The sequence below is a fragment of the Anomalospiza imberbis genome, unplaced genomic scaffold (assembly GCF_031753505.1).
Source record: "Anomalospiza imberbis isolate Cuckoo-Finch-1a 21T00152 unplaced genomic scaffold, ASM3175350v1 scaffold_447, whole genome shotgun sequence".
NCBI lineage: Eukaryota > Metazoa > Chordata > Aves > Passeriformes > Viduidae > Anomalospiza > Anomalospiza imberbis.
This window is the reverse complement of record NW_027100057.1, coordinates 10,645-81,958: the sequence shown is the minus strand read 5'-3', so window position 1 is coordinate 81,958 and position 71,314 is coordinate 10,645. Positions and strand designations below refer to the sequence as shown.

At 51.4% G+C, this 71,314-nt stretch overlaps 1 protein-coding gene across 1 annotated transcript; it reads right to left on the bottom strand.

The window, feature by feature from the left end:
• Positions 1-11,019: 11,019 nt before the first annotated feature.
• LOC137466852 (E3 ubiquitin-protein ligase BRE1A-like) lies at positions 11,020-43,931 on the bottom strand. Its single transcript, XM_068178485.1, is given in 9 exon segments — positions 11,020-11,196; positions 11,613-11,657; positions 11,659-11,715; positions 12,035-12,175; positions 13,056-13,181; positions 15,960-16,135; positions 17,431-17,580; positions 19,032-19,100; positions 43,868-43,931. Coding segments are annotated over 9 exon segments (1,005 nt in total).
• Between the last annotated feature and the right edge of the window lie 27,383 nt (positions 43,932-71,314).

Genomic DNA, 71,314 nt, shown 5'->3' with positions numbered 1-71,314 from the left:
CTCTGCAACTGGTTCCAAGGCCTGGCAGAGCTGCAGTCCCGGAGCCCTCTGTGCTCCCTGCCGGCCCCCTCCATCCCCTCAGCCCCGCCATGCTCTCGGCAAAGCCCCAGCCCCCTTCAGTTTCTTCAGCCCCTCACAGTCCTCTCAGCCCCTCAGTCCCTTCTGACCCATCCCGTCCCCCTAGACCCGCCACCCCTCGGCCTGTGCCACTTCCCTGTCACCTCAGTGCCACCATCGCCCTCGGCTGCCCCACAGCCCTCAGCCCCAGCAGCACCTCAGGGTCACCGTCCCTTCAGCGTCACCCCCCCCTCAGCCCCCTCAGTCTCACCGTCCTTCAGCAGCTCCTCAGGGGACAGTGCCTGGGGCCACCGGCAGCTCCCACCGCTCCAGGGACACCCGGGGCTGGAACTGCTGCTCCGCACGGCCCGGCCGCCAGCTCGGACCCAGCACAGGGAGAGGGGACACAGGGGGCACGGGAGAAAAGCAAGAGGTGAGGGAGGAAGCAGAGCAGGGGAAGAGGTTAAAAAGAGGCCTACACCTATACAGATATCAATCTACGTAACTAAACCCCCATATATCAATATAAATAGGCCTATCTACAAATATAACTATATATATGTAAATGTAACTATACGCATGTATAAATGCAACTATGGACATCTACAACTATAACTGCACATCTAAAAATATAAATATATACACCTAAAACTAAAAATAAATTAACTAGACAAATCTCTGTCTATGTAGATAGATAAATGTAACTACATAAATCTATAAATACAACTACATATACCAATAAATATAACTATACACATCTATAAATATAACTAGAGACAGAGGAATTCTACCTGCCCAATGGTCACAGGCTCTCCCTCTGTCTCTTCCTGGCACACAGGGCAGCCCTCCTGGACACGTTGATCACACGGGATCTGGGAAGCAAAGGGAACACTGAGACAATACTGGCCCTTGTGCAAGCGTCCCTTGAGCACCAATTGTCCTTCTATCAGGGACATTAAAAGATGGCCTGGAAGGCAGACTCTCACTTGGCAATTTGAAGCCTGCTCTATAAAGAACAGGGATCCTTCCAAGTTGTCAAAACGGAACTGTGTAAAGTATTTAAGTATTCTAATAAAGTCTCAGCACCCACAGTGCAAATGGCACCCACGAGAGCTTGAAACACAGACAGTCCCAATGACAGAGAGACCACAGTCCTCACTGAAATGGCTGAAGGCTGCTGGGGGCTGAGGTATGAACCAGACTGGGACACCCAGCTTGGTGGCACAACTCCCACAAGGTCAGGTTTATTCCCTGCTCTCTTGCCACAGCAGAGGACTCAGTGCCCAAGACTCTGGCGAAGCGTGGAGGGCAGAGCTCGGGCAGGTTGTGCATGTGCCTTTGAACTAAAGGCACCAGGAAGCACCAACCCTGCAGACAAGAGCTCAACTCTTCTCGTCTCCCTTCCTGCCAGAGGCAGGCTCAGAGCAGCCGTCTCACACCTCTCTAAACCAACGGGGGCTCTGTCCTTACCAGGCTCCTCGGGCTCTGGGGAACTGTTCTCGCAGCTCTCGGTGCCAGATGAAGTTTCCTCTGCTGCAGCCCGGTTCACAGGCTCCCCTCCTGAAGACTCAGGGGCAACATTCATATTGCCCTTGAAAGAACAATAGAAAAAAAAGAAAACTAAAGATCATTCAGTATTTTGCTGGAATCGCATCAAGGATACGGTTACTCTCCTTCTCCATCTAACAACGTTCAAAAGCTTTCAGCCCAGCCTCTTCCATTCCCCTCCAATGGGTTACCTGAGCAGAGGGAGACCTTTCAGGCAGGGATCTCCTGATCTCCCGGATCATTTGCCCGATGGCAAAGTCAAGATCCACTGGTGGCAATTGCTCTTCACCAGGTGCATTCCAGGCTGAGCCGGAGGCCGTCGATGCTGCACAACCTGCACTGCCAGGTGGAGCCCTGGGGGCTGAAGTGCCCGAGGTGGCTGCAAGAATACAAAGACATTGGTCACACTCCACAATGTGGCTCTGAGACACTGATCTCTGTTGCTGCCTTGGATCAACCATCACAGGAAGCAGGCAGGAAAACCAGGCAGAGAATCTTTTGGCTTTCTAGGTGCCCCTTCTAAATAAGCTTGAGAATTTTGGGCCGAGAATGACAGAGCCTTGTGGAAAAATACTCCAAGCAGTCACTTTTCATGACCTTTTGGAAAAGCAAGGCTACAACTCTTTTCCTACCTCGCGGGTCGTAGGCTGGGGGCTGCTGCTCCCTGTGGAGCTGCTGGAAGCTGCAGGGCTGGATCCTGAGCACCTCCCGGTCGATGGGAGGCAGCTGCCCCCCGTAGAGCTGCTGGAAGCGGCTGCGAGGCCCCTCCCGCCCGAGCGGCAGCAGCGGCTCCCCGTAGAAACCGAAGAAGCCGCAGGGCGGGATGCGCAGCAGCTCCCGCTCGGCGGGCGGCGGCCGCTCCCCATAGAGCTCCTGGAAGCGGCTCGGCCCCTCCCGCCGGGCCGGCACCGGCCGCTCCCTGTGCAGCAGGTGGAAGCCGCAGGGCGGGCGCCGGGCGAGCAGCGGCCGCTGCCCGGGGGGCGGCTGGAAGCGGCCAGGCCGGGGGCTGCGCAGCTCCCGCCCGTCCGGCAGCGTCCGCTCCCTGTGCAGCAGCAGGAAGCCGCTGGGCGGGCGCCCGGGCGGCAGCGGCGGCCGCTCCCTGGAGAGCGGCTTGAAGCGGCTGCGCCCGTCCCGCCCGTGCGGCAGCGGCCGCGCCCCGGGGAGCTGCTGGGAGCCGCGGGGCGGGCGCCTGCGGCCCTCCCGCCCCGCCGCCGGCCGCTGCCTGTTGGCCGCGCTCCGGCGCCTGATGCGGAGCAGGAGGTCGGGGCGGTCGCGGCGAAAGCAGGGGTTGCCGTAGTGGAGCCAAGCCCCGGCATCGCCCGGCGCAGCTGAGCCAACCCGGCCCGGCACCCTGCGGAAGCCGTAGAGGTTGAGCTGCCGCACGAAGCTGCGGAACTGCGTGGCCCTGAAGGTGTGCGGGGCCGGGCCCCGGGCGTCGCCCGGGCTGAGCAGCTCCCGCTCGAAGAGGGAGCGGTGGATGAGCAGTCCCCGGGCCCGGCTGTCCCAGCGCACGGAGCGGACGCGGGGGCTGTTCGCCAGGCGCCACAGCTTGGCGGGGAAGGCGCTGGCTCTGAGCCCGGCGGGCAGCGGCAGCTCCGCCATGGCGCCGCTCGCCGGCTGTCGCCACAACGGCCCCGGCGCAACGGCCGCGTGGGGATACCATAGGGACAGAGCCAACGCGGGGATTTGGAGCCTGGGGGTGCTGGCACCAAAGTCCTGCTCTTGAGAGGGGTGCAGGGACACAGGGGCTGTCAGAGGACAATGAGAGACAGGGGACATGAGGCCACAATGGGCCAAGCAAGATCCTGCCCAGCATGGCAGCAAAGACATTTCCTCCCCGTGGCCTTGGCACTCCAGGGCACCCCAAAAAGGGCCGAGGAGTCCTGTGTGTAACCAGGAGGGATGACTGACATCACTGTGGGTCCCGGCATTCCCCAGTCCCTTGCTGGCCATTCAGTGCACACTGGGGCCGCTGGGCATGTGTGGAACATGGGGATGGGGTGCACAAAAGTAAAGGGGGACCCCAAAGTGGAAGGAGTGGAAGCCAAAATCGCTGGGTGGAGACCCCCAAAACGGAGGTGTGAAATCCCAGAATGGAGGGAGGAACCCACAGAATTGGGGCAACGCCCCAAAAACCCACATGAAGCTGTTCTCTCCCTCCATTGTTTCCCAGCAAGAGTTCCATCTACCAACTCTAATTTCAGCAAATAATTCCAAGTGTTTTAGCTGAAACTCATTCTGAGCAAACTTTGTAGAAGTGATCACAGAATCACAGAATGTTCTGTGTTGGAAGGGATCCACTGAGTCCAATTCTGAAGGGAATGGCTTGCTGGCGGGGTCAGCACCAAAGACACCCCCACCAGCTTAAGGAAGAAGTGTCATTGACTGTAGGGCAAAGCAGCACAGAAGTACAAAAGGATAAGCTAAGCAATGCACCTGATTATTACTAGAAAAGATTGCCTGTAGGGATTCAGAAAGATACATCACCAGTTACCCTCACACTTGACCATTGTCCTGACACACACGTCAGCTGGGGATGCCCTGTCACACCAAGGGATTGGAGAAGCACTCCCAGTAACTGGGAATTCCTATGTGGTTCGCCCACCCTCAGGCGAGGCCACCAACTTTGCTGTGAGAGGGCCCAGATTTTATACGGTTGAATAAACAAGCTACCACAACTTCTAGTGCGGGAACATCTGGTTTCATCCTCCTCTTGGTCAGGGCTCAGGGAGGAACTAAGGGAGTTTGCTTTGAGCCTACACCTTCAAACAAAGCCAGATAGAGATGTGATAAATGAATATGATTTGTGCCAATAATTGTAACTATATCGATATTTTAGAAAATATTTAGAAAATACTACAAATATAGGGATATTTACATGTGTAGACTGATACTTGTATAGGTGTCTGTGTATGTATATTGTTATATTGATGCATGTATATTGAGCTGTTTGCATCTCTAGTTATGTTTGCATACTTGCACAGTTGTGTAGCTGTGTGGTTCTGTTGCTGGGGTTGTATGGATTGTTTTAGTGCTACATTAATATTTGTATATTTATAGATACATTTGTTATGTGTGTATTATATATGTCATAATATATGTCATGAAACATGTAATATATATTTACAGCTCTATATTGTTATGGGTATATATGTATTTACTTCTATTTAATTATGTACGGAGTTGTATAGTTCTAAAATTCTATTTATTTAGTTCTGGATCTGAGAGTGATATTGATGTTTCTGTATTTGTATATGGGCTGTATGGTTGCACTAATATGTAAAAAATTTAATTGTTAAACTTTAATTCATATTTATGGATAGTGAGTTGTTGCAGAGGGTTAGAAGAAGTTATTTTTTTAAACTGAATTTGATATCTGTATAGATTTACATAACACACTTGTCACAATAAATTAGATTTTAATCTGAAATTGATATTTGTATGTTTCTATATTGGCAGCACAGGTGTAGCAATTTAAAACAGATTTCATTTTTAAACTTAAGTTGATGTTTGTGTATTTGTACATTAGTAGTGCGGGTGTAACAATCTGCCATAAATGTAACGTTTCAACCGAAATAAGCATAGGTTTGTGCTACCCAAAGCCATGAGCAGATGTAAAGATGATGATGCTGGAGGATTTTGGCCATGAAAATCTCCAGCCATGCCCAGCACATGCCCCACTTGCACTCAGGCTGGGCAAGGGAAGGGCAGATTTGGGATGGCAGCAGAGCCACACGTTGGCTCAGAACTCGCTGCAAAGGCCTGCTGAGGAGACTCTGGGACTCCACTGGGAGTAGAACTCCAAGCAGGAGCCACCAGGGATGACAAATCCACCCCCATCCCAGGGCAGCTCTTTAGGCAGCGCTCCAAGTGTCCCTCTGAAGCTCGTCCTGGAGACCAGAAGCCAGCAGGGATCCTGAGCCAGCTCCACTGCCTTTGGCAGCACTTTGGCAAATGAACTGCAGCAAGGGGGAGGCAACAGTGACAGTGACTGCTGCAGGCTGGGGATGAAGGAAGGGCCATGGACACAAGCGCTGAGATGCTTCAAAATCCAGAAGGAGTCTGGAGAACTGGGAATCAACAAGTTCCGACAAGCACTAAAATGATGGAAGCCCTTTGTGTGAAGTTCCCTGAGGGAACTCCCAGGGGAGTTGCTGCTAGGATCAGCAGAAGCAGAAAGGAAAAATGCACAAACACTAGGAGATGATATATAAGCCTCATAAGAAATGGCTTCAAAATTTATAATGTATATTACTTATATCTTTTCTATTATGTTATGTTATGTTATGTTACATTATTCTAAATATATAATATATACGATGCATGAAATTTAATGCACATGTATTTTTGGACAATTTTATTTTTAATAGATTTTTTCATTTAAGAGAAATATTTGAAATATTCTTCCAGCCTGGGAGAGTGAAGATGCAGTCCAAAGCCTTCTGCCCACTCAGCAGTCAGCCCTGGGTGTGTGCATGCACACCCACCCACTGTCCTTGCTCTTCTCAGCACCTCGGGGCTGCTGTTTGCACAGAATTGGGATGAATTTAACTCGACAGACCGATGAGTGAGGTGTCCAGCTTGTTGTGAACACTCATGTGGCAGGGCACAACACAGAGCTCTCCAATCACATTATCACAGGTCCTTTCATTCCTGCTGGGCACTGAGGAACTCCTAAAAGCACCAAAGGCACAGAAAAGAGGTGGGAAAATTTGGCATCATGCTAGTGCTGGTATCCTCATGGAGGAAAATCTGTTGGGTTTCTTAAGGTCATCAAAAACTACAAAAGCTGCTCAGTATCAGTAGCCCAATTGTGAATGGTTTTACTGACTTGGTGAAACTGGAGTGCTGACTGTGGACCCTGGTATTTGTTAAAATCAACTGCCTAGACTTGAGAGTCTTCCTATCCTTTAGTTTGAAATATGAGAAAATAGCTGATCTGTACAAAAATGAACAACTCTACATACACATCCCTGCTGGGATTCTCTGAGCTCTCTGGAGCATGATCCAGGCAAGGGCTGCTTCTCCTGCCTGAAATCTCCCCTCCTGCCTCTCTTCCAGCACATCTCTTGGAGAACATCCCCGATCGCCACCTCCTTGAACACAACTTCCACTTTCCAAGTTCCTTACTGCAGGCAGGTGAGAAAAGTAGCCACCCCTTAAACCAACTGCTTTCAGCAGTCACAGCCCTGAAATATCAATCTCCTTCCTTAGCCTGCCACTGGGAGCTCCCACCAAGAGGCCTTTTGTCCAAGGATAGCCACAGAAAAGCTCGAGGAGGGAGCAGTTTGAAACACAACTCCTTCAGAGATTAAACCTCCCTTTATCAAATGAACACACACCAACCTGTCCCAAAGGGAAAGCAGGCAGGAAAGAAAAGCTCCTCTCCCACAACAGCAAACTGTGCTTCCTTCTGTTCCAGTTGGAGGATGGAGGCCATGGGCTGTTCCTCAGTTTGGGAAGGAACCCTGGGAATTGGCCTGATCTGGGAGGGCAGCAAAGGGAAGTCCCCCAGAGAGAAGGCAAAGATTCTCTAGAATCAATAGATTATGAAAATATTTCTGCAGGAAAAAAAAAATTGAAGCAGTTGAAAAATTCCCAGATGGGAATTTATGCTCCAACTTGACAGCCCCTAAGTCTCTGTGGTGTGTCAGGAAGCTCAGGAATGAACCTGCATGGCTCAGATAAACATCGTTGGTGTCCGTCCCCCAGAGCACAAGCAGATCCCCAGCAAGACTTCAAGACTAAAGGACAAAGCTCCCCCCTCCAGCTCTCCACAGCAGCTCTAGGGAGTCTCTTTCCTTCTCCGTGAGAACAAATGCCCAGACCAGGACAGAGTAGTGAGACGCAAAGGACTAACACTGTAATAAACCTGCACACTGCAACCACAAAAGCTTTCAGAGGCTTTGAAGGATTCAGATTTTCCTGACTTGCAGCTGAGTAATTTCATAACTGAAAAAAAGTTTTGGGGAAGAAGACATTCAGGGTTCTGTTCTAGCCTCTGCTATGGTTCAATGACAAAAATATGGTCATGTACATTAATGATTTGTGCTTTGCAAGAAAACATAATTCCAGGAAAAAAGGAATAATATTTCTATATAACATGTAACAGCAGTCTTATATTTTTCCAGTAGGATGGCTCACAGGAGAGGTCTGCACACACGAGAGCAGGCTCTGATGTGGTATTAACTCTCCTTTCCCTGTTCAGGGTCCATGGGGGGAACAGCCAGCATGCGGTGTGGAACACAGCCAACCTGGGCAACTGCCACCGAAAAAAATACATCTGCACCGATGAGGGGCAAAATGAGGTGACAATCCATCAGCACCAGGACCTCCCCCTGCCACAGGGGAAGAGAGAGACTCCACCATCCTTAACCACCAACGGGAAAGCAGAGTCCCTCAACACTGCGAGGACCTCAGTGTTGCAAGAGCTGACAGAGCTGGAGAAGCAGATGGAAATCATCAAGCAGGAGCTGCAACTCGCCATGGACAGGAAATCAGAGCTGGAAGAGTATGCACGGACAAACAGAACTGCAGAGCCCTAGGCCAGCATACCTGTGCCCTTCCCCTTTTCTCCCTTTCTCCCCTTCCTCTGTAAAATTTGTAACACGCTTTTGGAATGCCAGAAAGGGGTGCAAAAATAAACCAGGCAATAAGCTCTTCAGGAGAGCAGAATTGCAGCAGCCCACAGCCACTGCCACCCTCCTGAGTTCTCCTCCTTTCACAGCAAGTTTCTTATTCTCCTGGAAAGCACCAGCCATTCCCAAGGGACTGGAGAGACAAGGAGCATCCCAATGAGAGTTCCTCGTTTCTTCACCTGACAGTACAGTGAGATTCCACTTTCTTAGCCCTTTCTCTGCATTAATTTAAAACAAAGAAAAAGATACCAAAAAAGGTTTAAACCCTTGCCAATGCCAAGGGACATTGGCAGTACATCCCTTTGTTGGTACATCTTTTGTTGTGTTCTGTGTGGGTCTAGTCTCTGTTCATGGGAAGGCTCCTCACGGATGCCTCTTTACAGCAGGTCCTGTTCTGTGTTGGCAGTCCCTTCCCTCCTGGCACAGGCTCACCTGACAAATTCCTGGTGGCAAACCCACCACACACCATTCCTCAGCTCTGTCAGCACAAACGGAGGAGTGGCTGCTCTGAGGCTGTGGTGAAGGAACTCACCCAGCTTAAAATAACTTGGCAAAAACCAAACTACCACTTCTGTCTGCCTGTAAGCCTAGGCTGGGCTTCCACTCCCTCCCAGAGAGAAGCCGTGCAAACACTGCACTGACAGGTGAAGGGATGGATTCACAGTGGCATAGGACAAGGATGAGAAGGGAGAGGGGGCACGATTATAAATCAGTGTTTACCTCAAAAAGTGAAATGTTTGCCAGTTGGAAACTACTCCCTTAACATTCTCTGTCTTAAGATGACAATAAGGTCCTTTCTCACAGGTGAGGTGACTAAAGGGGCTCTGGACCATGATTTATTCAGATACCAAGGTCCCATCAAAACCAAAAGGAGTCACCAAAACCAACCCCTGGATGAAGAATGAGAATTGTGATTTCAGCAGCAATGTACCGAATGGGTGAGGAGGGGAAGGAAGTGTAAGCTGTTCAGCATCTGAATAAACACTGCATCAACCCAACTGACTGTGTTTTTTAAATATGTTTTCTACCAATTTTTAAAAACCATTTCCCAACACATCCTGTATTACAGAGAAAAAGAAAGTTTGTAACGCTGTCTCTTAACTCTTTGCTGGGGCTGCAAAGTTCAGGCTGCTGTTCACAGCTGTAAAAGGAACTCCTGCTGCTGTAGCCAAGGTGTTTGAAGATGCAGACAGTTTATTCATGAGCCAGGTCCCAGTGCAATGAAGAAGCATCTGTACCCCAAAATCTACAAGCAGCATTACCACATCATTCCTTAGCCAACTTGCTGCCAGAACCTGTAACCCCGGGAGCAATTTCCAGGGAAAGGGGAGCGGGTTCTACTCTCATTCCTTCTAACAGCTCTTACACCATGGCAGGAACTCTCAGCAGCCCAGGCTCCCCTTGGAAAGGCAGGATGCAGTGCTCCTTCTCACTTCTCAGGATTCCTCATCATTTACAAGGCGTTACTCATATATTCTGAATGTTTTCCCCAAGATAATGAATAGTGTAAGAGCCTGTAATGAACTCCTTTTACTTTGTATCTGGTATTTCCTGCAGGGAGGGGATGGAGGAAGGCAGGAGATTCCATGCTTCAGGGAAGGGACACCCATGAGACAAACCTCTGAGAGGTGCACCTTCCAGGCAAATTAAGTTTACTTAAACACTACATCCCAGGAAGAAATGTCACAGATCAACAAGTTCCCGTTTGGATTTTAGGAACAGGCTTCAAACCCTCAAAGCACAGGGAGCACCGAGACTCTAAGCCACACCACATCCCTGCCAAAATTCCCAGCAGCCATGACAAAATGGCTGCAGAAATAATGCAGCATCCTGGCCCTCCTGTTGTGTCAGGAATAAGCTACTGGGGATAGAGCCAAAGGGACAAAAGTTGTTCTAGCTGAGCATATCTTGAAAGGAGAGGAAGGAAGAGATCAAGTGTCTCTCCTGTAGAAGTTTAAAGCTTGTGAGAAATGTTTCCAAGAACTGGACAAAGGATGGGAGAGCAGACAGTACCAGAGGCAGGAGAACCAGAAAAATAAACCAAAGAACAGCTTTAAGAAGAATTTGTACATAACAAGGTCAATCTTTGTGGTAAAGCTGCAGCAAAGGAACCACTAAAAGCCTTTTTCTGAGAAGGACAATGGCAGCAATGCTTCAGCCTAGGGGAAGGTGAGCACATCAACCAGGGCTTGTCAGTGGAATGCTGTTTTCTAAGGGTCTCCAAGATCTCTCCTTTCTCCTCTGGTGGATATTCAGAAGTGTTTGTTTGGGGTAGGGTTTCCTAGTGCACCAACCCTCGAGGGTTCTTGCCCTGACTCAGGAAGGTGCACAGGTACCTAAGGAATTGCTCCACTTAGTCTACAGATTAATTTCCTTGGTCTCTATTGGGCCTGTTAATTGGGAAACACTTCCCTCCCAGGAGCAGTGCCATTCCTTGATGGGACTCAATTAGCATCCAAAGCAGAGCCCTCAAATAAAGCTCTCACTAATCTCTGCTGCAGCTCAGCTTCCATCCCACCAAGGCAGCACTTCAGCTGCACGTTCCCGCCTTGGCAGTGTGAAAGCAAGGGATGGGAAACTTCCTCTCAGGCACAAAAAGCACACAAAAACTGAGGGCATGACCAAAGGGACAGGGCCAAGAAAGGAAGCAAGATCCAGAGTGTATTTCTTTGGAGACCCTGAAGGCTGTTCCCAGAAGACACTGCAGCTCAGGCAGCAGAAGCTGAGAGGGAGGGAAGGAGGCTGGCTCAGCACCAGCAGGGGCTCTGAGAGGGCCTCAGCCGATGTAGATCCTGTGGGAGTCGTTGGCCCCGAAGGCCGCGTTGCACTTGGGGCACTTGCGCTGCCGCGTGTCGTAGCGCGTCTTCACACACTCGAAGCAGAAGACGTGGAAGCACCTGGTGAGCACCGCGTCTTTCTTGCGCATGTTGCAGCACGGGCACGTCAGGCAGGCCTGCAACACACAGACACACACACAGACACACAGACACACACAGACAGACAGACACACACACAGACACACACACACACACACACACAGACACACACACACAGACACACAGACACAGACACACACAGACATACAGACACACACACAGACACACACACAGACACACACAGACACACACACAGACACACACACAGACACACAGACACACACTCACAGACACACACACAGAGCTGTGAGGGGCCCTGCAGCCCAGCTGCTGTGCTCAGAGATGTCTCAGCATGTTGGTACTTCCATTCCTCAGAAGGACAAGGTGGTTTCTCCAGTGCCAGAGTACAGATGAGAGATGTCATACACTGAAAGTGTGCCTGCACACCTTCTGACTAAAGTAAAAAGGGAAGCTGAGGGACACAGACACTCACCTTGTAATCCTTGATTCCCTCCATCAGGATCTCATCACAGTTGGGGAACCATGTCAGGCTTCTTTGTGGTCTCCAGCTTCCTGCGCAACCTAGAAATATCTTCCTGCGGAAAAACAGGAGACCAAGTGAAGGAGCAGTACATTCTCTGTCAGCTTCTTCAGGGACCAAAGAGAAAGTGCACCTGGCTAAGAAATGCCAGCCATAGTTTCATCCCCTATAATCCAAGAGACAACATGATCATCTGATGCCACAAGTATTGTCAGTTATCAGGGGACAAAATCTGAAAGAGCCAAGACCCGATGAAGCCAAAGTCAAAGTGAAACTGGATACCAAGAGCAGTTCTGAAAAAAAGCAAGCTCAGTGTACAAGGAGAAGGACACTAAAGCAGACAGATCTTGAAGGATTGTGCATAGGGTATATACCTCAGCCCTTTTGAGGTTGAACATCTCCTTCTCTCTAGTTGCTCTGTTTTCCACAATCTCCTCCTGAAAATCATGTAACTGCTTCTGAGCCAGCTCTAGCTGGGCCTTCAGATCATCTGCAAGCTGGGCTGCATCCATGGCCTGAGAAAGAAAACCAGTATATAAGGACCAAACACAGAAGAACAGCTCTAGTGGTCTCTAGTCCCTTGTTCTTACCTTATTATCAACAAGTTCTAATCATTTAGCTTCAAGATTCCTTTGGGCAGAGCCAAACCCTGGCACACTGCAAGGCACATCTCTTACAAAAACACCCATGATCATCCAATTCTCTTCTTAACCTATTTTCAGCCTTCCAGCCTCCGTGTCTTCTCTATTAAAGTGTTCAGAGGCAGTTCTATCGCTGTCCCAGACAGAACTGCACGATACCTATTTCTAACAATCTCTCTTCACCAGTTCTCTTCTGACTTTATAACCAAGTGCCCTTAATACCACAAATTGTCCTATTAAACACAGGTCACTGCTGAATTCTCCCCAGCTCCTCTTCACAGGGATATTCCTGCTTTCCTTTCTGCCTGTTTTAATGTAATTTCTGCATTTCTACTAAAACTTAACAACAAAGGCAGCATCAGCTCTAAACTTAGACTTATTTTACTGGTAACACACCTACTTTACTCGTCTTAGGCATTTGTTGAAAGTATTCACATTCCCCAGCTGTATTTCCTTTTGCTTATCCCATCTTTGCTACAAAAGCTTTGACCCCAGTTCATCTGGCTGCTGTCTCTCTCTTCACCACAGGTTACACAGAAAAACATATGACCTGCTTCTCCTTATCAAAGGAAAACATCAGTCTCCAGTACTTTAATCATAATTCTCTCCAGGACTCCTCAGCCTTCTGATATACTCATCCAAAAGCAGGGAATACCAGGTTCTCTAATCCCAGTGAGAGCTCAGAGCCTTCCATGCCTCCCACAAGGCAGCAGCTCCACCTCACAACCCAAGAGGAAACGAAGGCATCGCTCACCTTGCGTTTGCTCATCACCAGGGCCTGTGTTCGCAGACCCAGCTCCTTCTCTCCCGTTCCAATGCTGCTCTGCAGTAAGTGTTCCTTCTCCTCCAGCTTACGTACAACCTGCAGCTGGGCATCCACCTTGGGAAGGGAGACAGAGGGAACAGAAGGAATTAATGTATGCTCTGTGGGTCTTCAGAGCTGTCATTCGAGCTGCAGGCTAAAACTACCCCTGCTTCCCCATCACCAGGGAGCACACATTCTGCTTGCCTTTTTCTCCCTGAACAGCTGTGCCTGTATCCAAAGAGCTGTACCCAGATCTCTATGGTCAACACTTTAAAGCTTAGCAGCCAAATATTTGCAACAAATATTTCTTAATTTTTGGACAGCGGCTTAAAGACTTGCTGCAAGGCAGCGAACAGTTCCACAGTGGTTCCAAGGACGACAGGATACAGAGTCATAGAATGGCCTGGATTGGAAGGGACCTTAAAGATCATTTAGTCCCAGCCTCCCTGGGATAACTTCCTCTAGGGCATGTGTTGTAGATGTCGGCGAACCCAATGGGAAGAATGATGATGTCTGACTTAGTTCAGAAGGCTGAATCATTTCTTTATTATAATTATGCTACGATACCTTAATATACTATATAAAAGAGGATACTAAAAACTACATGCTACTCTCTCTAACCATCATATCTCACTCCCTCACAACTCGTGACCCTGTTCTCCAGAGTCCAGACACAGGTGGATCGGATTGGCCATCAGGCCCAAACAATCCACCGTGATCCAACCAGGCATTCGCTCTAGGTAAACAATTCTCCAAACACATTCCACAAGAGAAAAACAAGGAGCAGAAATAGAAACTGTTTTCTCTTTCACTTCTCTCTGTGCACCTTTATAAAAATCCTGAGAGAGAGAGAAATGTGCTTGCCCCATTTTGGGGTCTCTGCTGAGGTGTGCAGGGATCCCTCACGAGGCACACAGGGATATTTCTGGCCTCTCCTAAGGTGTGCAGGGATCCCTCATGAGCTGTGCGTCAGGGTAAATGTGAGGGGTTTTTTTTACTCTTCTCAGCACAGCAAAGGGACACTTGGCCAAGGTTTTGCAAGGCTGGGAGAAAGCCTCTTGCAAACCCTTGTGCCCAGAAGGCTGCGGGCACAGCGGGCGGGCAGAGCCCGTCCCCTGGGCCAGGCCGGGCTGCTCAGGCCAGGCCGGGCCAGGCGAGGGCCCCGGCAGGGAAGGGCCACGGCCCTGGGCTCTGATGAGGCTGCTGAGCTCCGCCCTGGCCCTGAGCTGCAGCCCAAGACATTTACAGCCAGGGCCGTGCCCTGGGGCACAGGAGGCACCGGGGCTGCAGCTGAGGCCGCGCCCTCTCGCACTGAAGGGGGCTGGCTCTGTTCCTTGGGAGGATGCAGAGCCTTGTGCCTCAGCCTGATGGTGCAAAAATCCCCCCAACATCCCTCTGTTTGCAAAAAGAAAGGCTTAGTGCTCATTAATAGGAAAAGCTGTATGGGTGGCCTGCAGCTCATGTTCTTTTGTTGCCTGGGCCCCAGTCAAAGTCAGCAGGCAAAAGAAAGGATTTGCTGAGGAATGATCTTGGATCAAGCCAAACATTTACAGTCAGGGCAGTCCATTGGTATAGATGGGGGTACACTCTGGGGGTGCAGCTAAGGCCATGAGGTCACAGCAGGCTCTGGGGTCACAGCAGGCTCTGGGGTCACAGCAGGCTGAGGTCACAGCAGGCTCTGGGGTCACAGCAGGCTGAGGTCACAGCAGGCTCTAAGGTCCCAGAGGTGCCAGAGCCCCGTGCTTGCACAGAACGCCTTTTAGGTTTTTTTGTTGTTGTTGTTGTTGACCCCCTGGGAGCACTTGTAGTTCTCCACCCCTGCTATTTTTAAATTCCTCCAATTGCTTTCTCAGGGGACACTGGTTAACCCAGTGCCCAAGGTTCTTACAAAGCAGGCGTGGCTTTGTGGGGTCAACCATTGCTGGTCCTCGCTGCTGCCCAGTGTGCCGCTGTGCTGATGGAATGGGTGCTGGGCTGGCAACGGTGACTCTCTGTGGTGGCCTTGGCAGCAGCTTTGGTCTGGTGTCCTGAGCCACACTCCACAGAGGCACTTTCCTGTTACAAACTAGAAGCTTATCTTTTAGTGTGGGGGGCTCCAAAGGTAAGCTTAAAATCGCAGCTCGACACTGTTCATTCGCATTTGCAAATGCCATTTCCTCTAAAACTTCTTCCCTTGCATTTTCTTTCCTAACTTGGATTTCAATAGCTCTAGTTAACCTTTCCAGAAATTTCAAAAAAGGCTCTGATGGTAGCTGTGTGATCTTACTATATGGCTCGAGAGGGCCGTCAGGTTGAAGGGCAAAGAAGGCTTTTTCAGCTGCATCTCTGACTCTCTCAAGGACTACCACAGGGATTACTGCAGCTTGGACTGGGGCCAGAGACCACTGGCCCTCACCAGAGAGATGCTCGATGGTAATTGGCACACCACTGGCATCCTTTGCTGTGTTTGGATCAGCATGCAAGTCTGGGAGGGCCTCTTTCAGCAGCTGTTTCCATGCCACTTCCCATAGTTTGAATTCTGTAGAGGTCATGAGGCACGAAAAAGCTGTTTTAAATCATGTGGGACTAGTACAGCCCTACCCAGTTCGGCCTTTAAAAGGCCACGGAAGCATGGGCTCTGTGGGCCATACTGTTGGTGTGTTTTGCAAATCTCTCTTATTATTTGCTGTGCAAAAGCTTTCCAATTAGCAGCTGTGGCTCCTGCCCCTTGCCCTGCATGCTGATATGAGACAGGGGCGAGTGAGAAATCGGGACCCTGCATTGGCTCTGCAGTTCCCTGCTGCTTTTCCCTTGAACGGGAAGCATTGGGATCACTGGTGTGGCTACAGGGGCGAGCAGTGGGCGAGCCCCCACCGTGGGAACCCGGGCAGGGGGCGGGGCCACCGTGGGAACAGGGGGCGGGGCCACCGTGGGAACAGGGGGCGGGGCCACCGTGGGAACAGGGGGCGGGGCCACTGTGGGAACAGGGGGCGGGGATAGGGGCGGCAGGGGGTGGGGCCACACGGTGACGTCACGTCGGCAGACGCCCCCTGGGGGAGGGGCGGAGCTGAGGGAGTGCCAGGTAAGGTGGGGGAAGGGAAGGTGTCACGAGGATCGGGGGGGTGAGGGGAAAGAAAGAATTTTTGGGATGCTGAGGGGAATCATGGGAAGAAGGAGACCAGGTAGGGCGCGGTGCCACATGGCATCCTCCATTTTCTTGGCTCTCTGGGGACTGGGAGCCATTTGGGTGGTCACTGCTCTCCAAAAAAACAACACATGCTCGGGGTTTCTGGGCTGGGGAGACAGGGTGGGGAGAATTCCACGCGGTCTGGCCAGGACTTTGTGGACAGAGGGACTCGGACATTTTAAGATGCTCAGGGAGCCGGCTTCCCTGGGCGTGAGCAGAGTCTGCTCTCCTTAAAATACCGAGTTTTGGGGAAGAGGGTTCAGAACTGGGGTGGGGAGAAATAGGAAGAGCAGAGGTACATTCCTTGTTAGTTGGCTTTTCCTTCACTTCCCTTTGCTTGAGTAAAGCTGATCGAACTTGCAAACTCCAAAACACAAATTCAGCTGAAGACGTGTCCCCAGACCTTCCCAAGGTTATCAATTTGTGACCCACTGTGTCCCAAAAGTGGGTATTGTGGACTTGTTCAGGAGAAACTTGCGGGAAGCGTAGAAAAAGCCACCTTATAAACTGTTTTAATTTTCCCTTAGAAAACTATACATCTCCGCTAACTAGCATTCCTATAATCTGATAATATACGCCTTTCTGTGCTGTGCTTAGCTTAGCCCCCATTGTAGATGTAAAAGGCACAGCCCAACCTCACACCGACCAAAAACAAACCCGAATTCGGTACCGATTTCCAAACACCGCGGTTAAGAAGAGAAAACACCCAGCTTTTAGCCCTTTCCAGTGCAGCAGCCTGTGCGGCTTTTAAAACTGCCGCCGGCAGCAGCAGGGATCCCCCGCGCCATGCGGAGGAGCCGCGGCTCAGCGCCGCCCACGCCCAGCGAGAAAGCCCGAGCCATGGTTCTGCCCCCGCTGCCCGCGCCCTCCCGCTGCTCCCGGGAGCCGCCGCCGCCACCCGCTGTGCCGCGGGAGAATCCGAACGCCCCGCACTGCGCTGAGGGGGCGGGCAGAGCCCCCCGCTCCCCCTGAGCCAGCGGCGCTGCCGCTGCCACGCGGGTTTTAAAAACGGCAGAGCCGCGCCGTCCGGGGCTATCGCTCCTGACCCCGCGGGGCTGCGCAGCCTTGCCGTGCTCGAAATAAGAGCGAAAAAGAACAAGTCCCTCGTCAGGGACTGTTTCTGAGCTCCCCACCCCGCTATGGAGCGGGGATACTCACCCAAATCGGTGTCCTGGTCCGGCGGGGTCTTCTCTTCACCTGAACAGGACTCCTCGGGGCAGGAGGAGCTGCCCTGTTCTTCCTCTGGGAAGGTCTGGCTCACCAAAAAGGAGGTGCGCTTCCCAGAGGTGCAGGACATCCACAAGTATTCTGTGGATAAAGCCCAAAGTCTCTCCTGGAGAGCTATGTCCTCAAAGCTCTGCCAGTGGACGCCAAGCTGCCTTAAAGCCTCTCCGTGGTCTTGTGAGGCTCCGAGAGCTCCGGAGTGTCCCATCGGTGCGGCAGGGTCGGGCCAGCCTCCACGTCAGGTTGCCAAAATATTGGTGTTACCGATATCGAGGACAGGATGTGCCTTGGCTTGTCTGGCCCTGCTGCTGAACCAAATAGCAGCCACTGCGGTGTTTCACCCCGGAGACACTTTTGCCCGGCTGGATGTTGCAGCTGGGAGCATGGAGACAAGTCCAGACATGCCAGAGCTCCGGTGGCGGCGGGATGGAGTGAGTGGAAGCACACTGGGGGCAACTGGGATTTACTGGGAGAGACCGAGAGTGACTGGGATCACAGAGGAATCATAAAGGAAGTTACTGGAATAATACTGAGAGTATCTGGGAGTAACTGGAATCATACTGGGTGACTTGGAGTGACTGGGACCACACTGGAGGCAAATGGTAGCATAATGAGAGTGACTGGATTCATACTGGGATCATACTGGGAAGGACTGGAACCATACTAGGAGTGCCTGGAACTATTATAGGGGTGAATGGGAACACACCTGGGAACATGCTGGGACCATACTGGGATGATACTGGGAGTGACTGGGATGATACTGGGATCACACTGAGTGTAACTGGAAGTGACTGGGACCATACTGGGGGTGACAGGGAGCCACAGGGCCCATGCTGGGAGTGACCTGGGGGGAACTGGGGGAACTGGCCCAGCTGGGGCTCAGGGTTGTTCTCCCTCAGGGCTGCCCCAGGTCCTGCTGCCACCCCCGGCCCTACAGAACTGAGGGACAGGGGATACGGACAGGGGACAGCCAAGGGACAGAGGACAGGGACAGGGCACAGCCGAGGGACAGGGGACAGCCAGGGAACACGGCCTGGCCGAGGGACACTGAGCTCCAGCACTTTGGGCTGTTGCCCTTGGGCTCCCAGCGCAGGCCCAGGGGCAGAATCCCCTTCAGAAACTGTTGTTTGCTTTCAGCTCTGCTCTGGAACATTCCCCAGGAGCCCTGCAATGGCTGCAGCCCGGCCGGGTGCCCGGGGCCACCAAAGCCGCTCCGGCAGTGCCCTCCTGCCCCAGGCAGGGCACACAACACCCAAGGAAAGGCTCGTGCTGGGCTCAGGGCAGGGACAGGGCACTCCCCTGGCGCTGCCCTTCCCCTCCCACACCCACCTTTGTGCTCCAGAGCCTCCCGACCATATCTGATGTATTTTGGGGGCCCTTCCACACAGGTGTGTCCCAGGTAATGCTTCATCTACTCCACCATGATCCCTTTGGATTCCCAGCACCTGTGGGTGATCCAGGCGGCACCGTCGGACACTGCAAAGCTCCCGGATCCCAGCTGGAAGCAGATGAAATCCCAGCCCTCGTAGCCATACCGGTGGGATCCATGGACACTCCGTTGGACAGGAGGTCACAGCTGGAAACCACCTGCACCCTGTGCAGACCTGGGAACGAGGAGAGAACAGACCCATGGAGTCGTGTCCCAGCCACAGAGAGCCCCTTGGAGCTCCCTGGATTCCCATCCCAGCCCCAGAGATCCCCCCCATCCCCAGAGATCCCATCCCAGCCCCTCAGAGTCCTCCATTCCCACAGATCCCATCCCAGCCCCCAGCTCCCCCCACTCCCCCCGCTCTGGTTGTACCAGCCCCGTCTCCAGGTCACTGTTGGCCACGGGCCGGTTCCTGTCTTTGAGCCGGTCCTGGCTATCCCCATATCCCAGCTCTGGCTATCCCCATATCCCAGCTCTGCCTGTCCCAATGTCCCAGCTCTGGCTATCCCCATATCCCAGCTCTGGCTGTCCCAATATCCCAACTCTGCCTATCCCAATATCCCAGCTCTGGCTGTCCCAATATCCTGGCTCTGGCTATCCCAATGTCCCAGCTCTGGCTGTCCCAATATCCCTGCTCTGGCTGTCCCAATATCCCAGCTCTGGCTGTCCCAATATCCCAGCTCTGGCTATCTCAATATCCTGGCTCTGGCTATCCCAATAGCCCAACTCTGGCTATCCCAATGTCTTGGCTGGCAGAGCTGGGAAGGAGGTTCAGAGGCTCAGAGCCAAGGAAAGGGGGTTCAGGGACTGGGAGAGCTGGGATGGGGTGTCCAGGGAATCCTGTGTCCGGGAAAGGCGGTGCCAGGGCTCCTGAGTATGAGGAAAGGAGGGGCTGGGGGCTGGGAAAGGCAGGAATGGGGGCCCAGGGGTCCCAGGTCAGGGAAAAGGGTGGGGCTGGGGGCTGGGAGAGGCGGGGGGCCGGGAACAGGTTGTGTTTGTGCCGGGTAAGGGGGTGCAGGGGGTCTGAGTGCCGGGCAAAGGGGTAAAAGGGTGTGTCAGTTCTCAGGAATGGGGGTGCAAGGGGGTCTCAGGGTCACAGAAATGGGGGGCAGGGACGTGGATATGTAGAAGGGAGTTCCAGGGGGTCCTTGAGCCCAGGAAAGGGAAGTCCAGGGTTTCCCAAAATGGGAGTACCAGGTACTCCTTAACCCCAATGCAGCATTAAGAAGCAGCATTCTTTATTCAGCCAGGTGCATGGGGGATAGCTCCTCCCAAAGCCAATTTATCATCTGGTAACATGAGGTCACAGAGTGGGCTATGACATCACAGAGGGGGTTATGTGAGGTCATTGAGAAGCTATGGCATCACAGATTGCCTCTGTGACTTCACAGAGCCAGCTGTGACATCACAGGACAGAGGTCTGAAATCACAGAACAGACTATGACATCAATGAGTTTGCTGTGACATCAGAGAACAGCTGTGTGACATTAGAGAATGGGCTGTGACATCTCAGAGCAGGCTGTGGCATCACAGAGGGGCTGTGTGACATCCCAGAAGGGCTGTGTGACGCCACTGGGTTGGTCATTCTGCCCCAGCTTCCCCTCACAGTTTCTCCCAACAAGTCCAATGCTGTTCATGCCCAGCGGGTTCCCTGTCCCCCGGTATCCCCCCGGTCCACCTGGAGCCACAGCCCCCACCAAAGGATGTTCCACAGGTTTCCTCCCAGAGCCTGACATGGGGAAAAGGGGCCAGGGCTGTGTGACCAGGACATCAAGGACGTGGATTATCCAGGTCCCTGTGGCCTGGGTTGGGTTCCCCAGGGCAGGAAAGATGTCTGGCAGCTGGAGCAGGGTTAGGGAAGGGCCTGCAAGGTGGGGCTGGAGCCCTTGGGCTGTGAGCAGAGGCTGAGGGAGCTGGGCTTGTCCAGCCTGGAACAGGGAAGGCTGAGGGGCTCCTCATCCCAGCCTGGCAGTGCCAGCGAGGAGGGGATGGAGAACACAGAGCCAGGCTCTTCACCAGGGGCCTGGTGGGAGACAGAAGCCAATGGGTGGAAGGGGAAAGAAGGGAGATCAGCCAGGCCAGGAGGAGATTAAATGAGTCAGGCTGGTTTCAGCATTTCCTCAACACCAAAAGCAGCCTGACCTCCCTTCTCCATCTACCACTGACAGCTTTGCAAATCAGGAATTGTTGGAGATGTTTTGCCCCCACTGCAGGACAATCATCCTGATACAAGAACTTAATTGTGTTTATACCTATCACAGAACCACGGTTGTCTAAAATCAATTCTAGTATGGAAATCACTTGTGGATGGTGGACTCATCAGATGCTGCTGGGATGTTGCACATAGCTCAGGGAAGAGTGTGATTGTTATTAAATTGTGTCCTGTTCAACCATGGTCTGTTGGCCATGAAGAGAAACTTTCTGTGCCTCTGACTCTCACCAGTTTCCGACCCCCAAAGGTCACAAACCTGATGAGTTGTGGTTCCCACTCCAGCGGTGGCACTTGGACCTCCCTCTATCCCCAGAGCAGAGCTCCCTTGTCCCAGAAAGTCCCTGGCAATGCAGGGATGAAGGAAACAGGACAGGCTGTGGGGATCAGGGGCAGGGCACGGCCAGGGATTTGGGGTGGTTGTGAGCCCAGGGCAGGACCCGGCCCTTGGCCTTGGTGAACCTCATCCAATTGTCCTGGGCCCATGGCTCCAGCCTGTCCAGATCCCTCTGCAGAGCTTCTGCCCTCCAGCACAGCCACACTCCCACCCAGCTTGGGCTCACCTGGGAACTGACTGAGGGTGCCCTCGATGGCCTCGTCCAGATCAGCAATCAAGAGATTTCACTGACCTGGCCCCAGTCCTGAGCCTTGGGGACATCCCTGGATGTGACTCCATTCCTCAGCTGCTCTGAGTGCCAGGGTTTGGATGAGGGGAATGGTGGGGAGGGGTTGGGGACAAAGTGTTATCGATTGCCAGACGTGAAGGGTCTTGATTTTCACATCTGTTCAGACTGCATTAGGAGGTGCTGGGGATCAATATCAATTGGACATTGCTGATATCAAACTACAAACAGGAAAAACAGGAAAAGAAAACACGACAAAACAGTTCTCTCTGCATAGATTTCAAAACAGTATATTCACTTTAAATACACTCCTGAAATCTGTCTAATTAACCTCAGAAGGATTGAAAACTTCAATTATTCCCAGCGGCATTTCTTGTCTGGGAGTTTTAAATAAATAGTTATGAGCCTTTTTCACTGAGTTCCTGAACTGAAGAGCTCAAGAAAGAATAGGCCTCTGGAGTAGTGAAATTCATCAATAATCTCCAAGTGGCTGAGGATCCATCCCCATCAGAGCAGCGATGACCAGCAATGGGCACAGCTTTGTGGCTGCCCCAGCTCTGGGATGGGCCCTGGGCCTGGAGCAGGAGCAGCTCTGGAGGGCCCCAAGGCCGGGCTCTTGTGCTGGCCTGGGCAGATGGGATGGCAGCAGGGGCTGCAGAGCTCTCAGCACCTCAGCCCGAGGGGAGCAGGGCACCCAGGGAGCCTCCTTTGGCCTTGGCCAAGCCCCTTCCCCCATGGCTGGGGCTGAGTCCTGGCTGAGCTGCAGCTGCTGCTGTGCCCTGGCCAGGGGCTGAGGCCGTGGGGCCAGTGGCCAGAGCAGCCTGGGCTGAGCAGAGCTGTGGGGCCAGAGCCGGCTGGGCTGTGCTGGGGAGAGGCCCTTGGTGCTGCACAGAGCTCAGGGCAGCTGGCAGAGCTTGCAGGGAGCTGGGCTGGGCTCAGAGAGCCTGGCACAGAAACCATCAGTGTCCATCCCAGCCTGGCTGAGCGTGCAGGGCAGGACTCAGCCCAGGCCTTGTGGGGCAGGGCCAGCGCCTGTGCAAGGCATGGAAAACAGGCAAGTGCCCGAGAGAGGAGGCTGCTCTGTGCCCTTGGGGGCATGGACACAGCAGGAACACTCAGGAGCCCAAAGAGCCTCCACGGCTGTGCTGGAGACCAAGGCTGGAGCAGGGAAATGCAGGGCTGCTGCGCCATGGGGAGGGCATTGAATGCCAGCACACACCTCAGCTCTCTGATGGTCCCGGCACCATGCTGGGCCCTGTTTCAGGCTGGAGCAGAGCAGATGTTGATGGCACAGGAGCCCTGCGGGGCTGGCAGGGACCTGCAGCTTGCAAGGTGCTCTGCTCCCCCTCAGCTCCTCTCTGAGAGATCCAATCCCAGCTCGGCACCTCAGGGCACAAGTGGCACTGCCTGGTCATGGGCACACAGCTGATGTTGACACACAGGGTTAGGAATTAGAAGGATGTTGATTACAAATAGATATTTAGATTATATATATATTGTTTAATATTTGCTGCATTTTACTGTGCTAACTGCCTGTCATGGGATGACAGGGTGCACCTGTGAGAGCAATATGGAAGAATGCAAGGATGTGTGATAAGGGAAGGATGACGTTCATCAAAACAGGACAAAGTTACAAGGCTACCGAGATAACAAGGCTCCTCAGAGCCCCAAACCAGATTAGACCAACCTCGTGGTTTGGATTGTGACCGCAGGATCCGTAAGCTTGCACACGAAGACGGGGTGAGAGGGTCAGCTTTGATGATGACCATTTACTTCATCCCCCTGCAACCCCCAAGACAACCACCAGAGACAAGTATGAAGGCGAAGGCACAAGGGACTGATAAGCTGATTAGCATATGAAGCAGGACAAGATGGAGCCAGGAAATGAATGTGCATAATTGTATTGCAAAACCTAATGTATATGTAACATTTTAGAGGATAAAAAAGAATGCTGAGAGTTATTAGATGCTCATGCCTTTGCAAAAGTATCCTGCATGTGCCCAGCCAAAAAAATGCCAATGTTATAACTCACTTTGTCTTTGAGTTTTAGAGTCTTTCCACGCATCAATGTCTGCCTGGAAAGGGGCACAAGTTTTAATATCTGGTATTTTCATAATATACAAGCAAATCTTTATTATCTGGGTCATTTGATGGCAAAGAAATGGCAAAGTATTCCCTGCAGGAACAGGAATTTCCTGGATCTACTAGATTCTTCTAGTGACGGCAGGAGAAGAAATACAGATTTTCCCCCCTCCCTTTGCCATCAACATTCAGTCTAATATTTAATTACCCTCTCCCTTCAGGTGTTTCCAGCTCTCCTGGTTAAATGGCCTATCTAAGGACATCTCTTCATTTGGAGCAGCTGGATTTATGTCCTTCCTGTTGCTCCCAGATTTCCTCCTGCAGCTGTTCTGTGGTCATTCCAATTTGTCTCCCTTCACTGCTTTCATGCTTTGAACTTCAGGGAGTTGCCCAGTCTTTCATAAGTTTAAATAACTCCTTAGTCAGCACATTAGTTGTATTTTTATATTTTATATCACCTCTTATGTCTTTGTCAAAATCCTTCCTCTATGGCAATCCCTTGTGGATGGCAGACATGTCAGACGTTGCTGGGATGTCACAAGGAGCTGAGGGAAGGGTTTTGATGTTTGTTAAATTTTATCATGTTCACATTTTTTATGTTGGCCATGAAGAGAAACCTTCCTGTGCCTCTGAGTCTCACCAGTTCCTGGCCCCTCAAAGGACACAAACCTGATGAGTTGTGGTTCCCGCTCCAGTGATTGCACTTGGACCTCCCTCCATCCCCAGAGCAGAGCTCCCTTGTCCCAGAAAGTCCCTGGCAATGCAGGGATGAAGGAAACAGGACAGGCTGTGGGGATCAGGGGCAGGGCAGAGCCAGAGAGAAGAATGACTTTTGCATTTGATGGAGCTGTGCCTTCCCTTGGCTTTGTTGGATGACAAGAAATGAACATCCCTCTGTGTCTGGAGCAGCTTCTTCTCCAAGGAAAGCAGGTGGGAGTGGGAGCCAAGGAGCTGAAACCTGCAGGTGCAGCCTGGGTGGAGGGAGCTCAGATTTGCGCAAGGCTGCTCTGAGTGCCAGGGCTTGGATGGGGGAAATGGTGGGTTGGGGGTAGGGACAGAGTCTGACTGATTGTCAGCCACGAAGGGTCTTGATTTTCATATCTATTCCAACTGCATGAGGAGGTACTTGGATTCAGTGTCAATTGGAGATTGCACAGATCAATGTATTACCAGGGAAAAAAAACCCAAACAGGACCAAAAAAATGGTTTCTCACTGACTTTGTAAACATAATACATTCACTTTTAATATACTACTGAGATCTGTTGAATCAAGCACAAAAGATTTGAAAACTTAAATCAAACAATTCCCAGAGGCTTGGCTTGTTAATCTGTTCTGAATGTTAATGAGCCCTGGGACACTGAATTCCTGAAGTGAAGAGCTGAAGCCTCTGGAGCAGTAAAATTCTGCAGCAGCCTCCAAGTTGCTGAGGATGTCAGCAGCCCCCACTGAGGCCATCCCTGCCCAGAGACCGTGGGGGAATGGGCAGACAAGGAGAGTGTCCCTGGGGCTGGGGCAGCAGAACTCAGAGGCACCAGCGGCTCCAGCTGGGAAATGGAGTGTGGAATGTGGCTGTGAAAGCCCTGCCTGGGCTGTGCCAAGCAGGACACACAAGCCCTGACTCCCATCCCCCAAACAATTCTCTCAAGGAGACATTTAAGAGGAATTACAATTGTTTGTGTCCTCTGAGTTGGATGAACAGGAGAAATACCAACAAGAGATTCTTTGGAGCTCCGAACAACAAAACAGCCTTTACTGGCAACTTTAGAAAATCAGAGAAACTTTGGCAGAAGGTTTAATATGACATTCAATTCACACAAAACACTTCCCAAAGCATTAACTTGGCCCATTCAAATTCACAAACTCTAAGCCTGATCAATTTAAAGTTAATCAAAATGTGCGAGAGTACAGAAATAGAAGAAGAAGACACAGAGAGAGAGAAAGACAGAAAAAGATACACAGAAGCACACAGACAGCTACCAAATTCTGGATTCCAGAGGGGTTCAGATAGAAATTCCAAGAGGAGGTAGGGTCAAGACGTGTGCTTGCCTTGTGCCCAGCCTTAAGTACCCCTTGGTGTTCCTGGGCCCTTCCCCTAGGTGGGACTTGGGGTCATTTGGTCACTCAGGAGCTGGGCTGGGGGCTCCAGAGGTGGCTGTGGAGCATTGCCTGTGCTGTGCCAGGGACTGGCAGACACTGCTGGGCTGGGATAGAGGCTCTGGGGGGATTGGGGTTCCAGGGCAGGGCAGGGCTGGGGTTCCAGGGCAGGGCAAGGCTGGACCTGCCCCTTCCTCCCCACACATGAAATGTTTCAAGCCAACAATTTCCTCCAGTCTGTCACAACAGGCAGTGTTGGAGGTGAAATCCCAATTCTGGCCAAGGGCACCTGGACGAGAAAGACGGTTCTTTTCCATAGCAATGAAAGCCCCAGGTCTCAGCTCATTTCTGGTTTGATTGCCTGGATTTTTTTTTGTTTTGTTGTGGCTTTGTTTCCTTGGTGTGCCTGCAGTGTCCAGTCAGGAGCAGAGTGACTCTTGCCAAGGAACTTTGTGGTGCTGTCGCTTAATATTAAATCTGGTTTTTGCTGATCCCTTGCTGGGGATTTTTTCAGAGCTCTCAAGCCCTCGTTGGTAACAGGGTGAAGGAGCCCTGGCCCAGGCTCTGGGGGACACGGGGACGCTGCTGGGGGGTCCCTGTCCCCCTGTCCCACCCCCACAGCCCCAGCCCTTGTCCCCGTGTCAGGCTCTGGGGTCGATCTCGTGGAACATCCTCTGGGGGAGGCTGCGGCGCCGGGGGCGGGGGGACCCGGGGGGACAGGGGACCCCGCTGTGCACGAGCAGCGTTGGACTTCTCTGGGGGAACTGGGAGGGGGGGCCGGGGTGGAGTGACCTCCCCAGTGGCCTGACCCAGCCCCTGTGATTTCACACAGCCACCTGTGATGTCATACAGCCCACTCTGAGATGTATCAGGCCAGCTCTATGATGTCACAGCCACCTTTGTGATGTTATGCAGCCTTGCTGTGATGTCACAGCCTGCTCTGTGATTTCACAGTCAGCTCTGTGATGTCACAACCCACTCTGTATTGTCTCAGCCTCCTCTGTGCCATCACACAGCTGCTCTGTGATGTCACAGAGCCCTTTTCTATGATGGCAGAGTCTTCTCTGTGGCCTCAAAGCCCGTTCTGTGATGTCACACTGCCAGCCTGTAATGTCACAGCCGACTTTGTGACATCACAACCTCCTCTGTGATGTCACAGCCTGCTCTGTGATGTCACAGCCTGCTCTGTGATGGCAGAATTCTCTTAGCATGTCACACAGCACCTCTGTGGGCTCACAGACCCACCCTGTGATGTCACAACACCTTCAGTGATGGAACACAGCCACCCTATAATGTCACAGCACACTCTTTGACCTCACAGCTTGCTCTGCTCTGTGATGTCATACAGGCATCCTGTGATGTCACAACCTGGTCTGTGATGTCACACAATCACAGAATCACAGAATTACTGGGTTGGAAGAGACCTTTAAGATCATCAAGTCCAGCCCATGCCCTGACACCACCTCAGCTAAACCATGGCACTGAGTGCCACATCCAGTCTTTTTTTAAACACATCCCAGGATGGTGACTCCACCACCTCCCTGGACAGACAGTTCCAGTACTTTATCACCCTTTCCATAAAAAACTTTTTTCCTAATATCCAACCTAAATTTCCCTTGGTACAGCTTAAGACACTGTCCTCTAGTTCTGTCAGTTGTTGTGAGGAGAAAGAGACCGACCCCCACCTGACTGCAACCACCTTTCAGGGAGTGTAGAGAGTGATAAGGTCACCTCTGAGTCTTCTCCAAGATAAACAACTCCAGCTCCCTCAGTCGTTCCTCATCGGGCTTGTGTTCCAGACCCCTCACCAGCCTTGTTGCCCATCTCTGGACACACTCCAGGTCCTTTGTATCCCTCCTAAACTGGGGGGCCCAGAACAGGACTCAGCACTCGAGGAACGGTGCCAGTACAGGGGAAGAATGCCAAGTACACCAGTGCCAAGTACAGGGGAAGAATGACCTCCCTGCTCCTGCTGGCCACACCATTCCTGATCCAGGCCAGGAGCCATTGGCCTTCTTGGCCACCTGGGCACACTGCTGGCTCATGTCCAGCCTGCTGTCCACCAGTGCCCCCAGGTCCCTTTCTGCCTGGGCACTGTCCAGCCACGCCGCCACCAGCCTAGAGCAGTGCAGGGGGTTATTGGGGCCAAAATGCAGGACTGGGCACTTGGACTGATAAAACTTCATCCTTTTGGCCTCTGCCCATCCATCCAACCATTCCAGGTGTCCCTGCAGAGCCCACCTGCCTTCCAACAGATGGAGACACGCTTCCAGCTCAGTGTCATCTGCAGTTCTACTAATGAAAGCCTCAATCCCCTCATCCATGTGGTCAATACAAATATTGAACAGAGCTGGCCCAGCACAGAGCCCTGAGGGGCAGCACTGGTGACTGTCCCCAGCTGGATGCAGCACCGCTCACCACCACTCTCTGGGCCGGCCATCCAGCCAGTTCTGAACCCAGCACAGAGTGCTCCTGTCCCAGCCGTGGGCTGCAGCTTTTCCAGGAGTGTGCTGTGGGAGACAGTGTCAAAGGCCTTGCTGGAGTCCAAATAGACACATCCACAGCCTGTCCTGCATCCACCAGGAGGGTCACCTGGTCATAGAAGGAGACCAGGTTGGTCAAACACGACCTAGCCCTCCTAAACCCCTGCTGGCTGGGTCTGACACCCTGGCCATCCTGGAAGTGCTGTGTGATGACACTCAGTGTGAACTGTTCCATGACCTTACCGGGTACTGAGCTCAGGCTGACTGGCCTGGAATTACCAGGAGCCTCCTTCCCACCCTTTTTCTGAATGGGCATCACATTGGGCAGCTTCCAGTCATCTGGGACCTCACCAGTGAGCCAGGACTGCTGGTAAATGATGGAGAGAGGCTTCACAAGCTCATCTGCCAGCTCCCTCATCACCCTGGGGTGGATCCCATCTGGTCCCATGGATTTATGTACATCCAAGCAGCTCAGCAGGTCTCCGACTGCCTCCTCTTGGATAACAGTGTCCCACTCTGCTCCCTGACACCATCTACCAGCCCAGGAGAGTTGTCCTGAAGGCAAATCATCTTCTCACTAAAAACTGAGACAAAGAAGGCGTTAAGCACCTCTGCCTTCTCCTCATCTTCATATATTAAATTCCCTTCCACATCTAATAAAGAACAATGGTTGGTCTTACCCTTTCCTTTTATCATCGATATATTTGCAAAAACATTTTTCTTTAGCCTAAACTGAAGCTGTCATTTTAAGTTCAAACTGATCTTTGGCTTCCCTAATTTCTTTCCTGCATGCCCAAGCAAGGCCCTTAAATACTTCCTGAGAGACCTGACCCTCCTTCCAAAGATGATACATCCTCTTTTTATTCCTACGTTCCTTCAAAACCTCCTTTCCCATCCAGACTGGACGTTTGCCTTGTCAACTCGTCTTTCAGCACACAGGGAAAGTCTGTTTTTGTGCCCTCAAGATCTCTGTTTTGAAGCTTCCCACCTTTCCTGAACTCCTTTGTTTTTAAGGGCTGCTTCCCAAGGAACTCTCTGAATAAGTCTCCTAAGTAGGCCAAAGTCTGCCCTCTTGAAGTCCAATGTAAAAGTCTCATTATTGTTCCTCCTGACTTCACCAAATATTGAGAACTCTATAATTTCATGATCACTGTGCCCCAAGCAGCCTCAAACCAGCATATGTCCCACCAGCCCATCTCTATTTACAAACAACAGATCTAACATAGTCCCTCCCCTGGTGGGCTCACTCACCAGCTGCAACAAAATATTGTCCTCCACAAACTCTAAAAATTTCCAAGACTTCCTCTTTTCAGCTGTATTGAGTTCCCAGCAGATGTCCAGCAGGTTGAAGTCAACTACAAGAACAGGGGCTGATGAGCCTGAAACATTCTCTAGCTGTTTATAGAATGAGTTGTCCACCTCTTCTTCCCAGTTGGGTGGCTGATACCAGACTCCCAGTGGGATGTCAGCCTTGTTGGCTTTCCCCCTAAGTCTTACCCATAGAAATTCAGCTCCATCTTCATAAGTTTCAGTACTTATGGTGTCAAAAGCCTCCCTAATGTAAAGGGCCACCCCTCCACCTCTTCTCCCTTTCCTGTCTCTCCTGAAGAGCTTGCAGCCATCCAGTGCAGCGCTCCAGCCATGTGAGTCATCCCACCCTGATTCTGTGATGGCAATTACATCACAGCTCTGCTGCTGCACCATGGCCTCCAGCTCTTCTTGTTTGTTACCCATGCTGTGTGCATTTGTGTACATGCACCTCAGCTGGGCTGCTGATTTCACCCCTAACTCAGGCTTACCACCCACGAGCCTGCTTCCAGAAAACCCAGCTACATCTCCCTCTCCCTTCAGACCTAGTTTAAACCCCTCTCAACAAGTTCTGCCAGTTCATGAGCTAAAATTCTTCTGCTCTTCACAGAAAGATGGAGCCCGTCTGGTCCAAGCAGGCCAGGTGCCATAAAAGTTGCCCCATGATTAAAGAATCCCAAATTTTTTGTCGATGACACCAACCCTTGAGCCACTCATTGATAATGTGAGCTTTCCTATTGCTTTCACTGTTTTTCTCAGACTCCAAAGGGACTGAGGAGAAGACTGTGCCCCTGTCCTATTAACCACCTGACCCAATGCCCTAAAGTCCCTTTTAATTGCCCTGACACTCCTCTTCTCAGTCTCATCACTGCCATCCTGGGGTATCAGCAGTGGGTAATAATCAGAGGGCTGAATCAGCCCAGGCAGTGTGTCAGTGATATCCCGTACCCGGGCCCCAGGGAGGCAGCAGACCTCTCTGTGGGGTGGGTCTGGTCGACATATGGGGCCCTCTGTTCCCCTCAGAAGGGAGACACCCACCACGATTACCCTTGTTTCCTTTTTGATGTTAGAGGTGATGATCTGTCTCACAGATGAATCATAATTGGGAGGCTCACTGGGCAGATAATTTTCTTCTAAACCATCTGGCTGACTCTCCAGATCCAGGGGATCATACAGAATCTGAAGTGGCACCTGGCTTGGGAGAGGGGGTTGGGAGGGATTTTTATTATTACCTCCTCGAGTAGGTACCCACTCCCACTCCCCTTCATTGGCCAGGTGTCCTTCTATAGCCTGACAGTGGGAGGTGTGGGAGACAGCGGGAACCAAGGAGAGCATTGCTGCCCTGCCAGACCTCATGGAACCAAGGATCCATTGTGACACTGCAGGGCCCTGGGGCACCACGGTGCCATTGTGACACTGCAGGGCCCAAGGATCCAAGGGACTTTGTGACACCAAAGGGACATTGTGACACTGGGAGGCCTCATGGAACCATGGAGACCATTGGGACACTCTGGGGCCTCATGGAACCGTGGTGACACCAAGTTGTCTGGGGGTGTTGATCTGCTGGAAGGCAGGAGGGCTCTGCAGAGGGCCCTGGACAGGCTGGATCCAGGGCCCAAATCCAACAAGGTGAGGTTTAACAAGTCCAAGTGCCGGGTCCTGCACTCTGGCCACAACAACCCCTGCAGCGCTACAGGCTGGGGACAGAGGGGCTGGACAGCAGCCAGGCAGAAAGGGACCTGCAGGGACTGATGGACAGCAGGCTGGACATGAGCCAGCAGTGTGCCCAGGTGGCCAAGAAGGCTAATGGCTCCTGGGCTGGATCAGGAATGGTGTGGCCAGCAGGACCAGGGCAGTGATTCTTCCCCTGTGCTCAGCACTGGTTGGGCAGCACCTCGAGTGCTGTGTCCAGTTCTGGGCCCCCAATTTAAGAAGGACCTGGAGGGGCTGGAGCGTGTCCAGAGAATGGTAACAAGGCTGGTGAGGGGTCTGGAGCACAATTCCTGTGAGGAGCGGCTGAGGGACCTGGGGTTGTTTATCCTGGAGAAGAGGAGGCTCAGGGGACACAAGGCACTGTCAGGGCACAGGCTGGACTTGAGGATCACCAAGGTTTTTTCAGGCCTTGCTGATTCTGTGATTCTCTGAAACCACCCTTGAAGCAGTTGCAGGAGGAGCCCTGGGCCTCCTCTTCAGAAGCTCCAGCAGCCCAGGACCCTCAGCTTCTCCTCACAGCCCCAAAGCCCATCCTGTCAGTCCTGCAGAGCCTCTGCAGCCCCTCCTCACTGCCCAGAACAGGCAGCCCCACAGCCAGACACAGCAGCCCAGATGTGCCCCCCTGGCCTGGGCTGCCTCTGGCAAGGGAGCAGCACGAGGCACTGCAGGAGCCTGCAGACAATTCCTGCAGCACTTGTGAGATGATCCTGCTCCCCAAGGGCCGTTCCCATGGTGCCAAGTCAGGAACTGGAATGGGGAGTGAGGCCAGAGAGGAAAGGGCAAACAGGGATGGGCTGCTTGTAGGGGAGGGAACTGGGATGGGCAACAGGAAGAAATATGTACAAGGGAAGGAAAAAGAAAGCAAAGGTGAAGCCAAGGAAATGCTCAGGGCAGTTTGGGGGTGGCTGCCAGGCAGCCCTGGCTCTGAGCAACAGCGTCTGCAGTGGGACAGGAAACTCCCAGCTGATGGGAACAAACTTTCTGGCTGGCTGCAGAGGCCAGGACAAAGCTGAGTGGTTTCCCTGGCGTCCCCCAGCCCTTCCTGGCCCCAGGGGCTGATGGCATTTGTGCTCCCTCAGGTTCATGTCCCCACAGCAGCAGCATGGGGGTGCTCCCGCCTGCTGTGTGCAATGCAAACAGGGGCTCCTGAGCCAGTGCCTCCGTGGCTGTGCCTGCAAGGATGCGGCACCTGTGTGAGCTGGGGGAGAGGCCAGGGCTGCAGAGGGGGGATGTTGTTGGCAGCTCCATGAGGACGCTCTGGGACGCTGCCCTGGGCTGTCCAGCGCACTGGGGATGGATCAGCCCCTGCTCTGCTGCTCCTTCCCGTCTGCCCCAGGGCCCTTGCAGAGCACCAGCCATGCTGTTTGCCCCCAGCCTGCCCACGGCCAGCCTGGGGCTGCTCACGGGGGTTTTCTGTGCTGAGCCTTGGCCTGGCCGTGTTCTTGAGAGAGCCTGGGCAAGGAGCCTGGAGCCCCCAGGCCCTGCCTGAGGCGTCAGCGCTGTCCCAGCAGTGCCCATGGGCTGTCCCTGCTGCAGCCCCGGCACTGCCACCCCCAGGACTGTGCCCGGCCCCGAGAGCACTCAGGCCCTGCAGCAACACCAGGGCCACCAGGACAGCGGGGCAGGGCCACGGGAGCAGCACTGGCAACACCAAGTGCTGCTGCTGCTGCTGGGCACAGCTGCTGTGCCAGCACTGATCTGCCCCCAGCTCTGCACACAGACATTGCTGCTGCAGCTCCAGAGAAGGCACCAAAAGGGCATCTCTGCAGAAAACTTTGCTGGGACATCCTTGAGTTCCTTTAAAGCCACCGAGAGTGCAGCCCCTCACTGACACAGTCTCTGGCCACAGGGAAGGAGAGGGAAACAAAATGAGAAATGGAACAAACAATGACATTTCCTTGTGGACAATATTAAGAAAGGAAAACAAAGAAAAAGAATCTCCAAAATGAAACCAAGAAGACGTATCAAAGATGACTTTTATTACAAGTGATTTGCTGAAACTGGCCAGCAGTTTAATGTTTCTGAAATTGTCCAGTCATCAGTGTCCACACTGCAGCCTTGAGCTCCTGGTTCCTCAGGCTGTAGATGAGGGGGTTCAGGGCTGGAGGCACCACCGAGTACAGAACTGACAGGGCCAGATCCAGGGATGGGGAGGAGGTGGGGGGCGGCTTCAGGTGAGCAAACATAATAGTGCTGAGGAACAGAGAGAGCACGGCCAGGTGAGGGAGGCAGGTGGAAAAGGCTTTGTGCCGTCCCTGCTCAGAGGGGATCCTCAGTACGGCCCTGAAGATCTGCACATAGGAGAAAACAATGAACACAAAAAAGCCAGATGATAAGCAGACACTAACAGCAATGAGCCCAAATTCCCTGAGGTAGGATTTGGAGCAGGAGAGCTTGAGGATCTGTGGGATTTCACAGAAGAACTGGCCCAGGGCATTGCCATGGCACAGGGGCAGGGAAAATGTATTGGCCGTGTGCAACAGTGAATAGAGAAAGGCACTGGCCCAGGCAGCTGCTGCCATGTGGGCACAAGCTCTGCTGCCCAGGAGGGTCCCGTAGTGCAGGGGTTTGCAGATGGACACGTAGCGGTCGTAGCACATGATGGTCAGGAGATAAAACTCTGCTGAGATAAAAAAAAAACAAAAAAAAAGAGCTGAGCAGCACATCCGGTGTAGGAGATGGTGGTGGTGTCCCAGAGGGAATTGTGCATGGCTTTGGGGACAGTGGTGCAGATAGAGCCCAGGTCGCTGAGGGCCAGGTTGAGCAGGAAGAAGAACATGGGTGTGTGCAGGTGGTGGCCGCAGGCTACGGCGCTGATGATGAGGCCGTTGCCCAGGAGGGCAGCCAGGCAGATGCCCAGGAAGAGGCAGAAGTGCAGGAGCTGCAGCTGCCGCGTGTCTGCCAGTGCCAGCAGGAGGAAGTGGCTGATGGAGCTGCTGTTGGACATTGGCTGTGGCTGCACATGGGGACCTGCTCATGGAGAAAGGACAGAGAAGAGTTAGAGGAGATACCTGAAACCAAAATCAAAGCCATTTCCCATACTCACTTCCCTGGAACACACATAGACAGTCTTTTGTGTTCAAGAGTTCTGGGGTTTTCTTCATAACCTCCCCCCATGTCTCTCCTGGTATTCTTAGATATCAGAAACCCTCAGCATTTCTGCTGCACTCAGGGAGAACAGAGGAAGTTCTGTGAGGTAAAGTGATGAGTATAGAGTGAGGGGATATGGTCTGTCATTCTGACCTGTACAGAGTTTCTCCGGGATTTAACTTCTCTCAGGTAGAGGGTGATCACCTTCCCACCCTTGTACTAAAATGTCACTAGGTACTGCTGAGAGCAGATGGATCCACCACAGCCCAGCTCCATATTTGTAGCCAAGGACTCACGTTGCTCATTTCATCAACCCAGCAGCATTTTCAGTGTCACAACACCTCTGCCTTTCCCCATCAATCTTATAACTCAGAGATGCTCTAGGATAGGTTTGCATCCTGGATTGAAGCTCCCAGCTTGGACTGAAATCTCAGGGAGACTTCCAAGTGTCCTTCTGATGGCACTGGATGCAGGGAGATGCAGCTCCTTCCCTGGCTGCACTGACAGCATTGCCCAGAGCCGGGCACTGGGGACAGCTGTGTCACCCTGAGCCAGCTGTGCCCCCTCCCAGAGCCCCCAGTGCCGGGCAGCTGCTCCCAGCCCTGTGCTCTGCAGAGGGAACTGGGCCCGGGGCTGCAGAGCTGCCCCACGGCTCTGCTGCAGCTCTGCCTGCACAGGAGGGGCTGCACGCCTTGGAGCCCCGGCCCTGAGGGCAGAGGCTTGGCTGGGGGGACAGGAGGGAGGGGGCTTGTTCAGAGGGAGGGGCTGCACTTGAGGGGATCCTCTGGACATCTCTAAACTCTCCCTGCCACAGCATTTCTGGGTTTTGCTTTCTCTCCTTCCCTGATCTTCTCTCTGCTTCTTGGGGATTTTCCTCCTGCAGGTGTTTCCCTGTGCCTGAGCTCTCCCTGCCAGCACTCACAGACCCCAAATCTCTGTGCACTCTCCTTGGCCTGACAGAACCCTGCCTGTTTGCAGGGCACTGGCTGGGGGCAGGTTCTGTTTGCAGCTTGGAGAAAGGACAGCTCAGACTGAGCCTGATGGCTCCAGCAGAGGTGATGCTGGTGCTGTCCATGGGCAGAGTGGCTGAAGGCACGTTAGGGATCTCCTGAGAAACTATTGATCACTAAAGGTAATAGTTTGGATGTCTCAGGTGCTTGTCAAAATTCCTAATCAACCGTTAATATCTATTCCTCCCTCCCTGCCATTCTCCAACAGTACGAAATTGAATAAAAATTCTGAGGAAATTTCCTCATTTTTATCAAAATCCATGTCTTGGAAATATTCTATGACTGATCAGAACCCCTCAGCATATCAGAGCTTCATGAGCATTTTACCTCCCCTGTACCAGAAACACTCAGAGTTGTACTCACAGAGTCTGTGCGCATTGGGATGTTCCAGCTGTAGGAGATCACTCCAGGAGCTGCAGCTGCATTGTCCTGCAGCCAGAGGTTCCTGTGCCAAGGGCTGCCCGTGATTCTGCCCCAGGCACTTCTCAGCACCTTCCCAGCCCTGACTGATGGAAGCTCTCTGTGCCTCTGTGCTGTGCCCGGGCTGGCTGTAGGCAGTGCCCCAGCCCTGCTGGGCTGGGAGAAGAGCTGCTCATCCAGAGAAATGTGCTTTTGAAGCTCTCCTTGGTTGCCAGGATCACCCTCTGTGCCAGGAGCCCGGCCCAGCTCAGCAGCACAGACACAGCACAAGGACTTTAATGACCCTCTGGGGCTTTGTGCTCAGGCCCTTAACATCAGGCCCTGAGAGGGAGCTGCAGAAACCTCTCCAGAACTCCAAGTCAGAATCCAGCTCCAAAGTGTCTTTGACTTTTAATGGGTCCCACTGAGGGACACGGCTGAGAAAGTGTCCCCAGGCCCCAGGCAGAGCAGAGAACTGGAGGCACTGATGACAGGTGGGGACAAAGAGAAGCCAAGTCTTGGTGCCCTGGGGCACAGCAGGGTCTGTGCCACCAAGGGCTTTCAGGAGACACCTTGTCCTGAGGCACTGGGGCCTCCTGGCACAGCCCCAGCCAGGCTGGGCACTGTCAGCCCCTTGTCCTGCCCTCAGCATCCCCCCCTAGCCCACATCCCAGTGGCCTCAAGGATCTGCTGGAAGGAGTCCCTGGGGAGCCTTGCTCAGGAATGGCCCTGGGGGCTCCTTCATGCTCCCAGGGACTGCAGGTTTTTCAAAGCACTTTGGCTTTGGCTTTTGCCTTGGAGTCTCTGAGAGCTTTGTGCAGTCATGGCCACCAATTATCTGCTGTAATTAGTCCCTGGAGAGGCTTTGTCAGGAACAACACTCAGTGGGGCTCATTAATGCTTCAGGGTACTTCAGTTCTTTTAAGGTACTTGGTGTTTCCCTTTTGATCCAGACTCTGTGAGAGGTTTGTGCAATCATGGCCCCAATTATCTGCTTTAACGAGTCCCTTGAGAGCTTTGTGCTGACACTCATTGGGGCTTATGAATGCTTTGAGATACTCAAGTTTTGTAAATTACTTTGGATTTTCCTTTCCATACTGAGAGGTTTTTGTGCTCTTTTGAGTCTCTGAGAGGGTTTTGTGCCTTCCTGGCCTCCAGTTCTCTCCTCCAAGGAGTCCATGAGGAGCCTGTGTTGGGGATGGACCTCAGTGGGTCCCATTAATGCTCTGAGACATTTTGTGGTTTTCTTCTGCCTTTGACTCCTGCAAAGGTTTGTGCAATCTCCTCTCGGGCCCTGAGGTTCCAGGGCTCAGCTCCAAATGCACCACGGGGCTCATGAGGAACAAACAAATCCTGAGAAACCATGGCTGTGCCTTGATTTCCCTCTTGTCTAAGGCAGTTCATCAGGAAGAATTTGTATTGGCTTTGCTTCACCAATTTGAGATTTCTCGGCCGATGCGTTAATTACTGTGGTGGGTTCAGTGTTGGCTAATTACCAGTGCTCTCACTAGAATATACTTACTAATTTCTTGATCTGAGATAGGATTAGGAGAAAGGCAAAGTGGGCTCAAAACTTTAAAAGTGTATAAAGAAAACTTTATTAACATTAACTAAAAGAAAGAGTAATAAGAATCAGAACAAAACTTTCTGAACACTTCCTCTCTCCATACAACCTGACAATGAAGAGAGAAAAAACCTAAAATTTTCAGTCAGTTTTCCACCTCTAGAATAGTCTTTCATCAGCTCACTTAGGGAGAGAAGATCCTGTTGTAAATGTTATGGGGACTTCTCCACAAGAAAACAGTTGTCTCATGGCTTTTCATTTCCATGAATAGCAGCTGCCTGCAATGGTGAAGTCCCTCCCATTTTTCACAGCTTTTCCCACAGCTGTGTTTATGGGCCATGTCAACTTAAGAGGTATTAGTTTACAGATGAGCTATTTAAGAGCAAAGGTTCTCTTCATCTATTTCTGAAATCATCTTCATCTCTGGAAACAGAGGTCTTCTTCTTCTCTCCCTGGGGGCATAGGTTCTCATCACTCTGCTGTCTTTCATTGTTCAAACTTCTCATGGGATCACAGCTACTGCAACATTCCCTTACATTAGCATGGAGACCTTTGCTGAACAAGTCATTTCCCAATTCTTTTCAATGTGTTATAGGGAAAAAGAGAGTCTGATGTATCAATTACATCCTTCTCCATAGCGTTACCAGAGGATTTCAGCCCCAAGATCAAGGCATCTCCGCATCCTTCCCATCTGGGACTCAACTTCCTCTTCACTGACCTCGGTGTCTTCATGTTGCTCCTGTGTGTGCCTGCACTTTGTCCTTTTCTCTCACTCGAGGGAGGATGGAAGCACTGGAAGAGTCAATATCTCAGCCGGGGCCTGCAGATGGTTCCGTGACCCCGGCCGGGCTCGGTACTTGCGGCCGGAGCTGTTTTACCATGGAGGTTTCTGCAGCGGCTGCGCTGGGGCTGTGTCAGGCTGGGCCGCGCTGGGGCAGGGCCAGGATCTCAGCAGCCAGGCCAGAGCACAGCAGCAGCACGGCCGGGGCCCATGGCTTCTCCTCCCCCTGCCCGCTGGTTGCGGGCGAACCCCAAGGGCGGCAGAACCTTGGCCGAGCCGGCCCGGCCCGGGGCTGCTCCTGGGGCCCGGCGGATCCTGGCTGGGCCCGGGCTGGCGGCGGGGCAGGGCTCGGTAGCGGCCAGATGTCAGCAACCGCAGCCACGGCCCGGCCCGGCCTCGGCCCCGCGGCCTCCCCTGCCCTGCCCGGCAGCCGATGGGGCCTGGCGGCTCCCTGGGAAGGGGCCCGGCCCCACGGCAGGAGCCGCCCGGCCTGGCCTGGCTGAGACGGGGCTGGGCCGGCCTGGTCACCTCTTTGCTGGCCAGAAGGGAAACAGACCCAGCCAGGCTTCTCCATCTTTAACTTGTGTCTTCACAGAGGCGTGTGCAGTTTCCTTAGTGGTTTAACAGATTGTCAGCTCTCAAAGCTAATTACTGATTGGTTTTTTTGTCAGACACAGAGGAAACTGCTCGCAGCTTCTCTCAGGACATCACTTCCGTGATGCAAAACCACCACAACAGCACAGAGCACAGAGCTCCTTTGTCCATATGTAGTGGTCATGTGCCGAAGCCTCATACCCCACCTTGAGAGATCTCTGGGCCCTCTCCAAGGTGTTTTCAAATGAAAACATTCAGCTCATAGTCTAAGAAAATCACCAGAGGACAGGGCCAGCCTGACCTGTCTGTCCTGGCTACTTTTGTCTGGGCGCAATCCTTGGATATACACAATTTGGGAGGCCAAAGTCTAATTTTTGCCATGGTCTTTGGCAAGAAGGCTGTTTTTATCCATAGGAAGGAAGGAACAGAGCCCTCTGTCTGGGGCAGATGAGAGGTTGATGACCACTGGAGGACAAGGCCAGCCAGACGTACAAGGCTTTTCTGAGAGATACTTTTCCATGGAGGAAATTTTAAGGGAGCTTACCAATTTTGGCAATGGCCAACTGAAAAGAGGGACAGTTCTTTCCCTTAGCAAGGAAAGCACAGAGCCCCAGTGCTCCAGGAGCTGATGAGAGGCAGCTCTTGGCATTCCAACATCAGCCAGAGCTGTCAGGTGGACCCTGGGAGGCCAAGCCAGCCAGACCTGTTCCATGTTCCCTCGGTTCCATGAGGCTCCACAGTGTCCCAATGGTCCCTTGCTTCCATGAGGCCCTGAGGTATCACAATGCCCCCTTGGTGACACGAGGCCCTGAAGGGTCCTAATGGCCTCCATGGTTCCATCAGGCCCCACAGAGTCATAATGGTCTCTGGGTCCATGAAGCCCTGCTGTGTCACCATGGCCCCTTGGTTCCATGGGCTCCAGTGGTGCCACAATGATCTCCTTGCTTCCATGAGGTCCCCACCGTGTCACAGTGATCTCCATGGGAAGGAAAGAACCAAGACCCAGTGTGGCAGGGGCAGCCACCAGAGGCCAAGGCCAGCCAGAATGGATGGTACTGGCAGATTTTGCCTGAAAGCAACCCTTGGATATAGGGAATTTGGGAGCTGGAACCCCAATTTCAGCCATTTCTGCATAGATAAGAAGGACGGTTCTTTTCCACAGGAAGGAAAGCACAGAGCCCATGTGTTTCAAAGGCAGAAGAGGAGAGAGGTGGCTCCTGGGAGGCCAAGCCAGCCAGACCTGTTTGTCCTGGCAGCTTTTGTCATGAAGAGATCCTTGGATATATGGAATTTGGGAGGAGGAATCTCAATTTCGACCATGGACACCTTGAGAAGAAGGACGGTTTTTTTTCCACAGGAAGGAAAGCATCGAGCCCCAGTGTTTTGAGGCAGGTGAGAGGCAGCTCCCTAGAGGCCAAGGGCAGCCAAACCTTTAAGTCCTGGCTGCTTTCACTGGGGAGCAATCCTTGGATGTACGGAGTTTTGGAGGTGGAATCCCAGTTTTGGCCATGGGTGCCTGGTCAGGATGGATGGTTTTATCCCTATAGGAAAGAAAAGCACAAAATCCAAGTGTTCTGGAAGAAGATGAAAGGTGGCCACCCTTAGGCCAAGCCAGCCAGACCTGTCTGTCCTGGCACCTTTTGTCTAGGGGCTATCCTTGGACACAGGGCATTTTGGAAGTGGAATCTCAGTTTTGGCCGTGGGTGCCTGGAAAGGAAGAGGCGTTCTTTTCATTAGCAAGGAAAGCACAGAGCCCCAGTGTTTCAGAGGCACATGAGTGCCAGCCCTCAGGAAGCCAAGGCCAGCCGGACTTGTCTCTCCTGGCAGCTTTTGTCTGGGAGCTATCCTTGGATATAGGGATTCTGGAGGCAGATCCCCAATGTTGGCCATGGGTGCCTAGTTAAGATGGATGTTTTTTTCCCATAAGAAAGAAAAGTTCATGGTCCCAGTGTCTTAAAGGCACATGAGAGGCGGCCCCTGGGTGGCCAAGGCAGTGAGACCTGTCTCTCCTGGCAGATTTCATCTGGGAACAACCTTTGCATATAAAGAAATTTGGAGAAGGAATCCTGGTTTTGGCCCTAGGTCACTGGAGGAGAAGGACAGTTCTCTCCCATAGGAAGGAAAGCCCAGAGCCCCAGTGCTTCAGGGCAGGTGAGAAGCAGCCCTTGACATGCCAAGATGTCCTAGTTTAGGGCAAATTTGGGAGAAATCCTCCAGGAGGAGCCCCCAGAAAGTAGTCCCCCCCCGCACGGCCCCTCCCGTTCCTGGTTCAGGAAGAATTTCCTAGGAGAGAAGTGGAATAAAACCCTGTTATTCAACAAGCAGAACACTCCCCAATACAAAAAAACAACTAACTAATAAGCAAAAACAAAAGCATGGGCAAAGCGAAAGCAAGCAAGCCAGCAAGCAAGCAAGGAAACCTAGCCTCTCCTAGACACAAACCATGGGGGAGGTGAGCTGGCTGATAACAAGACAAAACAAACCTTCACTTTCAGAGTCAGTCCTGAAGGCACAGAACGTAATATCAGGCACAAACAGAACACACGATTGGGGATACAAGCACCATAACGTCACCCTAGGACATTCCACCCCATATCTCCAAATTGTCAACGTAACTACCAAACATCATGTAAAAACTTTATCAAGTTAAAACTTCCATCTTTCACTTACTCATCCTTCCATCTCACTTGCTCAAATCTTCGACACTTACACATTTCCTTCTATCTCTCTTGCTCAAACCTTTGACACTTACACATTTCCTTCTGTCTCATGTCGGTGTGGTTTAATGTACAGACAGTGGCAGTAACATCCAGCAAACAGTGATATTTGCATATGAGTCTCACCCCACAATCAGATCTCCCTGGGGTACACATCGTGTTCTTCCATATTTCTGCATTATTCACCGTGTACAACCTGGTCCCTGAGCAAAGACAATCCCACAAATGGTTTGTCTGTACTCGTGGCAGAATTGATCCACACTGTCTTCCCTAACAAACCTCTGATACGTGCCACTGGGACTTTATCTCCGTCTGCTATATTCAGGGACTCAGACTGGGCAGGACCTGCTCCATTGGTGGAACCTCGGGTGTTAACTAACCAGGCGGCCTTTGCTAAATGCTGCTCCCAGTTTTTGAAAGATCCCCCACCCAATGCTTTCAAGGTGGTTTTTAACAGTCCATTGTACCTCTCCACTTTGCCTGCAGCTGGTGCATGGTAGGGGATATGGTACACCCACTCAATGCCATGTTCCCTAGCCCAGGTGTTGATAAGGCTGTTCTTGAAATGAGTCCCGTTGTCAGACTCAATCCTATCAGGGGTACCATGCCTGCACAGGATTTACTTTTCAAGGCCCAGGATGGTGCTCCGGGCAGTGGCGTGAGGCACAGGGGAGGTCTCCAACCATCCCGTGGTGGCTTCTACCATTGTGAGCATGTAGCGCTTGCCTTGGCATGTCTGGGGCAGTGTGATGTAGTCAATCTGCCAGGCCCCCCCATACCTGTACTTAGATCACTGCCCACCATGCCATAGGGGCTTCACTCGCTTGGCCTGCTTGATCTCAGTGCACATCTCACAGTCATGGATAACCTGAGAAATACTGTCCATGGTTAGATCCACCTCTTGATCTTGTGTCCACTTAGAGGTGGCATCTCTGCCCTGATGATCTGAGGCATCATGGGCCCATTGTGCTAGGAGCAACTCTCCCTTGTGTTGCCAATCCAAGTCTATCTTTGACACCTCTATCATTGCACCCTGATCTACCTGCTCGTTGTTTCGGTGTTCCTCATTAGCCCGACTCTTTGGGACATGGGCATCTACATGACAGACTTTCACAGACACATTTTCTACCCAAGAGGCAATGTCTTTCCACACATCAGTAGCCCAGATTGGTTTTCCTCTATGCTGCCAGTTGGTTGCATGGTGCACCTTCTTTAGCCCTTGTCACTTGTTCCTGCTGCTCTCCGTCAGTGAGACCGAAGTTCTCACTAGCAGCCAGTTTGTAATTATCTCCAAAATCCCAGGGCGATTCAGGTTTCCAATCCGGGTGTGCTGCATGATGAGAGTAATCCATTTGCTCCATGTGGCAGCAGTGTCGTGGAGGGTAGTGGGAGCCTTTCCTTTAAACATCCACCCCAGTGCTGTCAGTCAGGGTGCCAGGAGGAGTTGTGCTTTTGTGGCAATCACCTCGGAGGCAGCTTGAACTCCTTCATAGGCAGCCAAGATTTCCTTCTCTGTGGGAGTGCATTTGGCTTCAGACCCTCTGTAATTTCAGCTGCAGAATCCCAGTGGTCGGCCTCGAGTCTCCCCAGGCACCTTCTGCCAAAGGCTCCAGGACAAGCCATTGTTCCCAGCTGCAGAGTAGAGCATGTTCTTCACCTCTGGTCCCGTCCTGACTGGGCCAAGGGCTACTGCCTGAGCATTCTCCTGCTTGATCTGGGCGAAAGCTTGTTGCTGCTCAGGGCCCCCGAGGAAATCGTTCTTCTTGCAGGTGACCAGGTAGGGAGGGCTCACAATCTGGCTGTACTCGGGAATGTGCATTCTCCAAAAACCTATGGCACCTAGGAAAGCTCGTGTTTTCTTCTTATTGGTTGGTGGAGACATCGCAGTGATCCTTTTGGTGACCTCAGTGGGAATCTGACACAATCCGTCTTGCAACTTTACCCCCAGGACTGGATCTCTCGGGCAAGTCCCTTGACTTTGCTCCTCTTCATGGCAAAGGCGGCTTCCAGCAGAATCTGGATGATCCTCTCTCCTTTCTCAAATACTTCCATTGCTGTGTTCCCCCACACAATGATGCCATTGAGGTACTGCAGGTGTTCTGGAGCTTCACCCTTTTCCAGTGCAGCCTGGATCAGTCCATGGCAGATGGTGGGGCTGTGCTTCCACCCCTGGGGCAGTCGGTTCCAGGTGCCTCTGGAACTGCACACCCCTCCAGGTGAAAGCAAACTGAGGCCTGCATTCTGCTGCCAGAGGAATGGAGAAAAACGTGTTACCAATATCAACAGTGGCGTACCACTTTGCTGCCTTGGACTCCAGCTCGTACTGGAGTTCCAGCATGTCCGGCACAGCAGCGTTCAGCGGTGGAGTCACTTCATTCTAGGCACGATAGTCCACAGCCAATCTCCATTGAGACTTGTGCACAGGCCAGATGGGGCTGTTGAAGGGTGAGTGGGTTTTGCTGACCATCCCTTGGCTCTCCACCTAACCGATCATTCTGTGGATGGGGATCACGGCACCTCGATTCGTCTGATACTGCCGGCGATGCACTGTCGAGGTGGCAATTTGTACTTGTTGCTTATCCACCCTCAGGAATCCTACTGCAGATGGGTGCTCTGACAGTCCAGTCAAGGTGTTCAATTGCCTAATGTCCTCTGCCTCTACAGCAGCTATGCCAAAAGCCCACCTGAGTCCCTTTGGTTCTTTGTAGTAGCCGTTCTGGAGGAAGTCTATGCCCAGAATACCCAGGGCCTCTGGGCCGGTCACAATAGGATGTTTCTGCCACTCCTTCCCAGTCAGGCTCACCTCGGCTCCCAACAGGGCCAATTGCTGTGATCCCCCCGTCACCCCAGCAATGGAAACAGGTTCTGCCCTCACATGTCCCGATGGTATCAGGGTACACTGCGCACCAGTGTCAACTAAGGCGTCGCATTTTTGTGGCTCTGATATGCCAGGCCATTGGATCCACACTGTCCAGGAGATCCGGTTTTCCTGTGCCTGTTCCTGGCTAGAGGCAGGGCCCCTCTAACCCTGGTTATTATTTCTATCCTGGGCATACACGGTAGAGGTATCTTCAAGGGGATCTGACAGATCATACCCAGCTGCTCGGTCATGGGAGGTTGATACTATCTTCACTTTAGTGGAACTCCCTCGGTTAGTGTCCTAGGGTGACATTATGGTGCTTGTATCCCCAGTCGTGTGTTATGTTTATGTTTGATATTATGTTCTGTGCCTTCAGGACTGACTCTGAAAGTGAAGGTTTGTTTTGTCTTGTTATCAGCCGGCTCAACTCGCCACCATGGTCTGTGCCTAGGGGAGGCTGGCTTGCTGGCTTGCTAGCTTGCTGGCTTGCTTGCTTTGCTTTGCTCTCGCTCCTGTTTTTTGCTTTTGCTTATTAGTTAGTTTAGCTGGGCAATCCAATTTTTTCCCTGGACTGTTTTTTTTTCCTTTCCCTTTCCTGAATACCATCCCAACCTGCTCTGGACTGGAACCTGGGAAACACCAAGAAATACCGAGAGCCAGCATTTTGTGACCTGCAGCAGCCACCCCAGCACTGGAGACCGAGAACTGGGCGACCACTCCCAGAGAGACTTTCTGAATTTGTCATCTCTTCAGAACGGTGAAAGAGTTTTTGTCATCTGGTGTTGTTTTTTTGTGTTGGGGAGTGTTTTGCTTGTTAAATAAACATGTTTTTTTTTTCCACTTCTCTCCCAGGAAATTCTTCCTGAACCAGGTGGGGGAGGAGCCGTGGGAGGTTTACTTTCTGGGGGCTCCTTCCAGAGGTCTTCTCCCAAATTTGCTCTAAACTAGGGCAAATATTTTGGCACCCAACTCGTGGCTCGAGAGAGTGGAAAAAACCCTGTTCTAATCATATTTTGGTTGCAATTACTCTGGGCTGGTATAGAGAGTTACTGGCTATGTTTTTTGAATTCATAATGTCTCTTGAGGTGCAGGCCTGCATGTGTTTCTGGTCCCTAGGGTTTTTTGAGGTCTTAATACCTCTATGGTCCTTAGGTTTATTTTCTTATCCCGAAATAGCTCCGGTATTGTCCCTAATACGTAGTTTTTGCAGTAGAAGGGCACTGACCAGAATATCCATTGGGCTGGGCTTAGTTGTAATGGCTTGCAGGAGGTTTATAAAGGTGCTGGAGTCTGTTCCAGGAATGTTTGGTTCATGGTTATGGTTGTGCACCCAGTTTGTTAGAGGAGAAGCAGGAGATGAGGCTTTTCAGCCTTTGCTTTCCTTCTTCTCCTCTGAATCTGTTACATCCCTGTTGGAGAATGTTCAGTTTCCCCTGAATGTTAAAGAGACCATCTTTCTGGTATTTAATTTGGTAAGCTTTCTCTATACAGTCTGCAGCTTCTCTAGAATGAGGGCTGAGATTTCTAGAAGGGCTGATGAGACCCCTGACCCAGGAGTAGACACAGGTGTGAGAAATCCTGAGTGGTGTGGGAAATGGACCAAATCTTAAAGGAGTTTTCTGACCCTATAGTCTGGGACTTTCCATGTGAACTAATTCAGAACCCAGCTGAGGTGGCAAAGTACCTGAAAGAGAAGTGCCATGATACCTCTAAGGAGAAGAAGATCATTGCAGTGAGCTGGGCCCTGGCATATGCTTATCGCACTCTGCTAGGTCCTGTAGGGCAGCAGACAGAGGAAGGGGGGCAGGGAGATAAATCAGCAGCGATCCCAGTCACTCAGGCTGCAGCCAACAGCCCAGGCTCGAGGCCAGCAGCTAAACCAGACTGTAAGCCTCAATCAGTGGCTGTTGCTACCAGCACGAGAAACGGAAAGTGCACAGACAAGACCGATCGACCAGTGGATGACGATGATGATTATGATGCAGGAGAAGGACCCTCAACGCCTCCTGACATAAAATCTGGAGTCAAAGAAACTGGTACAAGATCAGAGGCCAATACTGAGTCCTTTTCCCTAAAGGACCTCTGTGGCCTAAGAAAGGATTACACTCGACAACCTAATGAGTCTATAATTAGCTGGTTGGTCTGTCTTTGGGATGCTGCAGGTGAAGCTACAATTCTGGATGGCACTGAAGCGAGGCATTTGGGATCCCTGTCACGTGATCCTGTCATCGACCAAGGAATGATGAAGGCGGCTAACCCTCACAGCCTCTGGGCACGGCTCCTGGAAAGTGTAGCACAAAGATACCTGTGTGCAGATGATCTTTATATGCAGCAGTGGAAGACTATGGAACAAGGGATCCAACGCCTGAGAGAAATGGCAGTGGCAGAGATTATCTTCTCCAATGAAATAACAACTGGGAATCCAGACATGGTACCATGTACATCTGTGATGTGGCGAAAACTTGTACGGCTTGAGCCACATGAACTTGCTTCTGCTTTAGCAATAATGAAGCAGGATGAGAAGGATGAGACCGTGCTCAATATGGTGAAGAAGCTCTGGGCATATGCAGATGCTGTGCATGGCCCAACAGACGCCAGAATTGCAGCAGTGGAAACACGTCTACAGAAATTAGAAGACAAGATAGAGGAGAATCACAAGAAACTCAGGGAGGAGATTAAAGAGGACCTTCTCCAAATGTCGGCAGTACAAATTAGAGGCCCTGGTATCCAACGCAGACGTTCCCCAGATGGGGAGAGAAGGTACACCCCACGAGCTGAGCTGTGGTTCTTCCTGAGTGATTGTGGAGAAAACATGAGGATATGGGACAGAAAATCTACTGCTGCTCTAGCACAACAGGTGCATGAATTGAAGGAAGGCAAGACTCAGAGAGAAAGTTCCACCAAAAGGAAAGCAGCTCCAGTTGCCCATAGCCAAGCTTCCAGGTATGATGATGATGATGATGATGATGATGATGACATGTCCGATCCCCTTGAAGGAAGCTCTAAGACATATGCCCAGGGAAAGAAGGATAACCAAGCTTAGAGGGGCCCTGCCTCTAGCCAGGTAGAGGCGTGGGAAAACTGTGTTTTCTGGACAGTGTGGATTCGTTGGCCTGGCACATCAGAACCACAAAAATAGAAGGCTTTGGTCGATACTGGTGCACAATGCACATTAGTCCCATTGAGACACGTGGGGGCAGAACCTGTCTCCATCGCTGGCGTGACAGGGGGATCACAGGACTTTACCTTGGTGGAAGCTGAGGTGAGCCTGACTGGAAATGAGTGGAAAAAACACACTATTGTGACTGGCCCAGAGGCCCCATGCATTTTGGGCATAGATTACCTCCAAAGGGGGTATTTTAAAGACCCAAAAGGACTGAGGTGGGCATTTGGGATAGCAGCTGCTGTGACAGAGGGCGTCCAGCAATTGAACACCTTGCCTGGACTGTCCGAGAATCCAACTACAGTAGGACTTCTGAAGGGAGAAGAGCAAAAGTACCAATTGCCACTTCAACAGTGCATCGCCGACAGTACAGAACAACTCGAGATGCTGTGGTTCCCATCCATAAGATGATTCGAGAGCTGGAGAGCCAAGAAGTGGTCAGCAAAACCCACTCACCCTTCAACAGCCCCATTTGGCCTGTGCGTTAATCTGAAGGACAATGGATATTGACAGTGGACTACCGTGCCTTGAATGAAGTGACTCCACTGCTGAGCGCTGCTGTGCCAGACATGCTGGAACTCCAGTACGAGCTGGAGTCCAAGGCAGCAAAGTGGTACGCCACTGTTGATATTGCTAATGCATTTTTCTGCATTCCTCTTGCAGCAGAATGCAGGCCTTAGTTTGCCTTTACGTGGAGGGGAGTGCAGTACACCTGGAACCGACTGCCCCAGGGGTGGAAGCACAGCCCCACCATCTGCCATGGACTGATCCAGGCTGCACTGGAAAAGGGTGAGGCTCCAGAACATCTACAGTATATTGATGATATTATTGTGTGGGGGAACACAGCAGCAGAAGTGTTTGAGAAAGGAGAGAAAATCATCCAAATGCTCCTGGAAGCTGGTTTCACCATCAAGAAGAGTAAAGTTAACGGACCTGCTCAAGAGATCCAGTTCTTGGGAGTGAAATGGCAAGATGGACAGTGTCAGATTCTTATGGATATCATCAACAAGATCACAGCTATGTCCCTACCAACCAATAAGAAGGAAACACATGTTTTCTTAGGTGTCATAGGCTTTTGGGGAATGCACATTCCTGAGTACAGTCAGATCGTGAGTCCTCTTTACCTGGTCACCTGCAAGAAGAACGAGTTCCATTGGGGCCCTGAGCAGCAACAAGCTTTTGCCTAGATTAAGCAGGAAGTCGCTCATGCAGTAGCCCTTGGCCCAGTCAGGACGGTACCGGAGGTGAAGAACATGCTCTACTCTGCAGCTGGGAACAATGGCTTGTCCTGGAGCCTTTGGCAGAAGGTGCCTGATGAGACTCGAGGCCGACCATTAGGATTTTGGAGTCAGAGCTACAGAGGGTCTGAAGCCAACTACACCCCTACAGAGAATGAAATCTTGGCTGCCTATGAAGGACTCCAAGCCACCTCAGAGGTGATTGCTAAGGAAGCACAACTCCTCCTGGCACCCTGACTACTGGTGCTTTGGTGGATGTTCAGAGGAAAGGTTCCCTTCACCCACCATGCCACCAGTGCTACATGGAGCAAGTGGATTGCTCTCATCACGCAGCACGCCCATATTGGTAAACTGAATCACCCTGGGATTTTGGAAGCAATTACAAATTGGCCTGAATGTGAAAGTTTTGGTGTCACAGATGAAGAACAAGAAGCACTGATATGGGCTGAAGAAGCTCCACCATACAACCAACTGCCAGCAGAGGAAACACGCTACGCTCTTTTCACTGACGGTTCCTGTCATATTGTACGGATGAATCGGAAGTGGAAAGCAACTCTATGGAGCCCCACACAATGGGTCACAGAGGCCACTGAAGGAGAGGGTGGATCAAGTCAACTTGCTGAACTCAAAGCCATTCAACTGGCCCTAGACATTGCAGAAAGGGGAGTGGCCAAAGCTCGACCTTTATACGGACTCATGGATGGTAGCCAATGCTCTGTGGGGCTGGCTGAAGAATGGAAAGAGGCTAACTGGCAGCATAGAGGAAAACCAATTTGGGCTGCTGAAGAATGGAAAGACATTGCTACCTGGGTAGAGAAACTACCTGTGAAGGTTTGCCACATAGATGCCCATGTCCCCAAAAGTAGAGCTAATGAAGAGCAGCAAAACAATCAGCAGGTAGATCAGGCTGCAAAGATAGAGGTGTCAAAGATAGACTTGGATTGGGAACACAAGGGGGAGTTGCTCCTAGCACAATGGGCCCATGATTCCTCAGGCCATCAGGGCAGAGATGCCACTTTTAATTTGGCACGAGACTGAGGGGTGGCTCTAACCATGGACAGTGTTTCTCAGGTTATCCATGACCGTGAGACGTGTGCTGCCATCAAGCAGGCCAAGCGAGTGAAGCCCCTGTGGCATGGTGGGCCATGGTCCAAGTACAGGTATGGGGGGCCTGGCAGATTGACTACATCAACTGCCCCAGACACGCCAAGGTAAGCGCTACATGCTCACAATGGCAGAAGCCACCACGGGATGGTTGGAGACCTCCCCTGTGTCTCATGCTACAGCCCGTAACATCATCCTGGGCCTTGAAAAGCAGATCCTTTGGAGGCATGGTACCCCTGAGAGGATTGAGTCTGACAACGGGACTCATTTCAAGAGCAGTCTTATGAACACCTGGGCTAGGGAACATGGCATTGAGTGGGTGCACCATATCCCCTACCATGCACCAGCTGCAGGCAAAGTGGAGAGGTACAATGGACTGTTAAAAACCACCTTGAAAGCATTGGGTGGGGGATCTTTCAAAAACTGGGAGCAGCATTTAGCAAAGGCCACCTGGTTAGTTAACACCCGAGGTTCCACCAATGGAGCAGGCCCTGCCCAGTCTGTGTCCCTGAATATAGTAGATGGAGATAAAGTCCCAGTGGCACATATCAGAGGTTTGTTAGGGAAGACAGTGTGGATCAATTCTGCCGCAAGTACAGACAAAATCCTTTGTGGGATTGTCTTTGCTCAGGGACCAGGTTGTACATGGTGAATAATGCAGAAATATGGAAGACCTCAATGTGTACCTCAGGGAGATCTGATTGTGGGGTGAGCCTCATATGCAAATATCACTGTTTGTTGGATGTTACTGCCACTGTCTGTACATTAAACCACACCGACATGAGACAGAAGGAAATGTGTAAGTGTCAAAGGTTTGAGCAAGTGATATGGAAGGAAATGTGTGTCAAAAGTTTGAGCAAGGGAGATGGAAGGAAATGTGTCTGAGTAAGTGAAAGACAGAAGTTTTTACTTGATGAGCAAGGGAGATGGAAGGAAATGTGTCTGAGTAAGTGAAAGATGGAAGTTTTTACTTGATGAAGTTTTTACATGATGCTTGGTAGTATGTTGACGATATGGAGATAAGGAGTGGAATGTCCTAGGGTGACGTTATGGTGCTTGCATCTCCAATCGTGTGTCCTGTTTATGCTTGATGTTATGTTCTGTGCCTTCAGGACTGGCTCCGAAAAGTGAAGGTTTGTTTTGTCTTGTTATCAGCCAGCTCACCTCTCCCCATGGTCTGTGTCTAGGAGAGGCTAGGGCTTGCTGGCTTTCTTGCTTGCTTGCTGGCTTGCTTGCTTTCACTTTGCTCTTGCTCCTGGTTTTTGCTTTTGCCCTTGCTTTTGCTTATTAGTTAGTTTAGCTAGGCAATCCAATTTTTTCCCTGGACTGTTTTTTTTCTTTCCCTTTCCTGAATACCATTTGAACCTGCTCAGGACTGGGACCTGGGAAACACCAAGAAACAACGAGAGCCAGCATTTTGTGACCTGCAGCAGCCACCCCCAGTGCCGGAGAGCGATAACTGGGCAACCATTCCCAGGAGAGACTTCCTGAATTTGTCACCTCTTCAGAGCATAGAAAGACTTTTTGTCATCTGGTGTTGCTCATTTTTTTTTGTTGGGGAGTGCTTTGCCTGCTCAATAAACAGGTTGTTTCCACTACTCTCTGAAGAAATTCTTCCCGAGCCAGGTGAGCAAGGGGCTGTGGGGGTTTGCTTTCTGGGGGCTCCTTCTGAAGGTTTTCTCCCAAATTTGCCCAAAACCAGGACACATTACTACATCAGCGGGCTGTTCATTGGTGAGATCCAGTAGGGCCCTGTCCAGCCTGTGCTCAGCAAACTGACTGGCCATGAGCCACTGGTGGATGTACCTCACCATGGCAGGCACCTGGAGAAGGCACGGGGAGACTTGGAAAGCTGCCAGAGGGAGGAATGTCCCCAGCTTCCCCAGAGAAGTGCTTTCCTTGCCACCACACTGCCATGGCCTCAAAGGCTTCCAGTAAGCAGCAGGCATGGCTTGGGAGGCCAAGCAATTCCTGGGAGGATGAAATCCTGGCCACAGGCTGCTTACTTGCTTTGGATTGGAAAACCCCTCCTCTACGAGCATATCCAGCAGGGCAGCACAGGCCTTGGTTTTGGAGATGTGTGAATATGCTCTGAGCCCTGTGCCCATGGTGCTGGTCTCTTCCTCCCGAATCCTCTTGATGAATTTGCAAACCAGCTGTAGGAGAAGGGCAGGAAGCCAGGGATGTTCCACGGAATGCTCCAAGCGTGGTGCTCGGCTGAGCAGTGACAGCAGGCCCGGCCCAGCTGGGGATGGCTGCAGGTACCTGCACTGTTCTGTGGAAGAGGCCACGGGTGTGTTCCTGCTCTTGTGTGTGCTGCACGGCTGCACCTGGCAAAGAGCGAGTGCAGCCTGAGCTGAGGGGCTGTGGGAGAGGCCGGAGAACACAGCCCAGCCCTGCGCTCCCCAGGCAGGGACAGCCCTGGGATGGCCCAGGGGATGGAGCACGGCTGTGGGGTGTCTGCCCTGGCCCCTATTCTGTCCTGTCCATGGGCAAGTGCCCAGGGGATGGGATGGGATGGGATGGGATGGGATGGGATGGGATGGGATGGGATGGGATGGGATGGGATGAGATGGGGCCAAGCTGGCTGCAGGCACCGGCCCTGCGGCCCAGCTCTGGCACTCACCCTTCTGCAGTGGCTGGAACTGCTCCACCTCTTCAGGCTGCTGTGCTGGGGCAGTCCCAGGGCCTTCTTTCTCCTCCTTCCCTCAGGCCAGCTTGGGCACGCTCGCAGGCCTGTGCTCTACGTCACTGCCTGGATTCATGGCTGCTTGCAGGAGAAGGTGGCTTGGAAAAGGTCCGAGTCAGCAAGTGGTGCAGAGTGAAATCTTGGCAAGGCTACAGGACAGCAAGTCCTGCACTCTGGTCTTGGGGGCTCCAGCCACAAGGACAGGAGACTCCTCATCAAGGACCGTGCTAAGCAAATGCCACGGTCTGCCCTGGAGGGCACCTGCAGAAGAGAAGCCTCGGGAAGGCCAGAGGTCACCAAGCCCTCTGGTCTGGCCACGAGGTCACCTGCAGGAGTAATGCCTCGGAAAAGCTCCGGGTCAGACACGAACGAGTGCACTGTGCGGGGGCTCCTCACGGCACCGCTCTGTCCCGTCCTGTCCCATCGCGTGCTCCGAGCACTGTGGCGTGGTCTTGTCACCGCCAGCTCCTATGTCACCCCGTGTCACAAAGGGCCCTTGGACACGCTGTCCCGTTCCATGCCACGGTGACCGTGCTGCACCGTGTCACAAAGGGCCCCTGCACACACTGCCCCCTGCTCTGGGGCCACCCCCAGTCCACCCAAAGTGGCTCGGGTTGGAAGGAATCCCTCACCCCAAGTGTCTAAGACAGCCCAACAGGATCTTTAGGAACGGCTCAAACCCTCAGCAAACGCTGCCCTGCTTGCGGGCTCAGAGCAGCAGGAGCCCCTGCAGCTGCTGACACAGCCATGGCGGGAAGGGCATGGGGCCTTCACAGAAGCTGGCACGGCCTCCTCGGGACACGTCCCATGTGGTGGCCATCCTAAGCACAGCTGTGTGACACAGACGAGGAACGTGTGGGCCAGGGCACGAATGCTGCTCTGACCCCTGGGGCCCGGGAAGCGCTGACATCAGCAGGTGTGGCACAGTCCCCACCAAAGCAGAGTTCCCCCAAGCCCTGGCAGCACCGGTGCCCATCTCCTGCCCCAGAAACCTGCGTCCCGAAAGGGCTTCTCTGCCAGAGGGCAGCCAAAGTCTGTGTGCACTGGGGGCTGTGCTCCGTCCTGCAGGGGCTGTTGGCAGGAGCACCTGGAGCAACTGCTGGCAACACTTGGTCTCTGTCAGAAGCTCTTACTCCATGCTGAAATTATTTTCTCATTGAAGTCATTTCTTTCAGTGAAATAGAGATTTTTGTAGTTCACTTGAATTAACAAAATAAATTAAAACATTTAAATTTTAGTTTGTAGAATTATGTGTTGAATTTTAACCTTTTACTTGAGAAACCTCTGCTGTGGTACAAAGGGCATAAGAAAATGCAAATCTCTGAAGCTTCTTGCATAAAGGACAATGCCAGAAAAGACCAGGAGATGCAAAGAACCCAGATAAAGGGGCTCCTCTGCCTCTAAGCTTATCAAGACTGACAGACCTACTCAGATAGGCACGAAAGGACCAAAAGCGCATGCACAGAGGAGAAAAGTTCAAGAGTTCAAATAGGAGGAAGACCACAATCTTCAGCCTCAGAGACCACCAGAGACCACCCGTGTGACCACCATAGCAAACCACGCATGCCCAGAAGGGCGGGGACCTATTTAGCATGAGAGGCAAGGACAGGCGGGTTGAATATGCATGCTAAAGTTGTGCAATGTATTGCATATGGAACACTTTTGTGAATAAAGTTGTGGGTCAGACTGAGGCTTGGGGCACAAGTTTTTGGAGAACTATCTCGCTTGTGCCGGGCGCTGGCATACATACCCACTTCATAACTACATTGAGTTGTGGAGTCTATTTATTTATTCTGCAAATCGCTTCATCAGCACAAAAACACCTTAGCTGCGAGGGCACAGAAGAATCTGACATTTTAGAATCTTCAGTTCAGGAAAGCTTTACTTCCCATTGCTCAACTCAAGTAGTTTCAAAAAGTTACACACTTCCCAAATTAATTTGAATAACCTGAGAAGGTGAAGAGTTGGAATTTTGCTTCCCATCTCAATGCAGCAACTCATTTGCCTTAACCTCATCCACTGAGGGTCACTTTACAGAACAGAGCACTACACAGAGGCAAAAAAGGGCCATTCTTTGGTTTACAAACGGTTTTCCATGAAGGAATGATAATATCCTTATTCTCTTAAGGAATAAAAGCTCTCAAGAAATGAGAGTCCACTCCGTGGTACAATAGTAGCCCAAAGAAATGAATAGATGGCAAAAGGGCGAATCCTCCCCCTGGTACAGAGATCTGAGTGGCCAGTAAAGTACAGCTCTCCCCTCTTGTTCCCTGCAGGAGAATCAGGACCATGAAGAGGAAAAGTCACAGATATTCCTTCTGCCCTCCCTAACCAAAGCTGTGCCAAAGCACAGATGCTGCCTTCAAACTGACTCAAATTCCAGCCTAGACCTCTCACCTTCCAGACAACTCCTTCTCCAACACCCCACTAGCACCAGCCCCCCAAACTCCCACACAGAAGCCCTCAACACCCCGCCAGGAGCCCCAGCTGTCCCCGTTCCTCCGCTGAGCTTTCCCACCCTCCAGCAGACGCCCTGGTTCCCTGCAGGTGCCGTGGGATGGCACTCAGGAGGATCTGCTCCAAGGCCTTCCCCTGGAGCACGCTCAGGCTGCCAGGCCTATGGATCCTGGATCATCCTTCCCACCGAGCCTTCCTGTGCACGGCTGCTCCATTTGCACCTTTGCGCTCAGCTCGGACTTCTCCACTTCACCAGGAGTGCTGGGAAAGGATGGAGAGCAGCCTGGCAAGCTCTTTCTCCAGCTCCCTCTTTACCCTGGGGGAGGGAGAACATTCCACAGAAAAGCAACTGGTGCCACAAGGAGCGGGTGGCCTCAGGCACCTTTGGGGATGGAACAAGGCCTTAGTTTGTCATAAGTAAGCACAAGCAATTCACATGAGTAAACAAGTAATTAGCACAGACATGCCTAAGTACTTAGCACCAGTTAGCATAACAAAAACCTGGCTGGCCTAACTTGACATGAGAGTGACCTGACAAAAAGCTTTAGACACAGTCTACCAGAAGAACTAAGGGCAAGTGTGGAATCAGCCCTGTGCAGGGAAGCCCTGAGGAAGACTTTGTGCTGCTTTGGGGCATCGAGACCGCTCCTGGCCAGGGCCTGGACATCAGCTTCAAGTATGGGAATCTGACACAATGTATTTCTAACCGCCTGCCTATGGAATCACCTCAGCAGTGTAAAGATGGATGGTGATTTTGATACAACTCCTACATCAACCCACTGAAATTTATACATGGTGGAGAAACATTTCACTGGGTGCAGACCCCTGCCCTCCTGCCAGGTCAATCAAAGGGCTTTTGGCTGACAATGCATTTGTCTGCCGATTTGTTTGAATGAGGGAGACCCCTCAGGACTGCTATATCCTGAGGGAACACCGTTGGCCTTGGCCTGTAGGCACCTGCACAAGCTTAAAATCAGCTGCCTCAGCTCCCAGGACCTCTCTTGGCCGGCATCCTGACATGGATGGAGGACTGCTGCAAGGCACTGCTGGGACCCAGCGGGACAGGACCGGCTGTCTCGTGTCCACGTAGCATGCCTTACACAGCCAGGGCCATGGCTCAATGAACTGAGAGGATTCCACTGCCTCAGTAGTTCGGGCTTGACCCCTGGGAGTTTCTGAATCCAGTAAATCATTGGCTAGATAAAGGGGATGAATGGGTTTATTTAGAGGGGCTTTACTGGACCTCAGCTGGTGTGGAAGGGGCTAACAGCGGGTCTATTAGCTAAAGGATTGCAAAGAAGTTGAGAAGTAAGAAGTTGATAAGGAGTTTTTTTAAGGTTGTTATTAAGGAGACTAAGAGAAGAGAGGAATTGAAGAAAGATAAAGAGGAAACTTTGTAACTAAACAAAGCATTTTTTAAAAGTCAATTAAAGTCACTGTTACTTTTCACTCATAGTGTTATGTTAATTTACTGTAGTCAATAGTTAAAGTAGAAGAAGTATAAACAATTAGAAGTGTATAAAAAGTCAACCATCTTCGATAATAAAGAGTTGCCATCTAAGACTGCTTAATGCCTCTACTTTGTATTGCAACCGCCTCAGCAGTGACAAGCTGGTAATGTAGTTTCTCTAGATGGGAAGCAGGCTGCTGTGGAGAATTTAGAAATTCACGAAGGAGTAAGTGGAATAGCCTGCCTTTGCGGGCAGTTCTTGGGAGCCTTGGGCACCTTGAGAGACTGGCACCCTCCATGGGCACTATTGCAATGCGGGGTTTGTGAGAGGCGTTGGTACCGCTGTTCAGCAGGCGGCGGGGCACATGCTCTGAGTGTGGACAGAGGTTTCCTAATCAAGCCGATATTGAACCTCAGATTTTAAAGCTTGTGTGTGGAAAATCACATCTGGTACCTGTAACCTGGGGTTGCATGTGGGAGGAGAATTGGGAAAGGACTGTGAGGCTTTGTGAAGAGAGTTTTGGGTGGAAATGAGAAGGAGAAGGAGATAATGGGAACTCACCAGAGCAAAGAAGTTCCCCGAGCTAGCCCTTTGGGATGTATCTGAACCCACTGGAAAGAAGTCACCAGTAAGGTGGGATTGGAGAACAAGAAAGATTTAATCCAATGCTGCATGCGGAGTGGCCATTATACAGGCTGGAAGACTGAGCCAAGTGGCCACCTGCAGGAACTTTAGATTGTAATACCTTGTTGCAGTTAATGCTGTTTTTAAGACAGGAAGGAAGTAGGATGAGGTCTCTTCTGCTGGTATGTTTCTCGCCTTACGAAATCATCTGGAATGGGAGAGGGACTGTGGGCTCAGCACTCCCTCAGACCCACTGGTGTTAGCCCTTGAGAAGGAAAACAAAGGAAATAGAGGGCAAATTAAGCAATGTTGCTCAGCATGCAGCATAGGACAGCCATGTACCAAATCAGATAAGGTCTACCGTGCTGCAGCTCAAGAAGAAGATACAATAGATTTGCTGAAAGTGCCTCCTAGGAGATGGGAGGATGAGGATGAGGATGAGGATGAGGTGGACTTTCCAAAAAAATAGGACTTAGGCTTGGAAGGGACATCCGCTCAAACCCACTCCCCTCCTGGCAGTCCGGTTTTGTCCAGAACCAGGAGACAAGCAGTGTTACAGGCCACTCTGCGAGAGGCAGTGGGACCGGAAGGAGGGAGACTGATGGTTAAAGTACCATTCTCCACCCCTGATCTAGAGGCATGGGAAAGAATTGCTAAAATTACCACAGTGACCTGATACTTTTTGCGAAGCATTTACGATATGTTATCAAACAACACAACGCAGATTGGAGAGACACCCAGTTATTACTGGATACTTTCACTGAAACAGAAAAGCAGCTGATCCTGAGAAGGGGCTTTGGCAGAGGATAACTGTAAAAGCTGGTGATTGGATGTAAGAGAATTTTTCCCTCTCCAAGGGACCCTAAATGGGATCCAAATATATTGGCAGAGTTACAGAAATTAGCAGATTATCAAGATTGGATAGCACTGGGAGTGGAGAGAGCTATCCCAAAGACCAAAAATTGGTCTGTCCTGTATTCTGTTAAGCAGGGGCCTTCCGAGACTCCATCTGAGTTTCTAGAGTGTCTAAGGGATGCTATGCATCGCCATGCATCATTAGACCTGGGGTCTGAGATAAGAATTGCAGTTCAGAGAATCACAAATGGGACATCTCGCCATGATCACTATGATCAAGTGAAACCAATTTTATTGTACAGAGGCCTGTATTTATAATAAGTTCTGCTGTGCACGAGTCTCTAGCTAATACATGATTGGTTAATCCTAGCTGTTTATGTGTCTAAAATTAAATGCCGATTGGATCACCCGATTCTTGACGCGTCTTGCTTTGGTTGCCTGGCCCACCCTGAGCTCTCTTTTTTATTTTGCTGACAACTTTGCCAACTCCTCTGACTTCTTCTTCTTTTCCTGTCATCAAGGATTCACTGACCCCGTTTCTTGAACTGGCTACTTTGTTACCAGAAGGCTGGATTGTGCATCTGCTGAATGTGTCCATTGTCCTGCAAAAAATCCTCAACAGGGGATGGCCTATTAGTTCCAGAAGCAGGGTGCAATCTATTAGGGTGGGATTTACAGGTGCAGTTAGACATTGGAGTACTCCCAGAGGAAGGAAAAATGGTGGTTAAGCTATTCAAATTAACAGAAGAGAATGAGGACAAAATTCATGAGATGGTGTGGGCAAAACTGAAAAATTGAGGTGAATTGAACATGAAATCTACAGTAATAAAAATAGTTTATGAGAACCATCCAGTTCAGGTATGACAATACCCACTCTCACTGGAAGGGAGACAAGGACTGCAGCCAGGGATCCAGGACCTACTTGAGGAGGGGACCTTAGAGCCAAGTATGTCCCCCAAAATACACCCATATTACCAGTAAAGAAGTCAGATGGGACTTACAGGCTTGTCCAAGATTTAAGAGAAGCAAACCAAAGAACAGTGAATCGGTACCCAGTAGTGCCTAAGCCCTGTACACTACTGAGCAATATCCCCCCAGCACAGCAGTGGCTTAGTGTGATAGACCGAAAAGATGCTTTTTGGGCATGTCCACTGGCAGGAGAAAGTAGGGATATATTTGCCTTTGAATGGGAGGACCCCAGTTCAGGGAGAAAGCAACAGCTTTGGTGGACCAGGTTACCACAAGGGTTTTCCAAATCCCCAAACCTATTTGGTCAAGGCTTGGGAGAAGTACTAAAACTCTTCTCCATCAAACCTGAGATAAAGCTCATCCAGTATGGAGATGATTTGCTTCTCTCAGGACAGGAAGAAAACAAAGTTTGAGAACTGTTAAAATTTTGGATTGACCAAGGACTTTGAGTATCAAAAGGGAAACTCCAATTTGTAGGGAGGGAAGTAAAATGCTTAGGACATGTGATTTTTCAAGGGAGCTGGCGGCTGAACCCTGAGAGAATTGCAGGGATAGCCTCACTCCCATAGCCAAAAAATAAGAGAGAAGTCAGAAGGTTTTTAGGCCTGTTGGGATATCATAGGCTATGGATTGAAGGAGACACGCAGGCCATCAGGTTCTTGTTTGAAAAGCTAGTAGAAGAAGAGATTAGGTGGGAAGAAGATGACAAGCAAATTTTGAAGCTTTAAAGCAAAAATTAGTCAGTGCAGCAGCACTGAGTCTTCCTGCCTTAGACAAACCCTTCTATCTGTTTGTGGATATAGAAAAAGGGGCAGCACATGGAGGGTTAGCCCAGGACCGGGGAGGATCCAGGAAACCAGTGGCCTGTTTATCAAAACTGAAAGACCCTGTCAGCTGGGGGTGGCCAACCTGCATTCAGGCAGTGGAAGCGAGCGCCCTACTCATAGAAGAAAGCAAAAAATTAACCTTTGGGGAAAAATTGAAAATATATATCCCACACTCAGTAAGGAGTGTCCTCAGCTAAAAGGCTGAGAAATGGCTCACTGATTCCCCAGTACTAAAATATGAAGCCATCTTAATAGATAATGGTTTAGAGCTAGTCGTGAGTAACCAACTCAGCCCTGCCCAGTTTTAGATGGAAAACCTGATGAGGAATTAATATACAGTTGCCTAGAAGTTATAAACTATCAAACTAAAGTAAGAGTGGACCTAACAGATCAACCACTCCAAGGTGGAAAACGATTGCACATTGATGTATTTTCATGGGTAATCCAGGGCACAGGGTATTGGGGTAGGCTATAGCAGATGAAGAGTTAGTGGCCCTAGAAAAAGGAAAGTTACCTTCCAACTGGTCAGCCCAAGCATGTGAGTTGTATGCCCTAAAGTGAGCTCTGGAAATACTCACACAGAAAAGAGAAACAATATATACAGACTCAAAATATGCTTTTGGAGTAGTGCATTCCTTTGGAAAAATTTGGGAAGACAGTGGGCTATTAAATTCAAGGGGAAAGGAACTAAAAACTTCTTTAGAAGTGTTAGAAACCTTACAATTACCAGAAGAAGTGGCAGCAGTATATGTTAAAGGACATAAGAAAGGAGTGACTCAAGAAGCACGAGGGAACCATTTACAGATTTAGATGCTAAGAATTCAGCTGAATCAGGGACAGAAAAACTAATGACAGCATTAACCCCTATGAGAGAAATGGAAGAAGTCCCCGTATTCAGTGAGACAGAAGAGAAAGAATTCCTCAAAACAGGAGCCAAGAAAGATAACAAAGGGAAGTGGAGATTAGCAGATGGGAGGCAAATGTTGAATAAACCCCTTGCCAGGAAAATGCTAGAAGGCAAACATGGAACAACACTTTGGGCTACACAAGTGCTAAGTGATCAATTTCTAAGGGACTGGGCCTGCATAGGAATTTTTGGAATAGCTAAGCAGGTAATTGAAAGGTGTGTGATATGCCAACAAGTAAATGAGAAGGTCATGAGGAAAACACCAGGGGAGGGCGAGAACTAGCCTTACAGCCCTTTCAAAACATCCAAGTAGACTTTACTGAGCTTCCCCAGGTACAACGGTGGAAGTTTTTACTAGTGATAGTAGGTGACCTGACTCATTGAGTAGAGGCGGTACCCACGGTTAAAGCCAATGCCAATGTTGTGAGTAAAACACTTCTAGAATCAATCATTCCCCAATATGGGATGGTGAACAGCATTGATTCAGACCAAGCATTTCACCTCTAAAATACTGCAAAAAGTTGTTCAAACCCTGGGAGTAAATGGGAATTGCACACTCCATGGCATCCACAGAGTTCTGGTCACAGTGAGAGGATGAATCAAACTCTTAAAAGAGCTCTAGTTAAGCTGATGACAGAAACCCAGATGTCATAGATAAAATGTCTCCCTTTAGCCTTATTAAGAATTAGAACCCAATCCCAGTCAGCTCTGGGGGTCTCACCCTATGAAATGATATTTGGTTACTCTTTTTGACCTCACCCCAGAGGGTTGCCATCTATGAGGAAGAGGAAGCCAATGGCAAGAAATATGTTATGTCTATAGCAGAAACCTTAGAAGGGCTAAGACATAAAGGGGCAATTCCTCAAACTACCACCCTGGATTTCAGAGTCCATAACATTAATTCTGAGGATTTGATCAAGTAATGATCAAGTCATGGAGAGATCACCCTTTAACTCCTCAATGGGAAGGTCCCTTTCAGGAACTGCTCACCACCGAATCGGCCGTGTGAACTGCAGAGTGGGGATGGACTCATGCCAACAGATGGACTCAGGCCAACAGAGTTAAAGGCCCAGTAGAAGAACCCAAAGAGTGGACTGTAACATCCAGGCCAGGTGAAACAAGATTGACTCTCAAGCAGAGACTGAAAGACAACCAGAAAAACACCAGGACGCCCAAAGTCAAGCTTCCACCAGCCAGTTTGAGAACTGTCTTCCTGCTTTAATGGGTGAGAATTACCAGCACCTGTTGAGGGGAAGTACACAAGGGACTGTAAGAGGTAATGGGACAGCTTCTTTAAGAAAATAAGACAAAGGAAGGAGGGCAAGACCCCTTTGTTCGCTTCCAAGAAGACTCCATAGCCCTGGTGTGGGTAGCAACCCCGTAGGCATGGTAAGGTAGGGACAAAAGGCCATATCGGACCACTGTCATTCCCCAACTGTCTTTGAATACAACAGGGACTGGAGGGCGAGACCGAGCTGGCCTCTGGACCCCTAAGATACACTGACTATGGGTAACAACCACATAGGCATGATAGATGGGAGTCAAAGCCATCCTGGACCTCTGTTAGGCCCTTTTGTCCATTCCAAATAAGTGTGTCAAAGGAAAACCTGAGATTTTCCTCCTGTTCCCACTGTCCTTGCCCACATCAACAGATGCTAGTATGACTCTTTCAAGAGAGAGATTTTTTTTTACTTAATTGTTCCAGCAAAATGACTTGTAAAAACAGAAAACGGGGGGTTGTTACAGATGAGTAATCCTATGGTTGACTCTCACAATTAAGGGGTGAATATTAATATATGTTAAGTTGTGTAGATGTATAGTTCTCTTTCCCTTACCCCTTGCATTGTTATCATGGGATGCCCTCAGTAGCCAGGGCATTTGGGAGGGTCGGCTTGTTGCTATGGCAGAGCCTGAGCTCCAATCAAGCTGTAAGAAAGTGATCTCCACCACTGGACAGCGAAGGAGGAGTGGATTGACAAGACTTTGGGAGGGGCTGGAGGTATAAAAGACAGAACATCCATTTTGTAGATGAGCACATGGTGACTGAATCCTTTGCTCCTGGCGCTGTATTCTTTACTTTATTCACTCTTCTGTTGTATTTCGATAAGGTCTTAATAAACCAGTTAAATTTTTGAAAGTGAAAATTGTTTCTCACATGGGGTTGGGGAATGTGTCCACACTGGGTCAGACCTCAAGGTAAAACTTCTCTGACCTGGCCAGCCCTCCTTAGGAGTGGCCCTACATCAATATCAATCACAGAATGCTGCAATCACCTCTTCTCTAAAGAGAACAGTAATAAAGACACGCTTTAAAATGGGAATACATATTTCTTAGAAGCTCTTTGAAATGTTTCTCCATAACTGTAAAAGGAAACCTTCTTAATGAACTGCATTAGAGCAGAGGGAAATCAACACACAGCCATGGCTTCTCAGGACTTGCTTGATCCTAATGAGAACCGTGGTGCATTTGGAGCTGAGCCCTTGAAACTCAGGGCCTGAGAGGAGATTGCACAAACCTGTCCAGGAGTCAAAGTCAGAGAAAAAACCCAAAGTTTCACAAGCCATTAATGGGTGCCAGTGAGGTCCATCCCTAACGCAGGCTCCTCATGGACTCCTTGGAGGAGAGAACTGGAGGCCAGGATGGCACAAAAATCTCTCAGGGACTCAGTATGGAAAGGAAAATCCAAAGTACCTTAAACTCCTGGAGTATCTCAAAGCATCAAGGATCCCCACTGAGTGTCAGTACAAAGCTCTCAAGGGACTCATTAAAACAGATAATTTCAGGCTGTGACTGCACAATCTTTCTCACAGAATCTGTATCAAAAGGGAAACACCAAGCACCTTAAAAGAACTGAAGCACCTTGAAGCATTAATGAGCCCCACTGAGTGTTGTTCCTGACAAAGCCTCTCCAGGGACTAATTACAGCAGATAATTGAAGGCCATGACTGCACAAAGCTCTCAGAGACTCCAAGGCAAAAGCCAAAGCCAAAGTGCTTTGAAAAACCTGCAGTCCCTGGGAGCATGAAGGAGCCCCCAGGGCCATTCCTGAGCAAGGCTCCCCAGGGACTCCTTCCAGCAGATCCTTGAGGCCACTGGGATGTGGGCTAGGGGGGGATGCTGAGGGCAGGACAAGGGGCTGACAGTGCCCAGCCTGGCTGGGGCTGTGCCAGGAGGCCCCAGTGCCTCAGGACAAGGTGTCTCCTGACAGCCCTTGGTGGCACAGACCCTGCTGTGCCCCAGGGCACCAAGACTTGGCTTCTCCTTGTCCCCACCTGTCATCAGTGCCTCCAGTTCTCTGCTCTGCCTGGGGCCTGGGGACACTTTCTCAGTCGTGTCCCTCAGTGGGACCCATTAAAAGTCAAAGAAACTTTGGAGTTGGATGCTGACTTGGAGCTCTGGAGAGGTTTCTGCAGCTCCCTCTCAGGGCCTGATGTTCAGGGCCTGAGCACAAAGCCCCAGAGGGTCATTAAAGTCCTTGTGCTGTGTCTGTGCTGCTGAGCTGGGCCGGGCTCCTGGCACAGAGGGTGAGTCTGGTAACCAAGGAGAGCTTCAGAAGCACATTTCCCTGGATGAGCAGCTCTTCTCCCAGCCCAGCAGGGCTGGGGCACTGCCTGCAGCCAGCCCGGGCACAGCACAGAGGCACAGAGAGCTTCCATCAGTCAGGGCTGGGAAGGTGCTGAGAAGTGCCTGGGGCAGAATCCCTGGCAGCCCTTGGCACAGGAACCTCTGGCTGCAGGACAATGCAGCTGCAGCTCCTGGAGTGATCTCCTACAGCTGGAACATCCCAATGCCCACAGACCCTGTGAGTACGACTCTGAGTATTTCTGGTGCAGGCGAGGTGAAATGCTCATGAAGCTCTGATATGCTGAGGGGTTCTTATCAGTCATAGAATATTTCCAAGACAAGGATTTTGATAAAAATGAGGAGATTTCCTAAGACTTTGTATTCTGTTTCCTACTATTGGAGAATGGCAGGGATGGAGGGATAAATATTAAAGGATGATTATGAATTACTGATAAGAATTTTGACAAGTGCCTGAGACATCTGAACTGTTACTTTTAGTGATCAATAGGGTCACAGTAGATCCCTAATGTGCCTTCAGCCACTCTGCCCATGGACAGCACCAGCATCACCTCTGCAGGAGCCATCAGACTCAGTCTGAGCTGTCCTTTCTCCAAGCTGCAAACAGAACCTGCCCCCAGCCAGTGCCCTGCAAACAGGCAGAGTTCTGTCAGGCCAAGGAGAGTGCACAGAGATTTGGGGTCTGTGAGTGCTGGCAGGGAGAGCTCAGGCACAGGGAAACACCTGCAGGAGGAAAATCCCCAGGAAACACAGAGAAGATCAGGGAAGGAGAGAAAGCAAAACCCAGAAATGCTGTGGCAGAGAGAGTTTAGAGATGTCCAGAGGATCCCCTCCAGTGCAGCCCCTCCCTCTGAACAAGCCCCCTCCCTCCTGTCCCCCCAGCCAAGCCTCTGCCCTCAGGGCCGGGGCTCCAAGGCGTGCAGCCCCTCCTGTGCAGGCAGAGCTGCAGCAGAGCCGTGGGGCAGCTCTGCAGCCCCGGGCCCAGTTCCCTCTGCAGAGCACAGGGCTGGGAGCAGCTGCCCGGCACTGGGGGCTCTGGGAGGGGGCACAGCTGGCTCAGGGTGACACAGCTGTCCCCAGTGCCCGGCTCTGGGCAATGCTGTCAGTGCAGCCAGGGAAGGAGCTGCATCTCCCTGCATCCAGTGCCATCAGAAGGACACTTGGAAATCTCCCTGAGATTTCAGTCCAGGCTGGGAGCTCCAATCCAGGATGCAAACCTGTCCTAGAGCATCTCCGAGTTATAAGATTGATGGGGAATGGCAGAGGTGTTGTGACACTGAAAATGCTGCTGGGTTGGTGAAATGAGCAACGTGAGTTCTTGGCTACAAATATGGAGCAGGGCTGTGGTGGATCCATCTGTCTCAGTAGCAATATAGCGTTTTTAAAGGAAACATGAGAGTGTGAACATCCTTCATTTGAAAAAGTGAAAGCCCAGAGAAACTCCAAAGAGAATGAAGTGACAGACCATCTCCCTTCAGTCTCCACTCATAATCTTCCCTCAGAGAACTCTGTTCTACCAGAGGGAGGCAGGAATGTTGAGTGTTTCTGATATCCAAGAATAGCAGGAGAGACATGGTGGGAGCTTAAAATGAAAACCTCAGAACTCTTAAACACAGAAGAGTGTCCGTGTGTGTTACAGAGGAGGGTGTATGGGAAATGGCTTTGGTTTTGGTTACAGGTATCTCCTGTAACTCTTCTCTGTCCTTTCTCCATGAACAGGTCCCCATGTGCAGCCACAGCAAATGTCCAACAGCAGCTCCATCAGCCACTTCCTCCTGCTGGCACTGGCAGACACGCGGCAGCTGCAGCTCCTGCACTTCTGCCTCTTCCTGGGCATCTCCCTGGCTGCCCTCCTGGGCAACGGCCTCATCATCAGCTCCATCGCCTGCGGCCACCACCTGCACACACCCATGTTCTTCTTCCTGCTCAACCTGGCCCTCAGCGACCTGGGCTCCATCTGCACCACTGTCCCCAAAGCCATGCACAATTCCCTCTGGAACACCAGCACCATCTCCTACACAGGATGTGCTGCACAGCTCTTTCTGATTTTCTTCTTCCTTGGAACAGAGCTTTCCCTCCTGACCGTCATGTGCTATGACCGCTACGTGTCCATCTGCAAACCCCTGCACTACGGGACCCTCCTGGGCAGCAGAGCTTGTGCCCACATGGCAGCAGCTGCCTGGGCCAGTGCCTTTCTCAATGCACTGCTGCACACGGCCAATACATTTTCCCTGCCCCTGTGCCATGGAAATGCCCTGGGCCAGTTCTTCTGTGAAATCCCACAGATCCTCAAGCTCTCCTGCTCCAAATCCTACCTTAGGGAACTTGGGCTCATTGTGGCTAGTATGTGTTTGGTGTTTGGCTGTTTTGTGTTCATTGTTTTCTCCTATGTGCAGATCTTCAGGGCTGTGCTGAGGATCCCCTCTGAGCAGGGACGGCACAAAGCCTTTTCCACCTGCCTCCCTCATCTGGCCGTGGTCTCTCTGTTCCTCAGCACTGGAGCTATTTCCTACCTGAAGCCCCCTTCCATCTCCTCCCCATCCCTGGATCTGTCCCTGTCAGTTCTGTACTCGGTGGTGCCTCCAGCCCTGAACCCCCTCATCTACAGCCTGAGGAACCAGGAGCTCAAGGCTGCAGTGTGGACACTGATGACTGGACAATTTCAGAAACATTAAACTGCTGGCCAGTTTCAGCAAATCACTTGTAATAAAAGTCATCTTTGATACGTCTTCTTGGTTTCATTTTGGAGATTCTTTTTCTTTGTTTTGTTTTTTAAATATTTTCCACAAGGAAATGTCATTGTTTGTGCCATTTCTAATTTTGTTTCCCTCCACCTTCCCTGTGCCCACAGACTGTGTTAATGAGGGGCTGCACTCTTGGGAGCTTTATAGGAACTCAAGGATCTCCCAGCAAAGTTTTCTGCAGAGATGCCCTTTTGTTGCCTTCTCTGGAGCTGCAGCAGCAATGTCTGTGTGCAGAGATGGGGGCAGATCAGTGCTGGCACAGCAGCTGTGCCCAGCAGCAGCAGCACTTGGTGTTGCCAGTGCTGCTCCCGTGGCCCTGCCCCGCTGCCCTGGTGGCCCTGGTGTTGCTGCAGGGCCTGAGTGCTCTCGGGGCCGGGCACAGTCCTGGGGGTGGCAGTGCCGGGGCTGCAGCAGGGACAGGCCATGGGCACTGCTGGAGCAGCGCTGACGCCTCAGGCAGGGCCTGGGGGCTCCAGGCTCCTTGCCCAGGCTCTCTCAAGAACACGGCCAGGCCAATGCTCAGCACAGAAAACCCCCGTGAGCAGCCCCAGGCTGGCCGTGGGCAGGCTGGGGGCAAACAGCATGGCTGGTGCTCTGCAAGGGCCCTGGGGGAGACGGGAAGGAGCAGCAGAGCAGGGGCTGATCCATCCCCAGTGCGCTGGACAGCCCAGGGCAGCGTCCCAGAGCGTCCTCATGGAGCTGCCAACAACATCCCTCAGGGCCCTCTGCAGCCCTGGCCTCTCCCCCAGCTCACACAGGTGCCGCATCCTTGCAGGCACAGCCACGGCAGCACTGGCTCAGGAGCCCCTGTTTGCATTGCACACAGCAGGCGGGAGCACCCCCATGCTGCTGCTGTGGGGACATGAACCTGAGGGAGCACAAATGCCATCAGCCCCTGGGGCCAGGAAGAGCTGGAGGACGCCAGGGAAACCACTCAGCTTTGTCCTGGCCTCTGCAGCCAGCCAGAAAGTTTGTTCCCATCAGCTGGGAGTTTCCTGTCCCACTGCAGATGCTGTTGCTCAGAGCCAGGGCTGCCTGGCAGCCACCCCCAAACTGCCCTGAGCATTTCCTTGGCTTCACCTCTGCTTTCTTTTTCCTTCCCTTGTACATATTTCTTCCCATTGCCCACTCCTGTTCCTTCCCCTGCCCACAGCCCATCCCTGTTTGCCCTTTCCTCTCTGGCCCCACTCCCCATCCCAGTTCCTGACTTGGCACCATGGGAATGGCCCTTGGGGAGCAGGATCATCCCACAAGTGCTGCAGGAATTGTCTGCAGGCTCCTGCAGTGCCTCGTGCTGCTCCCTTGCCAGAGGCAGCCCAGGCCAGGGGGGCACATCTGGGCTGCTGTGTCTGGCTGTGGGGCTGCCTGTTCTGGGCAATGAGGAGGGGCTGCAGAGGCTCTGCAGGACTGACAGGATGGGCTTTGGGACTGTGAGGAGGAGCTGAGGGACCTGGGCTGCTGGAGCTTCTTAAGAGGAGGCCCAGGGCTCCTCCTGCAACTGCTCCCAGGGTGGTTTCAGAGAATCCCAGAATCAGCAAGGCTGGAAAAGACCTTGGAGATCATCAGGTCCAACCTGTGCCCTGACACCGCCTTGTCTCCCTGAGCCTCCTCTTCTCCAGGATAAACAACCCCAGCTCCCTCAGCCGCTCCTCACAGGACTTGTGCTCCTGACCCCTCACCAGCCTTGTTGCCCTTCTCTGTACACGCTCCAGCCCCTCCATGTCCTTCCTAAACTGGGGTGCCCAGAACTGGGGATTCGAGGTTGCTGCCCAACAAGTGCCGAGCACAGGGGAAGAATTACTGCCCTGGTCCTGCTGGCCACACCATTCCTGATCCAGGCCAGGAGCCATTGGCCTTCTTGGCCACCTGGGCACACGGCTGGCTCATGTCCAGCCTGCTGTCCATCAGTCCCTGCAGGTCCCTTTCTGCCTGGCTGCTGTCCCTGTAGCGCTGCAGGGGTTGTTGTGGCCAAAGTGCAGGACCTGGCACATGGACTTGTTAAACCTCACCTGGTTGGATTTGGGCCCTGGATCCAGCCTATCCAGGGCCCTGTGCAGAGCCATCCAGCAGATCCATACTCACAGCCAGCTTGGTGTCATCTGCAAATTTGCTGATGTTGGTCTCAATCCCCTCATGCAGATCATCCATGCAGACTTTGAAATCCACGCTGGCTGGCTCTGATCCCTCGGCCATCCTGTGGGTGCCCTCTGATGGCACTCAGGGTGATCTGCTCCAGAACCTTGCCGGGCACCGAGGTCAGGCTGACAGGCCTGGAGTTCCCCAGATCCTCCTCCCAGCCCTTCTTGGGGATGGGCTCACACTGGCACCTCCAGTGCTCTGGGACCTCCCTGGTGAGCCAGGACTGATGGTAAATGATGGAGAGCAGCTTGGGGAGCTCATCCACCAGCTTCCTCATCCCCCTAGGATGGATCCCATCTGATCCCATACACCTGTGAGCATCTGAGTGGCCCAGCAGGTCCCCAGCTGCTTCCTCCTGGATTCCAGAGGCCTGTTCTGCATTCTGACCCCATCTGCCAGCTCAGGAGAACTCTTGTCCTGAGGACAACCTGTCCATATATTGAAAATTGATACAAACAAGGTGTTAAGTAGCTTGGACTTTTCCTTATCTTTAGTTCCTATATTCTCCACTGCATCCAATAAATAGTAGGGGTTCACCTTATTCCACATTTTGCCATTAATTTATTCATAGACACATTTTTATTATTTTTCACAGAAGTGGCCAGGTTAATCTCTAATTGAGATTACACCTCTTTCTTTTTTTTTTTTACTGAATGACCTGACAACATCCTCAAATGCTTGCTAAGTTGCCTGACCATTTGTCCAAAGTTAATGCACACTCTTTTTTCCCTTAAGTTCCCACAAAAGCTCCAAGGGCAGACAGGGCAGTCATTTTCCTCACCAGCTCATCTTTGGCCACACTGGGACAAGCTGCTCCTTCCCCCTTAAGATTACTTTCTTGAAATGTGTCCATCCTCCCTGGACCCCTTTGTTTTTAAGGGTTATTTCCCATTAAAAATCAGAACCTGCTTCGGTACTCCCCAAATCTCCATTCTAAATAGGCCAAAGTCTGCCCTCCCTAATTCCAGTGTGGAAGTTTTGTTGCTGCCCCTCCTTCTTTCACAGATCATTGAAAACTTGATTATTTCATGGTCACTGTGCCCCCGGCAGCCTCCGACCCCCACATCTGCCACCAGCCCTTCTCTGTTTGTGAGCAGCAGGAGACAGAGCTTTCCTTGGCAGTGGAGTGTTACCAAAAATTCGGTAAAACAGAAAACTCCTTCACACCAATGCAGCATTAAGAAGCAGCATTCTTTATTCAGCCGGGTGCACGGGGAATAGCTCCTCCCAAAGCCGAGCATGCTGAGTGCAGGAAAGTTTCTGTTCATATTCTGTATTTTGCACACATATTCATTGGTTGTCCTGGACTGAACACACATCTGATAATCATTTCCCCAAAATCATTAACATATTTCCCCTCCCCTTTACCCATGCTCTCTTCTGTCCTGGGGGTCTCTCTGGTGGTCCCTGGTGGTTGTGGACCCCAATGTTCCAGGGGGCCTGACTGAGCTGGCAGGACACTGAGGCTGGTGAACTTCCAGTTCCCCTTCTGACACAATGGGCATTGTGTGGTTTCCATAGGCCTGGGGTTTTGGAGAACAAGCTCCAGGTGTCAGCTCACCTGGTGGAGACAATTTATCATCTGGTAACATGAGGTCACAGAGTGGACTATGACATCACAGAATGGGTTATGTGAGGTAATCGAGCAGCTATGACATAAACTGCAGTGCTAGCGAGGAGGGGATGGAGAACACAGAGCCAGGCTCTTCACCGGGGGCCTGGTGGGAGACAAAAGCCAATGGGTGGAAGGGGAAAGAGGGGAGATCAGCCAGGCCAGGAGGAGATGAAATGAGTCAGGCTGGTTTCAGCATTATCTCAACACCAAAAGCAGCCTGACCTCCCTTCATCATCCACCACTGACAGCTTTGCAAATCAGGAATTGTTTGAGCTGTTTTGCCCCCACTCCAGGATGAACATCCTGATACAAGATCTTAATTGTGTATATTATTTATCACAGAACCACCTTTGTCTAAAATCAATTTTAGTATGGAAATCACTTGTGGATGGTGGACTTATCAGACACTGCTGGGACGTTGCACATTGCTCAGGGAAGAGTGTGATTGTTATTAAATTGTGTCCTGTTCAACCATGGTCTGTTGGCCATGAAGAGAA